The 72,089-nt window shown below is 47.8% G+C and overlaps 1 protein-coding gene across 1 annotated transcript; it reads right to left on the bottom strand.

Moving 5' to 3' along the window:
* Positions 1-21,892: 21,892 nt before the first annotated feature.
* Positions 21,893-55,266, bottom strand: LOC138351709 (galactoside alpha-(1,2)-fucosyltransferase 1-like). Its single transcript, XM_069303730.1, has 4 exons — positions 55,129-55,266; positions 28,192-28,676; positions 25,361-25,446; positions 21,893-21,996 (listed from the first exon to the last, which is right to left on the bottom strand). Exons 1-4 carry the CDS (start codon positions 55,264-55,266, stop codon positions 21,893-21,895), a joined length of 813 nt encoding a protein of 270 aa, XP_069159831.1.
* Positions 55,267-72,089: the final 16,823 nt, after the last annotated feature.

Genomic DNA, 72,089 nt, shown 5'->3' with positions numbered 1-72,089 from the left:
CCATGGTCAACACCACCAGCACCTCCTCCCTAGCTGCCCTACACACCAGTGACCATGGTCAACAGCACCAGCACCTCCTCCCTAGCTGCCCTACACACCAGTGACCATGGTCAACAGCAACCAGCACTCCCTCCCTAGCTGCCCTACACACCAGTGACCATGGTCAACAGACACCAAGGCACCTCCTCCCTAGCTGCCCTACACACCAGTGACCTGGTCAACAGCACCAGCACCACCTCCTCCTAGCTGCCCTACACACCAGTGACCATGGTCAACACCACCAGCACCTCCTCCCTAGCTGCCCTACACACCAGTGACCATGGTCAACACCACCAGCACCTCCTCCCTAGCTGCCCTACACACCAGTGACCATGGTCAACAGCCACCAGCACCTCCTCCCTAGCTGCCCTACACACCAGTGACCATGGTCAACAGCACCAGCACCTCCTCCCTAGCTGCCCTACACACCAGTGACCATGGTCAACAGCACCAGCACCTCTCCCTAGCTGCCCTACACACCAGTGACCATGGTCAACAGCACCAGCACCACCTCCCTCAGCTGCCCTACACACCAGTGACCATGGTCAACAGCAACCAGCACCTCCTCCCTAGCTGCCGACACACCAGGGAACCGGGCAACAGCACAGCAACCTCCTCCCTAGCGGCCGCTACACCCAGTGACCATGGGTCAACAGCGCAGCACCTCCTCCCTAGCGGCCCTACCCCAGTTGACCTGGTCAACACCACCACACCTCCTCGCCCCCCCCCATCACTAGCTGCCCTACACACCAGTGACCATGGTCAACACCACCACCCTCCCCAGCGGCCCTACACACCATGCCTGTCAAACAGCACCAGCACCTCCTCCCTACTGCCTACAGCACCCGTGACCATGGTCACACCACCAGCACCTCCTCCTATGGCCCTACACAACCAGTGCCATGTCCACCCACCATCACCTCCTCCCTAGCTGCCTACACGCAGTGACGCATGTCAACACCACCAGCACCTCCTCCCTAGCTGCCCTACACACCATGACATGGTCACACACCAGCCCTCCTCCTACTGGCCCTCACACACCAGTGACCATGGTCAAAGCTCCAGCACCTCTCCCTAGCTGCCATACCACCAGTGACCATGTCACCAACAGCACTTCTCCCTAGCTCCCTACACACCAGTGAGAACCATGGTCACAGCCGCAGCAACACCCCCCAAGCTGCCCTACACAACCAGTGACCATTGGTCAACAGCACCAGCACCTCCTCCCTAGCTGCCCTACACACCAGTGACCATGGTCAACAGCACCAGCACCTCCTCCCAAGCTGCCCTACACACCAGTGACCATGGTCAACAGCACCAGCACCACCTCCCCCAGCTGCCTACACACCAGTGACCATGGTCAACAGCACCAGCACCACCTCCTCCCTAGGCTGCCCTACACACCCCCCCCCCCCCCCCCCCAGTGACCATGGTCAACACCACCAGCACCTCCTCCCTAGCTGCCTACCCACACCAGTGACCATGGTCAACACCACCAGCACCTCTCCCTAGCTGCCCTACACACCAGTGACCATGGTCAACAGCTACCAGCACCTACCTCCCTAGCTGCCCTACACACCAGTGGACCATGGTCAACATCCACAAGCACCTCCTCCCTAGCTGCCCTACACACCAGTGACCATGGTCAACAGCACCAGCACCCCTCCCCCAGCTGCCCTACACACCAGTGACCATGGTCAACAGCACCAGCACCACCTTCCTCCCTAGCTGCCCTACACACCAGTGACCATGGTCAACACCACCAGCACCTCCTCCCTAGCTGCCCTACACACCAGTGACCATGGTCAACACCACCAGCACCTCCTCCCTAGCTGCCCTACACACCAGTGACCATGGTCAACAGCACCAGCACCTCCTCCCTAGCTGCCCTACACACCAGTGACCATGGTCAACAGCACCAGCACCTCCTCCCTAGCTGCCCTACACACCAGTGACCATGGTCAACAGCACCAGCACCTCCTCCCTAGCTGCCCTACACACCAGTGACCATGGTCAACAGCACCAGCACCACCTCCCCCAGCTGCCCTACACACCAGTGACCATGGTCAACAGCACCAGCACCACCTCCTCCCTAGCTGCCCTACACACCAGTGACCATGGTCAACACCACCAGCACCTCCTCCCTAGCTGCCCTACACACCAGTGACCATGGTCAACACCACCAGCACCTCCTCCCTAGCTGCCCTACACACCAGTGACCATGGTCAACAGCTCCAGCACCTCCTCCCTAGCTGCCCTACACACCAGTGACCATGGTCAACACCACCAGCACCTTCTCCCTAGCTGCCCTACACACCAGTGACCATGGTCAACAGCACCAGCACCACCTCCCCCAGCTGTCCTACACACCAGTGACCATGGTCAACAGCACCAGCACCTCCTCCCTAGCTGCCCTACACACCAGTGACCATGGTCAACAGCACCAGCACCACCTCCCCCAGCTGCCCTACACACCAGTGACCATGGTCAACAGCACCAGCACCTCCTCCCTAGCTGCCCTACACACCAGTGACCATGGTCAACACCACCAGCACCACCTCCCTAGCTGCCCTACACACCAGTGACCATGGTCAACAGCTCCAGCACCTCCTCCCTAGCTGCCCTACACACCAGTGACCATGGTCAACACCACCAGCACCTCCTCCCTAGCTGCCCTACACACCAGTGACCATGGTCAACAGCACCAGCACCTCCTCCCTAGCTGCCCTACACACCAGTGACCATGGTCAACACCACCAGCACCTCCTCCCTAGCTGCCCTACACACCAGTGACCATGGTCAACAGCACCAGCACCTCCTCCCTAGCTGCCCTACACACCAGTGACCATGGTCAACAGCACCAGCACCTCCTCCCTAGCTGCCCTACACACCAGTGACCATGGTCAACAGCACCAGCACCTCCTCCCTAGCTGCCCTACACACCAGTGACCATGGTCAACAGCACCAGCACCTCCTCCCTAGCTGCCCTACACACCAGTGACCATGGTCAACAGCTCCAGCACCTCCTCCCTAGCTGCCCTACACACCAGTGACCATGGTCAACACCACCAGCACCTCCTCCCTAGCTGCCCTACACACCAGTGACCATGGTCAACACCACCAGCACCTCCCTAGCTGCCCTACACACCAGTGACCATGGTCAACAGCACCAGCACCTCCTCCCTAGCTGCCCTACACACCAGTGACCATGGTCAACACCACCAGCACCTCCTCCCTAGCTGCCCTACACACCAGTGGCCATGGTCAACACCACCAGCACCTCCTCCCTAGCTGCCCTACACACCAGTGACCATGGTCAACAGCACCAGCACCTCCTCCCTAGCTGCCCTACACACCAGTGACCATGGTCAACACCACCAGCACCTCCTCCCTAGCTGCCCTACACACCAGTGACCATGGTCAACAGCTCCAGCACCTCCTCCCTAGCTGCCCTACACACCAGTGACCATGGTCAACACCACCAGCACCTTCTCCCTAGCTGCCCTACACACCAGTGACCATGGTCAACAGCACCAGCACCACCTCCCCCAGCTGCCCTACACACCAGTGACCATGGTCAACAGCACCAGCACCTCCTCCCTAGCTGCCCTACACACCAGTGACCATGGTCAACAGCACCAGCACCACCTCCCCCAGCTGCCCTACACACCAGTGACCATGGTCAACAGCACCAGCACCTCCTCCCTAGCTGCCCTACACACCAGTGACCATGGTCAACACCACCAGCACCACCTCCCTAGCTGCCCTACACACCAGTGACCATGGTCAACACCACCAGCACCTCCTCCCTAGCTGCCCTACACACCAGTGACCATGGTCAACAGCTCCAGCACCTCCTCCCTAGCTGCCCTACACACCAGTGACCATGGTCAACACCACCAGCACCTTCTCCCTAGCTGCCCTACACACCAGTGACCATGGTCAACAGCACCAGCACCACCTCCCCCAGCTGCCCTACACACCAGTGACCATGGTCAACAGCACCAGCACCTCCTCCCTAGCTGCCCTACACACCAGTGACCATGGTCAACAGCACCAGCACCACCTCCCCCAGCTGCCCTACACACCAGTGACCATGGTCAACAGCACCAGCACCTCCTCCCTAGCTGCCCTACACACCAGTGACCATGGTCAACACCACCAGCACCACCTCCCTAGCTGCCCTACACACCAGTGACCATGGTCAACAGCTCCAGCACCTCCTCCCTAGCTGCCCTACACACCAGTGACCATGGTCAACACCACCAGCACCACCTCCCTAGCTGCCCTACACACCAGTGACCATGGTCAACAGCACCAGCTCCTCCTCCCTAGCTGCCCTACACACCAGTGACCATGGTCAACAGCACCAGCACCTCCTCCCTAGCTGCCCTACACACCAGTGACCATGGTCAACAGCTCCAGCACCTCCTCCCTAGCTGCCCTACACACCAGTGACCATGGTCAACAGCACCAGCACCTCCACCCTAGCTGCCCTACACACCAGTGACCATGGTCAACAGCACCAGCACCTCCCTAGCTGCCCTACACACCAGTGACCATGGTCAACACCACCAGCACCACCTCCCTAGCTGCCCTACACACCAGTGACCATGGTCAACAGCACCAGCACCTCCCTAACTGCCCTACACACCAGTGACCATGGTCAACAGCACCAGCACCTCCTCCCTAGCTGCCCTACACACCAGTGACCATGGTCAACAGCACCAGCACCTCCTCCCTAGCTGCCCTACACACCAGTGACCATGGTCAACAGCACCACCTCCTCCCTAGCTGCCCTACACACCAGTGACCATGGTCAACACCACCAGCACCTCCTCCCTAGCTGCCCTACACACCAGTGACCATGGTCAACACCATCAGCACCACCTCCCTAGCTGCCCTACACACCAGTGACCATGGTCAACAGCACCAGCACCTCCTCCCTAGCTGCCCTACACACCAGTGGCCATGGTCAACACCACCAGCACCTCCTCCCTAGCTGCCCTACACACCAGTGACCATGGTCAACACCACCAGCACCTCCTCCCTAGCTGCCCTACACACCAGTGACCATGGTCAACACCACCAGCACCTCCTCCCTAGCTGCCCTACACACCAGTGACCATGGTCAACAGCACCAGCACCTCCTCCCAAGCTGCCCTACACACCAGTGACCATGGTCAACACCACCAGCACCTCCTCCCTAGCTGCCCTACACACCAGTGACCATGGTCAACAGCTCCAGCACCTCCTCCCTAGCTGCCCTACACACCAGTGACCATGGTTAACAGCACCAGCACCTCCTTTCTACCTGCCCTACACACCAGTGACCATGGGTCAATAGGTCCAGCACCTCCTCCCTAGCTGCCCTACACACCAGTGACCTTGGTCAACAGCTCCAGCACCTTCACCCTTGCTGCCCTAAACACAGTGACCATGGTCAACACCATCAGCACCTCCTCCTTAGCTGCCCTAAACACCAGCGACCTTGGTCAACAGCACCAGCAGCATCCTAGCTGCCCAACACACCATTGGCCATTGTCAAAAGGTCCAGCACCCCTTCCCAAGCTGCCCTCACACCAGTGACCATTGTCAAGCGCTCCAGCACCTCCTCCCTTGCTGCTCTACACACCAGTAACCATGGTCAACACCACCAGCACCTCCCTAGCGTCCAATAACGCCAGTGACCATGGTCAACAGTTCCAGCACCTCCTCCCTAGCTGCCATTGGCACCAGTGACCATGGTGTCAATGGGAGGGGGTCCAGCACCCCCTCCCAAGCTTATGTTACGCTACACAGAGGAAGAAGTTACAGGGTAATATTAAGTATTGCCTTGTGTAGGCTTGGGGGACCCTGAGGTGAAGTTGTTCTGTTGTCCAGCACTGGGATGGGAAAGTATTCTGCGGATCTTTATTAGTTAATTCATACCTTGTACTATAGCTAGACTTCCTAGATATGATAATGCCATCTCTAACAAAGCATTGATTGGTGAAACCATTGTTACGACGAGCTGGTCGCAAATTGTAGAAAAGATCCAGTCTTGTTCAAGTGAGGGATTCGTTGTCACAGACCCCAGATTTCTGAGACACATTTGATCACACCCCAGATCTCTGAAACACAGCTAATCTGAGAATCTCCTTATTTTTCCATTAAATATTTAGTTTAACACAGATTTTTCTGTTGTTTGAGCCTTCGTGATTAGTCCTACCTATTCTATGAGATGCTGAGAAGTCATTACGTTGGAGGGAGACACCCAGCTTTTCCTAAAGCTTATCTATCACATTGTCAATATAGTTTCCACATTCAGATTCACCAGGAAGTACTGACGTAAACACCACCATTGAATCACGTAACGTTAGCTGCTCCAGCTGGTCCTGGGAGTTATCTTGGTGATCATGGATGGTGTTTGCTGCTCCAGCTGGTCTTGGGAGTTAGCTTGGTGATCATGGATGGTGTTTGCTGCTCCAGTCGGTCCTGGGAGTTAGCTTGGTGATCATGGATGGTGTTTGCTGCTCCAGTCGGTCCTGGGAGTTAGCTCGGTGACCAGGGATGGAGTTTGCTGCTCCAGCTGGTACTGGGAGTTAGCTTGGGGATCTGGGATGGTGTTTGTTGCTCCAGTTGGTCCTGGGAGTTAGCTTGGTGATCAAGTATGGTGTTTGCTGCTCCAGTGGGTCCTGGGAGTTAGCTTGTTGATCATAGATGGTGTTTGCTGCTCCAGTCGGTCCTGGGAGTTAGCTTGGTGATCAGGGATGGGGTCTGCTTCTCCAGTGGGTTCTGGGAATTAGCTGTGTGATCAGGGATGGGGTTTGCTGCTCCAGTTGGTACTGGGAGTTAGCTTGGTGATCAGGGATGGTGTTTGCTACTCCAGTGGGTCCTGGGAGTAAGCTTGGTGATTAGGGATGGTGTTTGCTGCTCCAGTTGGTCCTGGGAGTTAGCTTGGTGATCAGGGAGTTAGTTTAGTGGGCTTTCAATGCTTGTAATCGCTTCCTGTTAATTACTGCTGGCTTCTTGGGACTGTTTCATCGTGCTGACCTCAGCACTCAGGTGTTCGATTGTATGGATCAGCTCGTTGATTTGTGACTGCTGGTCTGCAATAGTGTTGGCCTGGCATTTAATAACCTTGTCTAGTTTGTGATGCCACTGGTCTTCAAGCGAACCGTTGGAGTCATGAGAGGAAGGACTACTACACACAAGCTGAGAGAGTAGGGTTGCCAAGAAGGATTCGGACGCGGTGTTGACAACTCGCTTTGGCTGAACGAGCGGTAACTAGACCGCCCATGGCCCCCATAGTTTCTGTTTTGCATGGTTGGAGGCGAGGTGTTATTGTTGCGTCTTCTGCACGGTGGACTGTTTGCCCCTGGTCATGACGTCTTGTTATTGGGGAGTTGGAGGGTTCAGTGGGCTTGGAAATAAGCGTCAGACACTGGTCAACGGTGGCATAAACAAAACTTGTGTTGTTAGAACTGATGGCTTGGGTAAATGGGTTGGGAAACCTGAACTTTTTTATAACATGCTTGGTGTCCACGTACTTAGCCGCCTCTTGGAGAGACCTACGTCATCAGGAGGTCAGAGTTAGCTGTAAAATCCAATGAGAATCCTCCTCATAATCTTGGCATCATCAGCAAACATAGAGAGGGATGAGTATATAACCTCTGAACGATCTCACTCAGTAACGATCTCTCTCACAGTAACTCTCTGCTTCCTGTTGCTTAGGAAGTGCTCCGTTATCCATTGGAGCACCCCACCAGTTACTCTTGCCTGTTTCTCCAACTTATACATCAGTCTTTTATGGGGTACTGCATCAAAGGTTTTCCAACAGTTTAAGAAAATGCAGTCTGCCCATCCTTCTAATCTTACTTGATCTTCATCACCTGGTCGTAGATTTCTAGTAAACCTGTAAGGCAAAACTTTCCATACCCTGAACCCATGTTGTTGGCGTGTCACGATGTCCCGTGTCTCCAGATGTGATACTTGTTTTGTCCCACAGTCTTGTACATAACCTTGCATGGTACACAAGTTAGTGACTGTCGTGTCACGACTCCACAGAAAGGCTCGTGGTCTAGCGCTTTCCTTCAAAAATCAATGTGCCACCTGGCCTTATATATTTCAGTGTAAATAGGTCTAGGGTAAAGTGAAAGTCTAAGTAAAATCCAACAGTTTACTAGGGAAAACTTATCTACATGACCCCGTTTCTTATATACACAAATCTCTCTAAGCATACTCACAATCAAGTAACAATAAAGTGAATCAACACAAAGCACAAGTCATACCAGCTAGATGTCACTAGGCCACAATCACAAAACAGCATTTATACACTAGTCAGCTCAAGACGTGCTGAAGATTGTAAACATGATGGGTGGGAACGTTACATAACCAGAGTGACGTCTAAAGAATAAAGTCTAAACATGGACATCAATATCACAGGTCAATGAACTCTGACTTGCCTTCAGAAAAACTAAGTCCCAACTGGACTTACAAATGACAAAGTCTAAGTTCTTCGCTAAATTAGGCATAGCCCAAAATGACTGGAAAAGTGACAAATTCAATAATTTTCTATGGACGTTAGAGTACACAATAACATGACACATGGCAAAGTCAATTGCTTTTCTTGAAACTTTAGTTACAATGGTTGGAAAAGTGGCAAAGTCAGAAATCGCTTCTCACCGTATAAATCCAAACACTCCTCACCAGAGACAGAGTCCACACAGGCATAATAATATCACAATAATTCTCACGTCCATATGTATGCACATTCGAATAAATGAATTATTATTATTATTATTATTATTATTATTATTATTATTATTATTTTTATTATTTTTATTATTGTTATAGTATCTCTATGATACATATTACCAAATCTAAAGGCAGCTTATACAGGTAAGGGAAAGGGAAAGTCTTATGTGATGCTGCTAGACCAGATGGAGAGAAGGTCAGACTCTGGATACACTTATACATATGCAGGAGCCTGACAGTTGAGTGGACAGCGCTTCGGAATCGTAGTCCTGAAGTTCCGGGTTCGATCCCCAATGGAGGCGGAAACAAATGAGCAGAGTTTATTTCACCCTGATGCTCCTATTCACCTAGCAGTAAATAGGTATCTGGGAGTTAGACAGCTGCTACGGGCTGCTTCCAGGGGGTGTGTAACAAAATTGAGGCCTGGTCGAGGACCGAGCCGCGAGGACGCTAAGCCCCGAAATCATCTCTAGATAAGATCTCAAGATGAGATACAAGTGAGGGAAAGTCTTAAGTGATGCTGCAAGACCAGAGGGAGAGAAGATCAGACTCTGGTACACTTATACAGGTGAGGGAAAGTCTTATGTGATGCTGCAAGACCAGAGGGAGAGAAGATCAGACTCTGGGGCAGAAGGAAAAGGGATGATAACAATTTATGATATATTAATTCTGAATAGGGATTAGAAAAAAAATGGAATAAGCAATGAATTTAGATTTAGAAGACGCATATAGATATTAGAGAAAACTTCAGCATAAGAGTTGTGATTAATGGGAAATTGCTATATGATGAAGTTGAAGAATAATACCATTTACAAATTTCCAGTAAAATTATGATAAATACAAGGAATGAACAGTTACACTGCTTTAAACTAAAAGATTCTCGGTATAATAGGCTTTGGAATCTGAATCCGACTCTATTGTCACAACAATCTGACTATTGTCACAACAATCTGACTATTGTCACAGCAATCTGACTATTGTCACAGCAATCTGACTATTGTCACAGCAATCTGACTATTGTCACAGCAATCTGACTATTGTCACAACAATCTGACTATTGTCACAGCAATCTGACTATTGTCACAACAATCTGACTATTGTCACAGCAATCTGACTATTGTCACAGTAGGGACCTGCATGTATATCTTATTAATGTCTAAAGTGACACAATATATTGCTGTGACAATAGGCAGTTGATGGTGGATGCTAACTCCTGCTGATGATGGAGGCTAACTCCTGCTGAAGGTGGAGGCTAACTCCTGCTGATGGTGGAGGCTGATGGTGGAGTAAGTAAGTAATAATCAAATGAAGGCACCAAACCGGGAAGGCTATGTAGCACCACCAAATGTGCGGAATAATCAGAGGGCGCTAAATATCACCAAGCATGCCAATACGCTGATGTTGGAGGCTAACTCTTGCTGATGGTGGACGCTAACTCCTGCTGATGGTGGACGCTAACTCCTGCTGATGGGTTGAAGTAACGGTGTTTTGAAGCAGGGATAAATAGGCCAGCCAGTGGGTTCAGGGTAGACGATGATGCCTCTCCCGAGGAAGGCGCCGCAGAAGCCAAAGGTTCCGTCAGTAATGATGTGGTGGTCGCCCAGGGACAGTACAGCCAGGTCCACCACAGGATCCTTCCCTCCTGTAAATTACACAGGAGTCACTTAGTGATCATTAACCCTTAAATGGCTATAGGTGATGGCTTATGTCATATGGCGAATGGGATTCACCGGAGGTACAGTCGCGGTCAAAAGTCTCTTTCATGTTGTTGTTGACCTAGAGGCGACGACGATCATGCGATCCGAAGCGCCCCGACGTACCTGTGAAGGCTTAATCACCACCCCTAATGGCGACATGAATGTTGCTTATCATCGAAAGCTAATGTACCTCGTGACCAATAAACACACAGACAGGCAGATGACTGGTGAGCCTCAGGAGTCCCTCAGGGTGACAAGCGCCGGCCCGCCCCACACAGAGAACACTGGAGAGGCCCAGGAGTCCCTCAGGGTGACAAGCGCCGGCCCCGCAACACACAGAGAACACTGGAGAGGCCCAGGAGTCCCTCAGGGTGACAAGCGCCGGCCCCGCAACACACAGAGAACACTGGGGAGCCCCAGGAGTCCCTCAGGGTGACAAGCGCCGGCCCCGCAACACACAGAGAACACTGGGGAGCCCCAGAAGTTGTGCTACTTGTGCTAGCACAACTTCTGGGGCAAGAACTAGTTGTGTTTGCATTTACCTTGTCAGCTTAGAACTACGGGCTCACCATAGCCCGTACTGCTTGGAACTTTTTGTTCCAAGTAGCGAGTCTTAAACAACAACAACTTGTCAGCGACAAGTTAAACAGTCCCACTGTAGAAGTGGTCTTGTCAGCGACCAGTTAAACAGTCCCACTGCAGCAGTGGCCTTGTCAGCGACCAGTTTAGCAGTCCCACTGCCGCAGTGGCCTTGTCAGCGACCAGTTAAAGAGTCCCACTGCAGCAGTGGGACTGCTAAACTGGTCGCTGACAAGGCCACTGCTGCAGTGGGACTGTTTAACTGGTCAGTGACCAGTTAAACAGTCACATCGCCGCAGTGGCCTTGCCATGGACCATTTAAACAGTTCCACTGCAACCGGGACCTTGTCAGCGTTCGACTGACAACAGTCCTACTGTCGCAGTGGTCTTGTCAGCGTCCAGTTAAACAGTTCCACTGCAGCAGTTATCATGACAGTGACCAGTTAAACAGTCCTACTGCAGAAGTGGCCTTGTCCTCGACCAGTTAAACAGTCATTTCAGTAATTACGTAATTACAATTACGTTAAACAGTAATTTTTTCAGAAACAGAAACAGGGGCAGAGGCAACAATGGGAACCAGGAGAACAACAACCGACCCAAGCGCTGGAAGAGTACGAACTGAGACCAACAGGGAGGAGACAGAGACAAAGGGTGGAACGGTGGAGATCGGAGAAACCCAAAAAACGACAGGAGTTAAGGCAGATAAGAGGACAACTGAAACAGACAGTTGTCTCTACGGTACCCTTAACTGAACAGGAGAAAAAACTGTGGAAAAATGGGCTTACGTTCGTGATAGGCCCTCCGGCGCGCAAGAAGAGAGAAGATACGATAGATGATCAGTGCAACAACTCGGAAACTAGTATCAACCAAGTTTGGAGCAACCTCCGGCCGGAGCAAGGTAAGTCACAGAGAGCAATTAAAAGAACTAAACTCGCCCTCTCTTTTAGCTAGCGGTTCGGAATTGCGTCACAATTGTAATCTCACAAGAGAAGAGAGGGACGCCCTATCAACGCTGAAAGGACGCACGGATATTGTGACAAAGCCGGCGGACAAGGGAGGCACTGTCGTTGCCTGGAGAAAGGACAACTACAAGCACGAAATGGAGAGGCACCTGGCAGACACTGCAGCCAACAAACAGACACACAACCAGGATGCGGCGCTTAGAAACGCCCAAACGAGGAGTAAAGGGATAGTTCTCAAGCTGTTCGAAAACAAAACTGGGGACGGGAAAGGAGGACTCATGCAGGCAGGGGCGAGAGATTTCTTCTTAGCCATTTAATCCATCATTCTCCTCCTCTACCTTTTACCAAAGATCCATAAATCACTAGAAGAAACAACAGGAACATGACAAGGGAGACTGGTTGTAAGCGGCTGCTGGGCCCCAACAAGGCCAGTAGACTAGATCTGCACAGCCCTCCTGAACCCCTTGCTACGTCGACTACCGGAAGGAATCCAAGATACGACGGATTTCGTCAAGAAAATTGCAGAAATTAGAGGGCCCGTTCCGAGAGGGGCCCGCCTTTTTTCCATGGATGTGGTATTGCTCTACCCGAGCATACCAGAAAAGGAAGCGACAAAGGTAGTAGCATCTTTTTTTTACAAATAACAGATCAAGAATCAAACAGGAACTTCGAGATGCAGGAGTAAGGAGGACCCCCTCGAAAGAAACTCTTGAGGAGGCCATCCTCCATGTGATGAGAGACACCCTTTTGCAATTTGAAGGACGAGCATACCGGCAAACCAAGGGTACAGCGATAGGAGCATCCAGTAGTGTGGCAATCGCTGAAATATTTGTGCATGTAGTGTTCGAGAGAAGACGATCCCACATGAAGGACGGACCGGCGGAATATTTCCGTTACATAGACGACATCTTCGGAATAATTGAGGACGGTTTCCCGCGCCTAGAAGGTTTCTTTTCATGATCATATACAGTTCATGAAAACCTTAAGTTTACCCTTGAACACAGTGACTACACGATAAATTTCCTAGATACAACAGTGTATATAGACCAGCTAACCAGGGATCTGCATATGAAGGCATACTATAAACTGACTAACCTTCACACGTATCTGAAATTTGACTCGAGCCACCCACTAGCCTTGAAGAAATCACTACCCTACTCACTTAGACTCAGACTCAAGCGGATTAACAGCAAAGAAGAGATGCTATATCACGAGCTTGATGACCTATGGGATATGTTCAGTAACAGAGACTACCCAGAGACAATAATACATGCGGCCCAGGAGAAACTCAGAGAAAAAACAAGGGCTCAGACCTAGAACACAAGAAGAGGAAGACAAGAGATGGATCCTCCCAACTCTTTTCTTCCCCAGCCTTGCAGCACAGCTTAAGATAAAACTCCAGGAAGTATGGACATGGATGAGGGGAAACGTAAAGTGAACATCCATCCTGAGTAAAATTCAAAGAAAACCCTCCCATGATCGCCTGGAGGCGAGGTAAGTCTATAGAGGACCACCTTGTTAGAACAGCTGTGCAGGGAGATCATCTCAACCGAACTGGGGGAGAGGACCAGCCCCAGGTTACAGGTCAAAGAAATGAAACCTACAAACCCTAACCTAACCTCGGAGTGTGCAGAGTGGTTAGGAGGGGCCTACAAGTACATCAGGCATATTTCTAACTGAGAAAGTAAAGAAAATAGAGTTACCGAGTTCCAGCTCCTGTCCTCCACCAACTTTACAGTTACAACTCATTACCCGATCAATTCCCCTGAGATTTAAAAACCCAACACATTTTAGACCCCTCTAAAATAAATAAATGAAGACATTAACCAAACTCCAACTCTCGTCCCCCACCTCAGTTCATTTGTACTAGTTCTTTAGTACCAAACCAATTTTCCCGAAATTTAAAGTAGACATACTTCTAACTATGAAATAAAGAAAAATAGAGTTACCGAACTATAGCTCTTGTCCCCTGCCTTAGCTCATTTGGACAAGTTCTTTATTATCAGACCAAATCCCCTGAGATTTAAGATCACTATATTTCTATCGTAGTAGAAATAAGATCAAGACTTTAACTGTGCTCCAGTTCTTGTCCTCCGCTAGTTAGTTCATCAAAATTAATTCAGATTAAGGCGCTGTCCAGTCTAACAAAAGTAAACATCCTGTCCTTTAATACCCTTTTATTACTCAGCTATGTAAATAATCACTAACAAGCTAATATTCACACAGTAATAAAATCACATGGTCAAATTGCACCTTACCTTCATTACCCTCGTTTACTCAGCAATGTAATAATCACCCCTTACGTTTCCCTCCCTTACCTCCCCCCCCCCTGCCCCTTGCCTCCCCCTCTCATACCTTCCGCAACTCCCTTTTTGTCCTTATCTCCCCACTCCTCTTCCCCCCCCCCCGCGCTTATCTTCCCCTCCCTTCCCTCCCCCTACTCCACCTTCATCTCTCCATCACCCCTACTCCCATTTCATCTCTCCCATTCCACCAACTTCATCCAAACCTCCCTCCCTCCCTCCCCAGAATTTAACGAAATACAGCATGTATACACAATATTCATGTTCTCAGTGATCTTATCATGTTCTTTTACAAGTTCAGTGTTCATTCTCGTTCACGTTCACTGTGTTCATCGCATTCTCTAACATGTTCTCTGTGTTCTTTGTCATTTTCCCCATATGTTCACTGTGTTCATCGTATTCTCTTACATGTTTTCCTCAATCTGTCATATTCTCAGTGTTCTTAGCATGTTCTTCACAAGTACATCACCTTCTCTTACATGTTTTCCACATTCTTTGTCATATTCTCTATGTTTTCAGGATGTACATCACAACACTGTTCTTAAACAAATTTTCACTTTATTCAGTAACAAATTTACCAAGACGTTCTGTTCTTAATCATTCCTTAATTAAAATAACCTTTTTCTCTTAGCTAAATAGTCAAAGGAAACTTTTCAACACTGTTCATAACTAACTTTATCCATCGACAATCAACTAAAAAATAGTCATATTCAATTTTTCTTAACTAAACTTATTCGCCAATGAACAGAAAATAGCCATGTTCATCATCTTTTCTTGTCATTGCTTAACTAAAATAACACTTCTCTTAGCTGAAAATAGTCTCGTGTAGCTTCGTTCAACACTGTTCGTAACTAAAATTATTCTTCCCCTCAACTAAAAATAGTCAAATGTAGCTTCGTTCAATACTGTCTTAACTAACGGAATACTTCATAGAGTAAGAAAAATAGTCAAAGACACTCTTCGAGACATCAGGGACACACTCAAAGACACTCTTCTAGACATCAAGAACTCTCTTCTCTTCGAAACATCAAAGATACACTCAGAGGCATCAAAAATACTCTATGAGACATCAAAGACACTCTTTGAGACATCAAGGACACACTCAGAAACATAAAAAATACCCTTCGAAACATCAAAGACACACTCGGAGACATCAAAAAATACTCTCAAGGACTCTAATAACACGCCCAAAGTCACCAATAACACACGAAAATACGTCAATAACGCACTCAAAGATATCAAATACACAATCAAATACATTAATAATGACCTCAAAGACGTCAAAATACTACTCATGTCCTCAAAAGTAATTCTTAGAGTCATGAAAAGTGAATCTCAATCATCAAAGTTATTTTCAATCATCAAAGATATTTTCAGAGTCATCAAAGATATTCTCAGTCATCGAAAGGTAACTTCAGTCATCAAAGTTATTTTTAGAGATATCAAAAGTTATTCTCAGACACATCAAAACTTATTATCATTCATCAAAATTAATCTCAATCACTCTCCTTCGTTCATCATTGTTGTTCTCCAAGACATCAATGTTGTTCTCTAAGACTTCTATGTTGTTTTCTAGGACATCATTGTTGTTCTATAAGACAGCACTGTTGTTCTCTAAGACATCTTCAAGCATTAAATAGCGCTCTTCAATGTAACTATTTCAGCTTTTTATAACAAACTTGCACTTCTGTTAAAATATATTTTCTTAGTCACTTTATCTTAAAACTGTTCTCTGAACAAAAATGCATAACCTTACCTAACCTAACTTATCTGTACTAACCTACATGTTAGTAGGGGAGCCGGTCGGCCGAGCGGACAGCACGCTGGTCTTGTGATCCTGTGGTCCTGGGTTCGATCCCAGGCGTCGGCGAGAAACAATGGGCAGAGTTTCTTTCACCCTATGCCCCTGTTACCTAGCAGTAAAATAGGTACCTGGGTGTTAGTCAGCTGTCACGGGCTGCTTCCTGGGGGTGGAGGCCTGGTCGTGGACCGGGCCGCGGGGACACTAAAGCCCCGAAATCATCTCAAGATAACCTCAAGATAACCTATTCCTCCCTTACCTGATGTAACTTACTTAATCAAACTTACCTAACCTAAACTTACATAACCTAAACTAACCCTACCTTACCTTACTAAATTTTACTTACATAATCAAACCTAACTTAACTAACCTTACCAAACCTAACTTAACCTAACCTAACTTAATTTACTTAACCTAACCTAATTTATCCTCACTTAATGTAGCTTACCTAGCCTAACTTAACTTACCCAACCTAATGTAACTTACCTAACCTAACCTTATGTAACTTACCTAACCTAATCTAACCTAACCTATCCTAACTTAACTTACATAACCTAACTTAACTTACATAACCTAACCTAGCCTAACATACCTAACCTAACCTAGCCTAACTTACCTAACCTAACATAACTAAACTTAACTAACCTAACCTACCCTTACTAACTTAACATAACTTATCTAACCGTACCTAACCTAACATAATCTTACCATCCTGACCTAACCACCGTACATAATTTATTAACTCAACTTACATAACATAACATAAATTATCTACCCTCACCTACCTAACCTCCTCCACCTAATGTAACTGTAACTTACCTAAACTGACATGACCTAATTTACCTAGTCCAACTCACCCAACCAGGCATGACCTAACTTATAATAAATATTCCTGCTGCTCTTTTTGTGTTTCGCCAATCAATGTCTCCTATTTGTTCGTTTCAAGGATTAATTTCTCAAATGGTCATTTATGCATTTCAAGGGTTATTTGTTAAGGTTAGGGTATTTTAGCATTTAAAAGGATATTTATTAGAAATGTCGGTTTATGTGCTTTGTGTCTTTTTTTGCTTAAAGTTCGTCAAGTTGCTCATAGGTTGTATTTATTGCGTTGGATATAATTTGTTCTTATTCTCCACCCTTTAACCTAACCATTCAGATGTAGTTTATTGTTTTGACATATTTTGTTGAATATATTATCCTTAACCTAACAGTTAAGATATAGTTTGAGTTCATCCTCAATGTGTATTTTTACCCAAAACCCATCTTCCCACTTAACCTTCCCACTTATCCTTCCCTCCTTGTTTTACTTTGTTTTCTTATATAACTTCATTAATAAGGGAGGGATAAGTGGGAAGGTTAAGTGGGGAGATGGGTTTTGGGTAAAAATGTACAAAGAAGATAAAAAAAACTATATCTAAAAGGTTAGGTTATGGATAATATATTCAACAAAATATGTCCAAAACAATAAACTACATCTGAAAGGTTAGGTTAAAGGGTGGAGAATAAGAACAAATTATATCCAACACAATAAATACAACTTATGAGCAACTTGACGAAGTTTAAGTTAAAAAAAACACAAAGTGCAAAACTGACACATCTAACAAATATCCCTTTAAATGCTAAAATACCCTAACCTTAACAAATAATCCTTGAAATGCATAAATGAACATTTGAGAAATTAGTTCATGAAACGAACAAATGAATATGAGACATTGATTGGCGAAACACACACACAAAAAACACAGAAGGAATATTTATGTAAGTTAGGTCATGTCTGGGTGGATGAGTTGGACTAGGTAAGTTAGGCCATGTCTGGGTGGATGAGTTGGACTAGGTAAGTTAGGTCATGCCATTTTCAGTAAGTTATGTTAGGTAAGTTACCATAGGTGGAGGGGGTTAGGTAGGTGAGGGTAGATAAGTAATGTTACATTATGTAAGTTAAGTCAGTAAGTTATGTACAGTGGTTAGGTCAGGATTGGTAAGTTAGGTTAGGTTAGGTAAGTTATGTTAAGTTAGAAAGGTTAGGTTAGGTAAGCTAAGTTAAGTTAGGTAATGTAAGTTAAGTTAGGTTAGGTAAGTTATGTTTAGTTAGGTTAGGTTAGGTAAGTTATGTTAAGTTAGAAAGGTTAGGTTAGGTAAGCTAAGTTAAGTTAGGTAAGTTAGGTTATGTAAGTTAAGTTAGGTTAGGTAAGTTATGTTTAGTTAGGTTAGGTTAGGTAAGTTAAGGTAGGATAGGTTAGGTAAGTTAATTTAGATTATGTTAGGTAAGTTAAGGTAGGATAGGTTAGGTAAGTTAATTTAGATTATGTTAGGTAAGTTATGTTAGGTGAGATATGTTAGGCTAGGTTGGGTAAGTTAAGTTAGCCTAGGTTAGGTTAGTTATATTAAGTTAGGATAGGTTAGGTAAGTTAATTTAGGTTAGGCTAGTTAAGTTAGGTTAGGTTATACAAGGTAAGTTAGGTTAGGATAGGTAAGTTAGGTTAGGTTAGGTAAGTTAGGTTAGGTTAGGATAGGTTATGCCATTTAAGTTAGGTTAGGTAAGTTATGCTAAGTTAGGTTAGGTTAGGTAAGTTAAGTTAAGTTAAGATAGATTAGATAAGTTAAGTTAGGCTATGAAAGTTAAGTTTGGTTTGGTTATGCAAGTTAGGTTAGGTAAGTTATGTTAAGTTAGGTTAGGTAAGTTATGTTAAGTTTGGATAGGTTAGGTGAGTTAGGTTAGTTTAGGTAGGCTACAAAAAGTTATGTTAGGCTACATTATGTTTAGTTAGTATAGGTTAGGTAAGTTAAGTTCGGTTAGGTTAGGTAAGTTACGATAAGTTAAGTTCGGTTAGGTTAGGTAAGTTACGATAAGTTAGGTTAGATTAAGTAAGTTAGGTTAGGTTAAGTTAGGTAAGTTAAGTTAGTTAATTTAGGATGAGTTGTGTAAGTTAAATTTAGTAAGGTAGGGTAAGGTTAGTTTAGGTGAGGTAAGATTAGGTTAGATAAGTTTGATTAGGTAAGTTACATCAGGTAGGGAAGGAATGGGTTAGTACAGGTAAGTTAGGTTAGTTTGATTAGGTAAGTTACATCAGGTAGGGAAGGAATAGGTAAGTACAGGTAAGTTAGGTTAGGCATGGTTATGCATTTTTGTTCAGAGAACAGTTTTAAGATAAAGTGACTATGAAAATATGTTTTAACTGAAGGGAAGGGAACTATTGGGGTAAAGCGCCAAGCCATCACGACTATATAGCACTGGGAAGGAAAGAGGATATGAATTTGGAATGTGACGGGGGTTGGGAAGAATGGCGCCCAACCACTTGAACGGACGGGGATTGAACGACGACCTGCATGAAGCGAGACGGTCGCTCTACCGTCCAGCACAAGTGGCTGGACTATTTTAACTGAAGTACAAGTTTGTTATGAAAAGTGAAAAGCTGAAATAGTTACAATACAGAGCATTATTTAATGCCTGAAGATGTCTTAGGAAAAGTCCGACACCATTTACCAATACTGAATACAATATGCAGATAATATTGCTACTGTGTTATATATACAAGTTAACCCATAGAAATTGTAGCATAGTAGAATTTTCTGTCAATAGAAAACGGGATATCATTACCACATAGCGCTATAAATTCCCCAGTTATTCTGTTGGGAATTATTCTTAATACAGCAGTCTTTGGACTTTTAATATCAAATAACTTAATTATCAGTACTAAAATAGATTAAATGTGACTTTTCTACCAATTATTGACATCTTAATAAGAAGAGCCAAGCGTCAGTGGTGGGAAAGAGGTCGGCCATTGTTTAAGATCATAGTCGCTTGAGCGAGTTCAGCTACAATAATTCTCCCTTAGACGGAGTGTTATGGATATCAAATTAGTGCTTCTACCATCATCAACACACAGTCAACATCTAAACAAGGAAAGTGTCTTTCCGAAATTCTGTCTAGTCATTATTGGCCAATAATGTTAGGTAGATAAGATTAATTCCGGTTAGCACGCATGACAAGTGACATCATCCAGGTAATTATTCCTTGGTCCTTATCTTCTCTGATATACAGTTTTTCCTCCGATATAGCTGTCATATATAGGATTCTTTCTCTACAGCACGTGTCCTTTTAACAGGTATAGAAGAGGAAGCAAGAATTAATCTTGGTACATCAGTATATGGGTGGATGCTAGTCTCTCAACTATGAGGATTATTTGGTGTCAACATCCGTATTTATACAGTGTGTACTAAGACTACCATACAATTAGATAAGGCTTCTAAATATTCATTGATAGTATATGTAGTTTAATCCTATAGTTTGATTGGCTGCATATATAAATTTAATATAACCCCCCCCTAATGTGTAAGGAGTCGATTTGTGAGAATATTGCAGAAATACAGTCTGCTAAACCTCATACAAATTGCTATCAAAATATATAAATTAATGTAAATATAAATTCTAAATAAATTCATGTAAATTAAATAAATATAAATCTCACGAGTCAGTTCCCTACAATGTCTCAGAGAACCACATTGATGTCTTAGAGAACAACATTGATGAATGAAGAAAAGTGATTGCGATCAAATTTGATGACTGAGAATAACTTTTGACGTCTCTGAGAATAACTTTTGATGTCTCTGAGAGTAACTTTGATGACTGAGATTAACATTTGATGACTGAGAATAATTTTGATGACTGATAATAACTTTGAAGATTGAGATTCCCTTTTGATGAATCTGAGAATAATTTTTGTGGACATGAGTAGTATCTTGACGTCTTTAAGAAAAACTTTGAGGACTTGAGTAGTATTTTGATGTCTTTGAGTGCATTATTAATGTGTTTGATTGTGTATTTGATGTCTTTGAGTGCGTTATTATGCCTTTGAGTGCGTTATTGACGTCTTTTCGTGTGTTATTGGTGTCTTTGGGCGTGTTATGGGTGTCCTTGAGAGTATTTTGATGTCTCTGCGAGTGTCTTTGATGTCTCGAAGAGTATTTTTATGTATCTGAGTGTGTCCTGGATGTTTCAAAGAGTGTCTTTGATGTCTCGAAGAAAGTCTTTGATATCTCGAAGAGTATCTTTGATGTCTTGAAGAGTGTCTTTGGGTGTGTGTCCCTGAAGTCTCGAAGAGTGTTTTTTGACTATGTTTCTTACTCAATGAAGTATACTGTCAGTTAAGAAAGTGTTGAACGAAGCTACACTAGACTATTTTCAGCTAAGAGATGTGATATTTTAGTTAAGCAATGACAAGAAAAGATGACGAACATAGCTATTTTCTGTTGATTGGTGAATAAGTTTAGTTAAGAAATGGTGACAGTGACTATTTTTTAGTTGATTGCCGATGGATAAAGTTAGTTATGGACAGTGTTGGAAAGTTTCCTTTGACTATTTATCTATGAGAAAACTGTTATTTTAGTTAAGGAACGTTAAGAAAAGAATGACTTGGTAAATTTGTTACTGTGTTTTGGCCTAACAAAACGTTAGGGCTAACATTGGGCTGTTAGTAGCGAAACTACACTTATAAATGGGGTCTCTAACAAATTTGGTCTTAAATTGGTCTCTGTCAATTTTTTGGGTCTCAACTGGACTCTGATAATAATTGAATTTCCTCCATAAGAACTCTAAGAATGCATGTATAAGTAAAACTCTGAAATATTTTGGTCTCAAAGTGGATTCGTATTAATTTTGGCCTTGAAGTGGGCTCTGTCAAATTTCGGTCTTCAAACGAACTCTGCCTAATTTTCGGTTATGAACTGGACTCAAATTTTGGCCTTAAAATGAACCCCAGACGAATTTTGGTCTCAAAGTGGACTCTGTTCAGTTTCGGTCTTCAAATGGTCTCTTTCATATTTTTGGTCTTCAAATGGTCTCTGAATAATTCTCGATCTTTTTACAGGTGAAACAGCTGTAAATGACAATAATAACTAAAACATACAGCTAAGATGTCTATTTTACTTAACAAAACTTTAAAGACAATATTCTCTGAAAATGGTCTTTTTTTCCAAATTTTGATCTTACACTCGTAAATAAAATAAATAAACTCCTATGATTATGCAAACTCTGAAATAGTTTCCTAAAACTGAACTCTGAAAATTTTTGAATTTCTCCCATAAGAACTCTTTAGCTCCAGTGAGTGATTTTTGGTCTGAATTTTCCCCATAAAAACTCTTTAACTCCAAATGAGTGATTTAAAAAAAAAAGACCTTAGAGTTTATTCTCAGTAATACATGAGCGAACTTTGCCCCTCTATTTTTCTATGAGATTTTCCTAACAAACTTCTATGATCTCTGAACTCTTAACAAACTTTTATGACCGCGTAATCCGAAAATGGTCTTTGAAAAATTTCGGTCTTTAACTCTGGAAATATTACCTGGAACCCACGGCGCCTCATAAGGGATATTAAAAAAAAAAATCGTGTGTGCGACGCACTCCCTACTACTGTCAGCGATCAGTTAAACAGTCCCACTGTCCTAGTCGCCTTGTCAGTGACCAGTTAAACAGTCCCACTGCAGCAGTGACCTTGTCAGCGACCAGTTAAACAGTCCCACTGCAGCAGTGGTCTTGTCAGCGGCCAGTTAAACAGTCCCACTGCCGCAGTGACCTTGTCAGCGACCAGTTAAACAGTCCCACTGCAGCAGTGGTCTTGTCACCGACCAGTTAAACAGTCCCACTGCAGCAGTGGTCTTGTCACCGACCAGTTAAACAGTCCCACTGCAGCAGTGGTCTTGTCAGCGGACAGTTAAACAGTCCCTCTGCCGCAGTGACCTTGTCAGCGACCAGTTAAACAGTCCCACTGCAGCAGTGGTCTTGTCACCGACCAGTTAAACAGTCCCACTGCCGCAGTGGCCTTGTCAGCGACCAGATCGCTGAAACGCTAAGCCCCGGAATCCTCTGAAGGCAACCTCAAGGTAGGTTGTCAGCATCACAATTTCCATCACTATGCACCACCACCACTAACCACCATCACAATCTCTAAGCAACACCACCACCAGAGATAACAGCCATCTCCATCTCTAAGTACCACCACCACCACTAAACACCATCACTAAGCATCACCACAACCAACTCAACTAACCAACATCACGATCACTAAGCAGCTCCACCACTACATTCACTAACCACCATCACCAACCACAAAGTACCACCACAACATTAGCTAACACTCTCATTATCACTAAGCTCCACTACTACTAACCACCGTCACCACTAACTGCTACCACCTCCACTAACCACCGTCACCACAACAATATTCACCATCACCACCACAATACTCACCACCACATTACTCACCACCACAATACATACCACCACCAAAATACTCACCACCACCACAATACTCACCACGACCACAATACTCACCATTGCCACAATACTCACTACCACCACAGTACTCACCACCACCACAATATTCACCACCACCACAATACTCACTACCACCACAATACTCACCACCACCACAATACTCCCTACCACCAAAATACTCACCACCACCACAATACTCACTACAACCACAATGTTCACCACCACCACAATACTCACCACCACCACAATACTCACCACCACCACAATACTCACCACCACCACAATACTCACCACCACCACAATACTCACCACCACCACAATGCTCACCACCACCACAATACTCACCACCACCACAATACTCACCACCACCAAAATACTCATTGCCACCACAATACTCACCACGACCACAATACTCACCACTGCCACAATACTCACTACCACCACAATACTCACTACTACCACAATACTCACCACCACCACAATACTCAACACCTCCAAAATACTCACCACCACCACAATACTCACCACCACCACAATACTCACCACCACCAAAATACTCATTGCCACCACAATACTCACTACTACCAAAATACTCACCACCACCACAATACTCACCACCACCACAATACTCACCACAACCACAATACTCACCACCATCACAATACTCCCCACCACCACAATACTCACCATCACCACCACAATACTCACCACCACCACAATACTCACCACCACCACCACAATACTCACCACCACCACAATACTCACCACCACCACAATACTCACCACCACCACCACAATACTCACCACCACCACAATACTCACCACCGCCACCACAACACTCACCACCACCACAATACTCACCACCACCACAATACTCACCACCACCACAATACTCACCACCACCACAATACTCACCACCACCACAATACTCACTACCACCACAATACTCACTACCACCACAATACTCACCACCACCACAATACTCATCACCACCACAATACTCACCATCACCACCACAATACTCACTACCACCGCAATACTCACATCCACCACAATACTCACCATCACCTCAATACTCACCACAACCACAATACTCACTACCACCACAATACTCACATCCACCACAATACTCACCACCACCTCAATACTCACCACCACCACAATACTCACCACTACCACAATACTCACCACCACCACAATACTCAACCACCACCACAATACTCACCACCACCACAATACTCACCACCACCACAATACTCACCACCACCATAATACTCAACCACCACCACAATACTCACCACCACCACAATACTCACCACCACCATAATACTCAACCACCACCACAATACTCACCACCACCACAATACTCACCACCACCACAATGCTCACCACCACCACAATACTCACCACCACCATAATACTCAACCACCACCACAATACTCACCACCACCACAATACTCAACCACCACCACAATACTCATCACCACCACAATACTCACCACCACCACAATACTCACCATCACCACAATACTCACCACCACCACAATACTCACCACCACCATAATACTCACCACCACCATAATACTCACCACCACCATAATACTCACCACCACCATAATACTCACCACCACAACAATACTCACCACCACCATAATACTCACCACTACAACAATACTCACCACCACCATAATACTCACCACTACAACAATACTCACCACCACCATAATACTCACCACCACAACAATACTCACCACCACCATAATACTCACCACCACCATAATACTCACCACCACAACAATACTCACCACCACCATAATACTCACCACCACCATAATACTCACCACCACAACAATACTCACCACCACCATAATACTCACCACCACTATAATACTCACCACAACAACAATACTCCCCACCACCACAATACTCACCACCACTATAATACTCACCACCACCACAATACTCACCACCATAAACAATATCCTTGTCTCTAAAGTTCTTCTTGCACCACTCTGGGTCGTCACTAGTCACCACAAACACTGGATTGTTTGTTCTGAGGAAAACAAGAACACCGGATTAATTGTTCTGTTCATCATTGGTTGGTCTATTATGTGTGTTACACACATCTTTGGTTGATCTATAATTAAGGTTATAAGCGTCACTGGTTGGGCTATTATGTGGGCTATAAACATAATTGTTTGGTCTATTATGTGGGTTACAAACTTCAATGGGTAGTCTATTATGTGTGTTAGAACAATAATTGGTTGGTCTATTATATGGGTTATAAATATCATTGGTTGGTCTATTATGTGGGGCTATACATAATTGGATGGTCTATTATGTGGGTTACAACCATCATTGGTATGTCTATTATGTGGGCTATAAACATCATTGGTTGGTCTATTATGTGGAATATAAACATAATTGGTTTGTCTATTATGCAGGTTACAAAAATCATTGGTTGGTCTATTGTGTGAGATATAAACATCATTGGTTGGCCTATTATGAGGGTTACAAACATTATTGGTTAGTTTATTCTGTGGGTTACAAACATCATTGCTTGGCCTATTATCTGGGCTGCAAACATAATTGGTTAGTCTATTATGTGGGTTATAATCGTAATTGGGTGGTTTCAACGACCAATGATATAGGTGAAGGTTTGGGAGGGAGAAAAAAAAAGAAATGTGAAGAGAGGAGAAGAGAAAGCATTGCGCAGGGCAGGAGGGTGAAAAAAAAATGATGATAAGGGCACGAGGGAGAAGAGAAAATGATGTGCAGGTTAGGAGAGCGAAGAGAAAGTGATGTGAAGGGCTGGAAGGAGAAGAGAAAGTGATGTTAAAGGCAGGAGGGTGAAATGAAAGTGATGTGAAGGGGAGAGGGAGAAGACAAAGTGATGTGATGGGTAGGACGGTGAAGAGAAAGTGGTGTGAAGGGCAGGAGTGCGAAGAGAAAGTGATGCGGAGGGCAGGAGAGTGAAGAGAAGGTGATGTGCCTGGCAGGAGAGAGAAGAGAAAGTGATGTGCAGGTTAAGCTGGTGAAGAAAATGTGATGTGCAGGTCAGCAGAGGGAAGAGAAAGTGATGAGAAGGGCAGGAAGGTGAAGAGAAAGTGAATTAATAATCAAATAAAGCTGAGGTGTTCGGAGGATCAGAGAGGTGGTCAAGCTGAGGTGTTCGGAGCATCACAGAGGTGGTCAAGCTGAGGTGTTCGGAGGATCACAGAGGTGGTCAAGCTGAGGTGTTCGGAGGATCAGAGAGGTGGTCAAGCTGAAGTGTTCGGAGCATCACAGAGGTGGTCAAGCTGAGGTGTTCGGAGGATCAGAGAGGTGGTCAAGCTGAGGTGTTCGGAGCATCAGAGAGGTGGTCAAGCTGAAGTGTTCGGAGCATCACAGAGGTGGTCAAGCTGAGGTGTTCGGAGGATCAGAGAGGTGGTCAAGCTGAGGTGCTCGGAGCATCAGAGAGGTGGTCAAGCTCAGGTGATCGAAGCATCAGAGTGGTGGTCAAGCTGAGGTGTTCGGAGCATCACAGAGGTGGTCAAGCTGAGGTGTTCGGAGCATCACAGAGGTGGTCAAGCTGAGGTGTTCGGAGCATCACAGAGGTGGTCAAGCTGAGGTGTTCGGAGGATCAGAGAGGTGGTCAAGCTGAGGTGTTCGGAGCATCAGAGAGGTGGTCAAGTTGAAGTGTTCGGAGCATCACAGAGGTGGTCAAGCTGAGGTGTTCGGAGGATCAGAGAGGTGGTCAAGCTGAGGTGCTCGGAGCATCAGAGAGGTGGTCAAGCTCAGGTGATCGGAGCATCAGAGTGGTGGTCAAGCTGAGGTGTTCGGAGCATCACAGAGGTGGTCAAGCTGAGGTGTTCGGAGGATCAGAGAGGTGGTCAAGCTGAGGTGTTCGGAGCATCAGAGAGGTGGTCAAGTTGAAGTGTTCGGAGCATCACAGAGGTGGTCAAGCTGAGGTGTTCGGAGGATCAGAGAGGTGGTCAAGCTGAGGTGCTCGGAGCATCAGAGAGGTGGTCAAGCTCAGGTGATCGGAGCATCAGAGTGGTGGTCAAGCTGAGGTGTTCGGAGCATCACAGAGATGGTCAAGCTGAGGTGTTCGGAGCATCACAGAGGTGGTCAAGCTGAGGTGTTCGGAGCATCACAGAGGTGGTCAAGCTGAGGTGCTCGGAGCATCAGGGAGGTGGTCAAGCTGAGGTGTTCGGAGCATCACAGAGGTGGTCAAGCTGAGGTGTTCGGAGCATCACAGAGGTGGTCAAGCTGAGGTGCTCGGAGCATCACAGAGGTGGTCAAGCTGAGGTGCTCAGAGCATCACAGAGGTGGTCAAGCTGAGGTGCTCGGAGCATCACAGAGGTGGTCAAGCTGAGGTGTTCGGAGCATCACAGAGGTGGTCAAGCTGAGGTGCTCGGAGCATCACAGAGGTGGTCAAGCTGAGGTGCTCGGAGCATCACAGAGGTGGTCAAGCTGAGGTGTTCGGAGCATCACAGAGGTGGTCAAGCTCAGGTGATCGGAGCATCACAGAGGTGGTCAAGCTGAGGTACTCGGAGCATCACAGAGGTGGTCAAGCTGAGGTGTTCGGAGCATCACAGAGGTGGTCAAGCTGAGGTGCTCGGAGCATCACAGAGGTGGTCAAGCTGAGGTGCTCGGAGCATCACAGAGGTGGTCAAGCTGAGGTGCTCGGAGCATCACAGAGGTGGTCAAGCTGAGGTGCTCGGAGCATCACAGAGGTGGTCGATCTGTGAGGATAATCACACTGTTACACAGGACTTGCCATGACACAGTGAAATAACTCAACGTCTCCACTCACCTGTTCCTGAAGAAATTAAATGCCCGTTGATAGTATATATCTTTGACAGGACTTTGGCCATAATAGTTTTGGACGTGAGCGAGGTAGTCGGTCCTGCGCACGTGGACGGTCACTATGGTGGCGTTGGTCAGGGCCAGGTTGTTCACTGCTTTAAGAGCGGCAGCAACCTGGGCCTTAGCTTCATTCAGAATCCGCTGGTTGAAGGTGAACTCCTGGCGAAAGTGATCTCTCATAGTGATGAGAATGTGAGAAGGACAGGGGAAGTCGTTGATGTAGACAGACTGCTGGAGCGGGTACGGGTAGAGCTGGGTGTCGTAGAGTGTTCTATCACTGCTTCCTGCGCTCTTGGCAAACAGCTTCATGTACAAGCTTGCGAATGATTCGTGCTGAGTGAGGCGAGGATAGCACTCGCCGGCAGCAACCGGTAGGCTGAGCTTGGGGAAGATCACCACCAGTGAAGCATTCAATTCTTGAGAAATGGCCGCCTGGAGGGAACACAGACACAGGTCAGAGTATTGGATTACCGCAGTGTCAGACTCACTCAATGTACACTGTTCTTATTTTCAGTGATGGGACACACACATTTAGATGTACAGAACAATGTTCACTCTTCCCATCCTCAGTGGTGTGACACACACATTTAGACGTGCAGAGCAATGTTTATTGTTCCCATCTTCATTTTTGGGACACACATTTAGACGTACAGAACAGTGATCACTGTTCCCATCTTCAGTGATAGGACACACACATTTAGACGTACAGAGCAATGATCACTGTTCCCATCTTCAGTGATGTGACACACACATTTAGACGTACAGAACAATGTTCACTCTTCCCATCCTCAGTGATGAGACTCACACATTCCATATTCATACGTAATAGTTATTCAGTTACATAAAAAAGAGAGTAAAATCTCTCTGGATCACTATAAAATCTCTCTGAAAACAAACTTTCAACACAAGACAGACCACGAAACAATGTGTATAATATTTTGTAAGTTAAAGGGAAGAATGGAAGTAACTGCAAAGGGCCTATTGGCCCATATTTCTTGATGCTTCTATATTGGTGCGGAGTCTTGATGTGGGTAGAATATAGTTGTGCATTAATTGCCTGTTGATTGCTGGTGTCGACTTCTTAATGTGTAGTGCCTCGCAGATATCTAGCCGCCTGCTATCGCTGTATCTATCGATGATTTCCGTGTTTTTTGTTAAGACTTCTCTGGTGATGGTCTGGTTGTGGGAAGAGATTATATGTTCCTTAATGGAGCCCTGTTGCTTATGCATCGTTAATCGCCTGGAAAGAGATGTTGTTGTCTTGCCTATATACTGAATTCTTTGAGGCTTACAGTCCCCAAGTGGGCATTTGAAGGCATAGACGACATTGGTCTCTTTTAAAGCGTTCTGCTTTGTGTCTGGAGAGTTTCTCATGAGTAGGATGGCCGTTTTCTTGGTTTAATAGTAGATCGTCAATTGTATCTTCTGATTTTTTTTCTGTAGGGATAACGTTTCTATTAACAATATCTTTCAAGACCCTTTCCTCTGTTTTATGAGCTGTGGAAAAGAAAAGTTCTTTTCCACAGCTCATAAAACGGAAAAGAAAAGTTGTTTTCAACAGCTCATGCGTTATTAGGCAAACCGGGCCTTGCATAGTAGGCCAAGAACAGCGTTCTGGCCAAAATGCAGTACTCGGCCTACTATGTAAGACCCGCTTTGCCTAATAAGCCAAGTTTTCTTGAATTTATGTATTTTTTCTATTTTTTTCCTTACGAAATGATAAAGCTATCCATTTCATTATAAATGAGTTATTTTTTTTTATTTTGAGTTAAAACTTACGTAGATATATGACCAAACCCAACCTTGGGTTGGATCTTGTATGAAGAGAACATTACAACTCACCTGTCGGAAATCTCCGACTCCCCAAATACTAACACCCTAGTACGATAAGATAAATTTAGTGTGCTTGGAAATTAAATTTACTAACATTATTAACAGGTGGCCAGGGGCAGCCAAATTCTCCCTGATATAAATGACGCAGTTACATCAGCTGCCCAGCTCCCACGAGAATAAATTATTTATATAAATCGAATTAAACCCAGTCTCACCTTTGTTTAATTTACTTTAAACAGTCGGTTTAATTTAAAAACCGACTGTTGATACCTGAAGTGCATTATTATGACGTAAAATAACGTCGGCAATGTTTTAATTAGATAGTAAAACAGAATAAAATATCGAGACTTATATGCCGAGATTGCACAGATAGAAGCTACGGTGGCGCTCATGTCATTTGCCTAGAGACTTGGCAGAGGAGAAGCCAACTTTGATCGGTGTCCCGAAGCTCTCCGTTAGCATCACACATTATAGAGATCATCTGAGCATTATCGGGTCCCAGATTTTGCTGCCTGCTTCATTTATCATTGAGGACACCACGTCCGGTTGGATTAGTAATCTTTTCACGTTCTATGGGCATAATACCTAGTGATTGTCCAATCGTTATTACGTTAGATTATCAAAAAACCATAGTAAGTGTATTTCCCTAAATCAGTCAACCCCTTTCAATGAAAATTAGTGGATATACTCATAGTCATATAGAAATTACATTGTATGATTTTCACAGAGTGGAGTTTATCTACGAGAGAGGATCGTCTTGTCTGGTGAATCACGTGTCTGCAACGCCATCACGTCCAGACAGGATTAGACTGATTTGGAAGGCTGTCTGATCCACTCCTTATTAACTGCTAAACAGCTAAGCAGATGTTTCTCAGTTATATTATTGTAGTTAGTTTACTAACTCTATAACTTTGATTTATTGATGAAATTTATTATTGAATTTATTCAACATTTATATGCAATAGGTAGTTCCAGCATTATTAGTCCTACCCCACCCCCCTCCCCCCCCCAAAAAAAAAAAATATGTGCAGGGGAAATAATCCAACTAACGATTAGAATTTTATACAGTCCAGTTCTCTGATGTTTATTTAGATCAATTAATTAATTTATGATTATATTAGATTACATATTGGAGATATTTCCCCACATCACCGGTACACCGAAGACCTTCCATATGACAGAGAAAGCAGGTATTGTGTGACCTTGTATGAAGAGAACATTGCAACTCACCCGTACACCGAAGACCTTCCGTATGATAGAAACAGGTATTGTGGGATCTTGTATGAAGAGAACATTACAACTCACCCGTACACCGAAGACCTTCCGTATGACAGAGAGAGACAGGTATTCTGTGATCTTGTTGCCCAACCTTCCGACCGAGTTTATAGTGACGTAATGCAGTGAGCAGTCTGTAACACAGTTAAAGGCTGATTACTCGCATCTCGGCTGACATTAATGTTATTCCAGCTACTGACACTCTATTCTTCCCCCTATCTGGCTAACACTATACTATCATCCCATCTGGCTAACACTATACTATCATCCCATCTGGAGGACACTCTTCTATCCTCCACCTGGAGGACACTCTACTATCCACACCCTGGAGGACACTCTTCTATCCCCACCTGGAGGACACTCTACTATCCCCCCTGGAGGACACTACTATCCCCCACCTGGAGGACACTCTTACTATCCCCCACCTGGAGGACACTCTACTATCCCCCACCTGGAGGACACTCTACTATCCCCCACCTGGAGGACACTCTACTATCCCCCACCTGGAGGACACTCTACTATCCCCCACCTGGAGGACACTCTACTATCCCCCACCTGGAGGACACTCTACTATCCCCCACCTGGAGGACACTCTTATCCCCCACCTGGAGGACACTCTACTATCCCCCACCTGGAGGACACTCTACTATCCCCCACCTGGAGGACACTCTACTATCCCCCACCTGGAGGACACTCTACTATCCCCCACCTGGAGGACACTCTACTATCCCCCACCTGGAGGACACTCAACTATCCCCCACCTGGAGGACACTCTACTATCCCCCACCTGGAGGACACTCTACTATCCCCCACCTGGAGGACACTCTACTATCCCCCACCTGGAGGACACTCTACTATCCCCCACCTGGAGGACACTCTACTATCCCCCACCTGGAGGACACTCTACTATCCCCCACCTGGAGGACACTCTACTATCCCCCACCTGGAGGACACTCTACTATCCCCCACCTGGAGGACACTCTACTATCCCCCACCTGGAGGACACTCTACTATCCCCCACCTGGAGGACACTCTACTATCCCCCACCTGGAGGACACTCTACTATCCCCCACCTGGAGGACACTCTACTATCCCCCACCTGGAGGACACTCTACTATCCCCACCTGGAGGACACTCTACTATCCCCCCCTGGAGGACACTCTACTATCCCCACCTGGAGGACACTCTACTATCCCCCCACCTGGAGGACACTCTACTATCCCCCACCTGGAGGACACTCTACTATCCCCCCACCGGAGGACACTCTACTATCCCCCACCTGGAGGACACTCTATATCCCCCCACCTGGAGGACACTCTACTATCCCCCCACCTGGAGGACACTCTACTATCCCCACCTGAGAACGGACACTCTACTATCCCCCACCTGGAGGACACTCTACTATCCCCCACCTGGAGGACACTCTACTAGCCCCCCACCTGGAGGACACTCTACTATCCCCCACCTGGAGGACACTCTAACTATCCCCCACCTGGAGGACACTCTACTATCCCCCCACCTGGAGGACACTCTACTATCCCCCCACCTGGAGGACACTCTACTATCCCCCCACCTGGAGGACACTCTTACTAATCCCCCACCTGGAGGACACTCTACTATCCCCCACCTGGAGGACACTCTACTATCCCCACATGGAGGACACTCTACTATCCCCCACCTGGAGGACACTCTACTATCCCCCACCTGGAGGACACTCTACTATCCCCCACCTGGAGGACACTCTACTATCCCCCACCTGGAGGACACTCTACTATCCCCACCTGGAGGACACTCTACTATCCCCCACCTGGAGGACACTCTACTATCCCCCACCTGGAGGACACTCTACTATCCCCCACCTGGAGGACACTCTACTATCCCCCCACCTGGAGGACACTCTACTATCCCCCACCTGGAGGACACTCTACTATCCCCCACCTGGAGGACACTCTACTATCCCCCACCTGGAGGACACTCTACTATCCCCCACCTGGAGGACACTCTACTATCCCCCACCTGGAGGACACTCTACTATCCCCCACCTGGAGGACACTCTACTATCCCCCACCTGGAGGACACTCTACTATCCCCCACCTGGAGGACACTCTACTATCCCCCACCTGGAGGACACTCTACTATCCCCCACCTGGAGGACACTCTACTATCCCCCACCTGGAGGACACTCTACTATCCCCCCACCTGGAGGACACTCTACTATCCCCCACCTGGAGGACACTCTACTATCCCCCACCTGGAGGACACTCTACTATCCCCCACCTGGAGGACACTCTACTATCCCCCACCTGGAGGACACTCTACTATCCCCCACCTGGAGGACACTCTACTATCCCCCACCTGGAGGACACTCTACTATCCCCCACCTGGAGGACACTCTACTATCCCCCACCTGGAGGACACTCTACTATCCCCCACCTGGAGGACACTCTACTATCCCCCACCTGGAGGACACTCTACTATCCCCCACCTGGAGGACACTCTACTATCCCCCACCTGGAGGACACTCTACTATCCCCCACCTGGAGGACACTCTACTATCCCCCACCTGGAGGACACTCTACTATCCCCCACCTGGAGGACACTCTACTATCCCCCACCTGGAGGACACTCTACTATCCCCCACCTGGAGGACACTCTACTATCCCCCACCTGGAGGACACTCTACTATCCCCCACCTGGAGGACACTCTACTATCCCCCACCTGGAGGACACTCTACTATCCCCCACCTGGAGGACACTCTACTATCCCCCACCTGGAGGACACTCTACTATCCCCCCACCTGGAGGACACTCTACTATCCCCCACCTGGAGGACACTCTACTATCCCCCACCTGGAGGACACTCTACTATCCCCCACCTGGAGGACACTCTACTATCCCCCACCTGGAGGACACTCTACTATCCCCCACCTGGAGGACACTCTACTATCCCCCACCTGGAGGACACTCTACTATCCCCCACCTGGAGGACACTCTACTATCCCCCACCTGGAGGACACTCTACTATCCCCCACCTGGAGGACACTCTACTATCCCCCACCTGGAGGACACTCTACTATCCCCCACCTGGAGGACACTCTACTATCCCCCACCTGGAGGACACTCTACTATCCCCCACCTGGAGGACACTCTACTATCCCCCACCTGGAGGACACTCTACTATCCCCCACCTGGAGGACACTCTACTATCCCCCACCTGGAGGACACTCTACTATCCCCCACCTGGAGGACACTCTACTATCCCCCACCTGGAGGACACTCTACTATCCCCCACCTGGAGGACACTCTACTATCCCCACCTGGAGGACACTCTACTATCCCCCACCTGGAGGACACTCAACTATCCCCCCACCTGAGGACACTCTACTATCCCCCACCTGGAGGACACTCTACTATCCCCCACCTGGAGGACACTCTACTATCCCCCACCTGGAGGACACTCTAACTATCCCCCACCTGGAGGACACTCTACTATCCCCCACCTGGAGGACACTCTACTATCCCCCCACCTGGAGGACACTCTACTATCCCCCCACCTGGAGGACACTCTACTATCCCCCACCTGGAGGACACTCTACTATCCCCCACCTGGAGGACACTCTACTATCCCCCACCTGGAGGACACTTGGTACTACTATCCCCCACCTGGAGGACACTCTACTATCCCCCACCTGGAGGACACTCTACTATCCCCCACCTGGAGGACACTCTACTATCCCCCACCTGGAGGACACTCTACTATCCCCCACCTGGAGGACACTCTACTATCCCCCACCTGGAGGACACTCTACTATCCCCCCACCTGGAGGACACTCTACTATCCCCCACCTGGAGGACACTCTACTATCCCCCACCTGGAGGACACTCTACTATCCCCCACCTGGAGGACACTCTAACTATCCCCCACCTGGAGGACACTCAACTATCCCCCACCTGGAGGACACTCTAACTATCCCCCACCTGGAGGACACTCAACTATCCCCCACCTGGAGGACACTCTACTATCCCCCACCTGGAGGACACTCTACTATCCCCCCACCTGGAGGACACTCTACTATTCCCCCACCTGGAGGACACTCTTAACTAATCCCCACCTGGAGGACACTCTACTATCCCCCACCTGGAGGACACTCTACTATCCCCCACCTGGAGGACACTCTACTATCCCCCACCTGGAGGACACTCTACTATCCCCCACCTGGAGGACACTCTACTATCCCCCACCTGGAGGACACTCTACTATCCCCCCACCTGGAGGACACTCTACTATCCCCCACCTGGAGGACACTCTACTATCCCCCACCTGGAGGACACTCTACTATCCCCCACCTGGAGGACACTCAACTATCCCCCACCTGGAGGACACTCTACTATCCCCACCTGGAGGACACTCAACTATCCCCCACCTGGAGGACACTCTACTATCCCCCACCTGGAGGACACTCAACTATCCCCCACCTGGAGGACACTCTACTATCCCCCACCTGGAGGACACTCTACTATCCCCCACCTGGAGGACACTCTACTATCCCCCACCTGGAGGACACTCTACTATCCCCCACCTGGAGGACACTCAACTATCCCCACCTGGAGGACACTCTACTATCCCCCACCTGGAGGACACTCTACTATCCCCCACCTGGAGGACACTCAACTATCCCCCACCTGGAGGACACTCAACTATCCCCCACCTGGAGGACACTCTACTATCCCCCACCTGGAGGACACTCTACTATCCCCCACCTGGAGGACACTCTACTATCCCCCACCTGGAGGACACTCTACTATCCCCCACCTGGAGGACACTCTACTATCCCCCACCTGGAGGACACTCTACTATCCCCCACCTGGAGGACACTCTACTATCCCCCACCTGGAGGACACTCTACTATCCCCCACCTGGAGGACACTCTACTATCCCCCACCTGGAGGACACTCTACTATCCCCCACCTGGAGGACACTCAACTATCCCCCCACCTGGAGGACACTCTACTATCCCCCACCTGGAGGACACTCTACTATCCCCCACCTGGAGGACACTCTACTATCCCCCACCTGGAGGACACTCTACTATCCCCCACCTGGAGGACACTCTACTATCCCCCACCTGGAGGACACTCTACTATCCCCCACCTGGAGGACACTCTACTATCCCCCACCTGGAGGACACTCTACTATCCCCCACCTGGAGGACACTCTACTATCCCCCACCTGGAGGACACTCTACTATCCCCCACCTGGAGGACACTCTACTATCCCCCACCTGGAGGACACTCTACTATCCCCCACCTGGAGGACACTCTACTATCCCCCACCTGGAGGACACTCTACTATCCCCCACCTGGAGGACACTCTACTATCCCCCACCTGGAGGACACTCTACTATCCCCCACCTGGAGGACACTCTACTATCCCCCACCTGGAGGACACTCTACTATCCCCCACCTGGAGGACACTCTACTATCCCCCACCTGGAGGACACTCTACTATCCCCCACCTGGAGGACACTCTACTATCCCCCACCTGGAGGACACTCTACTATCCCCCACCTGGAGGACACTCTACTATCCCCCACCTGGAGGACACTCTACTATCCCCCACCTGGAGGACACTCTACTATCCCCCACCTGGAGGACACTCTACTATCCCCCACCTGGAGGACACTCTACTATCCCCCACCTGGAGGACACTCAACTATCCCCCACCTGGAGGACACTCTACTATCCCCCACCTGGAGGACACTCAACTATCCCCCACCTGGAGGACACTCTACTATCCCCCACCTGGAGGACACTCAACTATCCCCCACCTGGAGGGACACTCTACTATCCCCCACCTGGAGGACACTCTACTATCCCCCACCTGGAGGACACTCAACTATCCCCCACCTGGAGGACACTCTACTATCCCCCACCTGGAGGACACTCAACTATCCCCCACCTGGAGGACACTCTACTATCCCCACCTGGAGGACACTCAACTATCCCCCACCTGGAGGACACTCTACTATCCCCCACCTGGAGGACACTCTACTATCCCCCACCTGGAGGACACTCTACTATCCCCCACCTGGAGGACACTCTACTATCCCCCACCTGGAGGACACTCAACTATCCCCCACCTGGAGGACACTCTACTATCCCCCACCTGGAGGACACTCTACTATCCCCCACCTGGAGGACACTCTATTATCCCCCACCTGGAGGACACTCTACTATCCCCCCACCTGGAGGACACTGTACTATCCCACACCTGGAGGACACTCTACTATCCCCCACCTGGAGGACACTCTACTATCCCCCACCTGGAGGACACTCTACTATCCCCCACCTGGAGGACACTCTACTATCCCCCACCTGGAGGACACTCTACTATCCCCCACCTGGAGGACACTCTACTATTCCCCACCTGGAGGACACTCTACTATCCCCCGACCTGGAGGACACTCTACTATCCCCCACCTGGAGGACACTCTACTATACCCCACCTGGAGGACACTCTACTATCCCCCACCTGGAGGACACTCTACTATCCCCTACCTGGAGGACACTCTACTATCCCCCACCTGGAGGACACTCTACTATCCCCCACCTGGAGGACACTCTACTATCCCCCACCTAGAGGACACTCTACTATCCCCCACCTGGAGGACACTCTACTATCCCCCACCTGGAGGACACTCTACTATCCCCCACCTGGAGGACACTCTACTATCCCCCACCTGGAGGACACTCTACTATCCCCCACCTGGAGGACACTCAACTATCCCCCACCTGGAGGACACTCTACTATCCCCCACCTGGAGGACACTCTACTATCCCCCACCTGGAGGACACTCTACTATACCCCACCTGGAGGACACTCTACTATCCCCCACCTGGAGGACACTCTACTATCCCCCACCTGCAGGACACTCTACTATACCCCACCTGGAGGACACTCTACTATCCCCCACCTGGAGGACACTCTACTATCCCCCACCTGGAGGACACTCTACTATCCCCCACCTGGAGGACACGCTACTATCCCCCACCTGGAGGACACTCAACTATCCCCCACCTGGAGGACACTCTACTATCCCCCACCTGGAGGACACTCTACTATCCCCCACCTGGAGGACACTCTACTATCCCCCACCTGGAGGACACTCTACTATCCCCCACCTGGAGGACACTCTACTATCCCCCACCTGGAGGACACTCTACTATCCCCCACCTGGAGGACACTCTACTATCCCCCACCTGGAGGACACTCTACTATCCCCCACCTGGAGGACACTCTACTATCCCCCACCTGGAGGACACTCAACTATCCCCCACCTGGAGGACACTCTACTATCCCCCATCAGGAGGACACTCTACTATCCCCCACCTGGAGGACACTCTACTATCCCCCACCTGGAGGACACTCTACTATCCCCCACCTGGAGGACACTCAACTATCCCCCACCTGGAGGACACTCTACTATCCCCCACCTGGAGGACACTCTACTATCCCCCACCTGGAGGACACTCTACTATCCCCCACCTGGAGGACACTCTACTATCCCCCACCTGGAGGACACTCTACTATCCCCCACCTGGAGGACACTCTACTATCCCCCACCTGGAGGACACTCTACTATCCCCCACCTGGAGGACACTCTACTATCCCCCACCTGGAGGACACTCTACTATCCCCCACCTGGAGGACACTCTACTATCCCCCACCTGGAGGACACTCAACTATCCTCCACCTGGAGGACACTCAACTATCCCCCACCTGGAGGACACTCATCATTTTGTTGTCTTATATGTTATTAGAGAATCATTATGTTATATTTTATGATTTAGCTAAGATTTTCTTTTTATTCCAACCATCCCCCTACCATCGCCACCCACACTACCCCCTACCACCGTCACCCACACTACCCCCTACCATCGCCACCCACACTACCCCCTACCATCGCCACCCACACTACCCCCTACCATCGCCACCCACACTACCCCCTACCATCGCCACCCACACTACCCCCTTCCATCGCCACCCACACTACCCCCTACCATCGCCACCCACACTACCCCCTACCATCGCCACCCACACTACCCCCTACCATCGCCACCCACACTACCCCCTACCACCGTCACCCACACTACCCCCTACCATCGCCACCCAAACTACCCCCTACCATCGCCACCCACACTACCCCCTACCACCGCCACCCACACTACCCCCTACCACCGCCACCCACACTACCCCCTACCACCGCCACCCACACTACCCCCTACCACCGCCACCCACACTACCCCCTACCACCGCCATCCACACTACCCCCTACCACCGCCATCCACACTACCCCCTACCACCGCCACCCACACTACCCCCTACCATCGCCACCCACACTACCCCCTACCATCGCCACCCACACTACCCCCTACCATCGCCACCCACACTACCCCCTACCATCTCCACCCACACTACCCCCTACCATCGCCACCCACACTACCCCCTACCATCGCCACCCACACTACCCCCTACCATCGCCACCCACACTACCCCCTACCATCGCCACCCACACTACCCCCTACCATCGCCACCCACACTACCCCCTACCATCGCCACCCACACTACCCCCTACCATCGCCACCCACACTACCCCCTACCATCGCCACCCACACTACCCCCTACCATCGCCACCCACACTACCCCCTACCATCGCCACCCACACTACCCCCTACCATCGCCACCCTACACTACCCCCTACCACCGCCACCCACACTACCCCCTACCACCGCCACCCACACTACCCCCTACCACCGCCACCCACACTACCCCCTACCACCGCCACCCACACTACCCCCTACCACCGCCACCCACACTACCCCCTACCATCGCCACCCACACTACCCCCTACCATCCGCCACCCACACTACCCCCTACCATCGCCACCCACACTACCCCCTACCACCGCCACCCACACTACCCCCTACCACCGCCACCCACACTACCCCCTACCACCGCCACCCACACTACCCCCTACCATCGCCACCCACACTACCCCCTACCACCGCCACCCACACTACCCCCTACCATCGCCACCCACACTACCCCCTACCATCGCCACCCACACTACCCCCTACCACCGCCACCCACACTACCCCCTACCATCGCCACCCACACTACCCCCTACCACCGCCACCCACACTACCCCCTACCATCGCCACCCACACTACCCCCTACCACCGCCACCCACACTACCCCCTACCATCGCCACCCACACTACCCCCTACCATCGCCACCCACACTACCCCCTACCATCGCCACCCACACTACCCCTACCATCGCCACCCACACTACCCCCTACCACCGCCGCCCACACTACCCCTACCATCGCCACCCACACTACCCCCTACCATCGCCACCCACACTACCCCCTACCATCGCCACCCACACTACCCCCTACCACCGCCACCCACACTACCCCCTACCATCGCCACCCACACTAACCCCCTACCACCGCCACCCACACTACCCCCTACCACCGCCACCCACACTACCCCCTACCATCGCCACCCACACTACCCCCTACCATCGCCACCCACACTACCCCCTACCATCGCCACCCACACTACCCCCTACCATCGCCACCCACACTACCCCCTACCACCGTCACCCACACTACCCCCTACCACCGCCACCCACACTACCCCCTACCATCGCCACCCACACTACCCTCTACCATCGCCACCCACACTACCCCCTACCATCGCCACCCACACTACCCCCTACCACCGCCACCCACACTACCCCCTACCATCGCCACCCACACTACCCCCTACCATCGCCACCCACACTACCCCCTACCATCGCCACCCACACTACCTCCTACCACCGTCACCCACACTACCCCCTACCACTGCCACCCACACTACCCCCTACCATCGCCACCCACACTACCCCCTACCACCGCTACCCACACTACCCCCTACCACCGCCACCCACACTACCCCCTACCACCGCCACCCACACTACCCCCTACCATCGCCACCCACACTACCCCCTACCATCGCCACCCACACTACCCCCTACCATCGCCACCCACACTACCCCCTACCATCGCCACCCACACTACCCCCTACCATCGCCACCCACACTACCCCCTACCACCGCCACCCACACTACCCCCTACCATCGCCACCCACACTACCCCCTACCACCGCCACCCACACTACCCCCTACCATCGCCACCCACACTACCCCCTACCATCGCCATCCACACTACCCCCTACCATCGCCATCCACACTACCCCCTACCATCGCCACCCACACTACCCCCTACCATCGCCATCCACACTACCCCCTACCATCGCCACCCACACTACCCCCTACCATCGCCACCCACACTACCCCCTACCATCGCCACCCACACTACCCCCTACCATCGCCACCCACACTACCCCCTACCATCGCCACCCACACTACCCCCTACCATCGCCACCCACACTACCCCCTACCATCGCCACCCACACTACCCCCTACCATCGCCACCCACACTACCCCCTACCACCACCTTGTAATCCACCATCCTACCACCGCCACCCACACCAACCCCTACCACCGCCACCCATACCAACACCTACCACCGCCACCCCCTACCACCGCCACCCACACCACCCCCTACCATTGCCACCCACACCACCCCCTACCACCGCCACCCACACCACCCCCTACCATTGCCACCCACAACCCCCCTACCACAGCCACCTACACCACCCCGTACCATTGTCACCCAATCCACACCCTAACACCGCCACCCACACCGCCCTGTACAATCACCACCCACGCCACTTTGTATAATCACCACCCACACCACCTTGTACAATCACCACCCTGTACAATCACCACCCAGTACAATCACCACCCAATACAAGTGTAACACTGTAAAAGTGTTTGGTTTAGTTGTATTTAATATATACATATAGAACATGAGTCACAGACAGGGATTTGAGAAGGCACCAAGTTGTCGGGCCGGAGTTTCACACCTCTAAGAGTTAATGACCACCAAGTGACCTGAGGTCAGTTCATGCAAATTTCACCTTACTTCTACTAATCTTATAATTGGAGCCTGGTAGCCTTCAAACATGCCGACGTTTAAGGAGTCGCTTGGTAGAGTGCCTGAGGCTTTCTACTTGTGGGCGGAGTTAGTTACTAGGTTCCCCAATATATACTCGGAGAGCGATCGATTCGAGAGCATTAACAGAGAAGAACAGCAGCCAGCAGAGCAGAGGAGACGGCCTAGCAGGGAGGCTGTCAGCCAGCAGGGCGGGACAGTCTCTGTCGCCTACAGACCCCCCCCCCCTCTATCCAGCTATAGGCAGACACTTGGTAAGTTGAACATCAAGGTGACTTGGTCGTGTTTTACAAGTGTTGTGTGATGATCAGGGGCAGTCAGTTGTAGTGTTCTCAGATTCTTGGAGGATGACTCACTTTACATATATATATCTTGAACATTGCTTAAATTATGATACTTAGTATGTGAAATATAATTGAATTTATTATTTACATTGCCTTTAACTGTGTCCCCAAGAGTTGAGTTGAGGTGAGAAAGCCTCTGGGATTACTGGTTCCATGATTTTACTGAGTACATGATAAAGATGGGACATACTAATAATGATCTTGATAACATCTTTTGAGAATTTTGTGATACAGACAAGTTCCATTCCTTGTCTTGTATGTAATGATCATGAATGGATGGTGGCAGCATTTCGTCTTCTACTATCTACTCTTCTACTTCTACCTATCTACACCTCTCCCTCCACCCCTCTCTAAACTCTCACTTTCAACTAATGACCCTCCTCGCTCCTCCCACCTCCCTACCTCTCACCCCAAACCCTCACTAATTACTTCACTATTCATTTCTTTCCTTTCGTTTTCTCTTACACGTTTGTGGCAGTGAAATGTATTCTAGAGTTCTCTCTAGAGTTTCGGGTAACTGATCAAGTTACGGTGCCTTGTAGTCTTAGCACCTAGGTAGTCAAATACCTAGGTTACAAGGTGTTGAACGACAGAGGTTGCCTTAGGAACTCTGGAGGGGCTCTAGAATAGTTTGCTAACTGAGGAAGGGATAACGGACTAGAGAGAGCTGTTTCCCCCGGCCTCGTTAGTTAACTGGGGGGGGGGGGGGGATAAGGGACAAGATAGAGCTATTTCCCCCACCCCCCGTTACAATGTTGGCAGCGGTGTTGAACAATGTTTATGGTAGTGTTCATTTAACATTGTTCAGTCCCACGTGTCTTTTGCCGCTCAGGCGCTATCAGGGAGATCTTGACAGGTGTTTAAATATTTGCGATTTAGCGAGTTTTTCAGGTTAGGAGATAGTGATTCTCTGGTGTTGTGGTTTAGTGATTTTGTGAGTTTTGTGGTGTTCAGGGAATGTTCACCAGAACTTGCGTGTGTAGTGATTACTGTTAGTGATAAGATTTGGTGATTTGGGAACTTAGCGGTTGTTGGTAGAGGAGGTCAGTTGAGTGTGGCAGGTGACCCCGCATGTCCCAGGGGGACACCCAGCCTCCGCTGGTTGCCAGGTCAGTTGGGGAGTGGCAGGTATAGTTCTTAAGTAGGTTTAAGTGGTGGTTCTGCTCAGATTATTGCGATTGACTGTGTTACTCCATTTGAACGCAATAATCCGAGGTGTACTGGTTATTGTACAGCATGCTAGGGGGAGGCTTAGTATGTCAGTAGACTTTACGTTGGGGACGCTTGACGTTAGATAGTCTGGTCACAGGGGTGGCAAAAGTTTGGAGTTGTTGACCCGCGGAGAAGCGAGGGAAACACTCTGGGTCACGTATGTGGCTGTAGGTTAAGGGTGGGAGTAACGGCTATTTAAGTACGTAAGATTAGGAACGGTACAGTTAAGTTTGGCTTGTGTTTTGTCTATTGGTATTGATATTTTTTGTGGAGATTGGTTTAGGTGACAAGTTAAAAGTGTGACAACCTTATTCTCTCTTCTCTAACTTTACTCTAGTACTGTCTTATGTTCCACCAAGTCAGTATCAATCAGAGTTAATTGGATTATTAAAATTTGAGTGTAGTCGTTGCCAGGAGGAGAGCATTATGACTGGACTGTGTAAACCCTATACAAACTACAGGGTCACACAACATTTTGCGAGCACGGTATTGTCGCCTTTCTGTTCATTCACAGGTTGGAGCCAGAAGAGAGGCAAGGTGCACATACAAAAGAAGGAGACGGCTGCTGTGTACCACACTCACGGGCGTTTATCACCACCACCACGACCAGCCCACTACCTGGAAGTCATGGCTCCACCACCACCACCACCCCAGGGGACCCCAAGATGCAGCCCTCTCAGTCGGTCAACATTGGTCTACCCAGTGGACCCCAGGACGGACCAGTGGACCTCAAGACGGATGGACCCCCAGTGGACCCCAAGACGGATGGACCCCCAGTGGACCCCAGGTCGTTCTGCAGACGACCCCAGACGACCCAGTAAAGATGGAAGAGGAACAACAACGACTCCAGTCTGTCCCACCAACATCGGTCTACCCAGGATGGACCCCAGGACGGACAGACTCCAATGGACTCCAGGTCGCTTGTCAAAGACCCATGGGAGGAGGCAGAGAGAAGAAAGAAGAGGAGATGATAAGACAAGCTGAGTGAGACACGATGCCTAGTGTCCCTTGCTGGTGTCAGCATCATTGCATGGAGCGTAATTGCAAGACAGGATCGTTTGCCTTAACTGGCCGCCCCTCCTGCAAGCATGTTGCTCTGTTGAGTGATTCTTCCTGTGTCGTGTGGACTTGATGTGGCTGTCAGAAGTGGCTCTCTGAAGGAGGCGTGCTGGAGCAACAGGGAGGAGAAAAGTAGGATGGGATTTCTACTGTGGCAACTATTTGGAGGTCTCGAACCTTGTAGTCCCTTTAGCTGTGAAAAACCCCAATATACGTCTCTCATGGTGACTGACGTAGGGCCAATTACAGATCAGCTGGGATAACCGAATTCCACGGTCCTGTGCGCAATTCAAGTAGTAACGGCTTCCTGGTTGACCAATGGTTGTTGTGCGTTAACGACGGAGAAGCGATGGAGGCAGTTGTGTTGAAGAAATGTGGTACAGGATTATCTACAAGACCAAGCAGTGACGTCGCCCAGCCAGAGACAATGGACGTCTGTCTACATATTTAATTTTTAGAGTAGGATGATGTATATTTGTTTAGCTAGGATGTATTTTTTTTTTCGTTAATAAAGTTGTTGCACACAGCTAGCTTGCTTTAGCAGTGATGCAAAAACGTTATTTCGGGGAGAAGGGGAGATGTAACACTGTAAAAGTGGTTGGTTTAGTTGTATTTAATACATACATAGAGTACACGAGTCACAGACAGGGATTTGAGAAGGCGCCAAGTTGTCGGCCGGAGTTTCACACCTCTAAGAGTTAATGACCACCAAGTGACCTGAGGTCAGATCATGCGAATTTCACCTTACTTCTACTAATCTTATAATTGGAGCCTGGTAGCCTTCAAACATGCCGACGTTTAAGGAGTGGCTTGGTAGAGTGCCTGAGGCTATCTACTTGTGGGCGGAGTTAGTTACTAGGTTCCCCAATATATACTCGGAGTGCGATCGATTCGAGAGCATTAACAGAGAAGAACAGCAGCCAGCAGAGCAGAGGAGACGGCCTAGCAGGGAGGCTGTCGGCCGGCAGGGCGGGACAGTACATACCCCCCCCCCCTCTATCCAGCTATAGGCAGACACTTGGTGAGTTGAACATTAAGGTGACTTGGTCGTGTTTTACAAGTATTGTGTGATGATCAGGGGCAGTCAGTTGTAGTGTTCTCAGATTCTTGGAGGATGACTCACTTTACATATACATATCTTGAACATTGCTTAAATTATGATACTTAGTATGTGAAATATAATTGAATTTATTATTTACATTGCCTTTAACTGTGTCCCCTAGAGTTGAGTTGAGGTGAGAAAGCCTCTGGGATTACTGGTTCCATGATTTTACTGAGTACATGATAAAGATGGGACATACTAATAATGATCTTGATAACATCTTTTGAGAATTTTGTGATACAGACAAGTTCCATTCCTTGTCTTGTATGTAATGATCATGAATGAATGGTGGCAGCATTTCGTCTTCTACTATCTACTCTTCTACTTCTACTATCTACTCTTCTACTTCTACCTATCTACACCTCTCCCTCCACCCCTCTCTAAACTCTCACTTTCAACAAATGACCCTCCTCGCTCCTCCCACCTCCCTACCTCTCACCCCAAACCCTCACTAATTACTTCACTATTCATTTCTTTCCTTTCGTTTTCTCTTATACGTTTGTGGCAGTGAAATGTATTCTAGAGTTCTCTCTAGAGTTTCGGGTAACTGATCAAGTTACGGCGCCTTGTAGTCTTAGCACCTAGGTAGTCAAATACCTAGGTTACAAGGTGTTGAACGAGAGAGGTTGCCTTAGGAACTCTGGAGGGGCTCTAGAATAGTTGGCTAACTGAGGACGGAATAACGGACTAGAGAGAGCTGTTTCCCCCGGCCTCGTTAGTTAACTGGGGGTGGAATAATGGACAAGATAGAGCTATTTCCCCCACCCCCCGTTACACAAGCACCACCCAGTACAATCACCACCCACACCACCCAATACAATCACCATGCACACCACCCTGTACAATCACCACCCAGTACAATCACCACCCAGTACAATCACCACCCACACCACCCTGTACAATCACCACCCACACCACCCAGTACAATCACCACCCACACCACCCTGTACAATCACTAGTCAGTACAATCACCACCCTCAGCATCCTGTACTATCACCACCCTCACCACCCTGTACAATCAGCACCCAATACAATCACCACCCACACCACCCTGTACAATGACCACCCAGAACAATCACCACCCAGTACAATCACCACCAACACCACACAGTACAATCACCACCCACACCACCCTGTACAATCACCACCCAGTACAATAACCACACAGATCAATCACCACTCAGGACAATCACCACCCACACCACCCAGAACAATCACCACCCACACCACCCAGTACAATCACCACCCACACCACCCAGTACAATAACCACACAGAACAATCACCACCCACACCACCCAGAACAATAACCACCCACACCACCCTGTACAATCACCACCCAGTACAATCACCACCCAGTACAATAACCACACAGAACAATCACCACCCACACAACCCTGTACAATCACCACCCACACCACCCAGTACAATAACCACACAGAACAATCACCACTCAGAACAATCACCACCCACACCACCCAGTACAATAACCACACAGAACAATCACCACTCAGAACAATCACCACCCACACCACCCAGAACAATCACCACCCACACCACCCAGTACAATCACCACCCACACCACCCAGTACAATAACCACACAGAACAATCACCACCCACACCACCCTGTACAATCACCACCCACACCACCCAGTACAATCACTACCCAGTACAATAACCACACAGAACAATCACCACCCACACCACCTTGTACAATCACCACCCAGTACAATAACTACACAGAACAATCACCACCCACACCACCCAGAACAATCACCACCCACACCACCCAGTACAATAACTACACAGAACAATCACCACCCACACCACCCAGAACAATCACCACCCACACCACCCAGTACAATCACCACCCACACCACCCAGTACAATAACCACCCAGAACAATCACCACCCACACCACCCTGTACAATCAGCACCCACACCACCCTGTACAATCACCACACAGAACAATCACCACCCACACCACCCTGTACAATCACCACACAGAACAATCACCACCCACACCACCCTGTACAATCACCACCCACACCACCCTGTACAATCACCACCCACACCACCCAGTACAATAACCACACAGAACAATCACCACCCACACCACCCAGAACAATCACCACCCACACCACCCTGTACCACCAGGCTTAGTGAGGACACAGGATATTTGCGGATATATAACCGTCACGTCCTTCCGCAATGACATATGTTGGTTTATTTGTTTACGTTCATGTATTTATATGTACATATGTTCCAAATTATATTACAAGAAAGCAAGGTAAAAGAGTTATTACACAGTATAAAATGTTTATGTTGGGATTTAAATGAAAAAATAGGTACATAAAAATGGCAGCGAAGCATACGAAGACAGTTACCGGCAGGTCCCACCCTGCCTCTCCTCACCCTCCTCTGTTGGGTAAGATAACTGAACAACACCCCCCTCCCCCACACACACACACCACCACATCCACACTTCCACCACTACCATGTCACCACAACCACCACTACTACATAACCACACTCACCACTACTACTACCATACCACCACAACCACACTCACCACCACTAATACCACTACCTACACACCACAACCACACACACCACAATTACCACACAATCACTACCACCACTACCACACTACCACTATCATACCACCACTACCACACCACGACTACCACCGCTACCACACCAACCACACTCACCACCACTACTACCACTTGAACACACACCACAACTACACACACCACAACAATACACTCACTATCACTACCACACCACCAGTACCACCACTACCACACCACCGCTGCCATTACCAGACCATAACTACCACACCACCGCAGCCATTACCAGACCATAACTACCACACCACCACTGCCATGCACTACCACCACAACCATGCACTACCACACCACCGCTACTTTGACACCATCATTACCACACCACTACCAACACTTATACACCACGACCACTACAATACTACCACAACCACCACCGCCAAACCAACACTACTACCACACCACTACCATCACTATTACACCACCACTACTACACCACCACTATCACACTACCAATACCATCACTACACCATTACCACTACCACACTACCACACCACCTCTACCACACCCCCACTACGACACTACCACTACCACCACGACAATACCACCACTATCACACTAGCAATACCAACACTACCACAGCACTACCACACCACCACACAACAACTACCACACCACCAATACCATGCAACCACTATCACCACTACAACACCACCACTACCAATCTACCACTACCATACCCCTCACACCACTAGTACACCACTACTACCACACCACAACTAGTACACCACTACTACCACACCACCACTAGTACAACAATACTACCACACCATATCTAGTGCACCACTACTACCACACCACAACTACCACACCACCACTAGTACACCACTACTACCACACCACCACTAGTACACCACCACTAGTACACCACTACTACCACACCACAACTAGTACCCCACTACTACCACACCACCACTAGTACACCACTACAACCACACCACTACTACCACACCAACACTAGTACACCACAACTACCACACCACTACTACCACACCACAACTAGTACACCACTACTACCACACCACTACTACCACACCACAACTAGTACACCACTACTACCACACCACAACTAGTACCCCACTACTATCACACCACTACTACCACACCACCACTAGTACACCACTACTACCACACCACTACTACCACACCACCACTAGTACACCACTACAACTACACCACTACTACCACACCACAACTAGTACACCACTACTACCACACCACCACTACCACACCACCACTAGTACACCACTACAACCACACCACTACTACCACACCACCACTAGTACACCACAACTACCACACCACTACTACCACACCACAACTAGTACACCATTACTACCACACCACTACTACCACACCACAACTAGTACCCCACTACTACCACACCACCACTACCACACCACTACTACCACACCACAACTAGTACACCACTATTACCACACCACAACTACCACACCACTACTACCACACCACTACTACCACACCACCACTAGTACACCACCACTAGTACACCACTACAACCACACCACTACTACCACACCACCACTAGTACACCACAACTAACACACCACCACTAGTACACCACAACTACCACACCACTACTACCACACCACAACTAGTACCCCACTACTACCACACCACCACTACCACACCACTACTACCACACCACAACTAGTACACCAATACTACCACACCACTACTACCACACCACAACTAGTACCCCACTACTACCACACCACCACTAGTACACCACTACTACCACACCACCACTACCACACCACTACTACCACACCACCACTAGTACACCACTACTACCACACCACTACTATCACACCACAACTAGTACCCCACTACTACCACACCACTACTACCACACCACCACTAGTACACCACTACTACCACACCACTACTACCACACCACCACTAGTACACCACTACAACCACACCACTACTACCACACCACAACTAGTACACCACTACTACCACACCACTACAACCACACCACTACTACCACACCACAACTAGTACACCACTACTACCACACCACTACTACCACACCACTACTACCACACCACTACAACCACACCACTACTACCACACCGCAACTAGTACCCCACTACTACCACACCACTACTACCACACCACCACTAGTACACCACTACAACCACACCACTACTACTACACCACAACTAGTACACCACCACTAGTACACCACTACTACCACACCACTACTACCACACCACAACTAGTACACCACTACTACCACACCACCACTAGTACACCACTACTACCACACCACTACTACCACACCACAACTAGTACCCCACTACTACCACACCACTACAACCACACCACTACTACCACACCACCACTAGTACACCACTACTACCACACCACAACTAGTACCCCACTACTTACACACCACTACTACCACACCACCACTAGTACACCACTACAACCACACCACTACTACCACACCACAACTAGTACACCACCACTAGTACACCACTACTACCAGACCACTACTACCACACCACAACTAGTACACCACTACTACCACACCACCACTAGTACACCACTACAACCACACCACTACTACCACACCACAACTAGTACACCACTACTACCACACCGCAACTAGTACCCCACTACTACCACACCACTACAACCACACCACTACTACCACACCACAACTAGTACACCACTACTACCACACCACAACTAGTACACCACTACTACCACACCACTACAACCACACCACTACTACCACACCACAGCTAGTACACCACTACTACCATACCGCAACTAGTACCCCACTACTACCACACCACTACTACCACACCACAACTAGTACACCACTACTACCACACCACCACTAGTACACCACTACAACCACACCACTACTACCACACCACAACTAGTACCCCACTACAACCACACCACTACTACCACACCACCACTAGTACACCACTACTACCACACCACAACTAGTACACCACTACTACCACACCACCACTAGTACACCACTACTACCACACCACTACAACCACACCACCACTAGTACACCACTACTACCACACCACCACTAGTACACCACTACTACCACACCACAACTAGTACACCACTACTACCACACCACTACTACCACACCACCACTAGTACACCACTACTGCCACACCACAACTAGTACACCACTACTACCACACCACTACTACCACACCACAACTAGTACACCACTACTACCACACCACCACTAGTACACCACTACTACCACACCACAACTAGTACACCACCACTAGTACACCACTACTACCACACCACTACTACCACACCACAACTAGTACACCACTACTACCACACCACAACTAGTACCCCACTACTACCACACCACTACTACCACACCACCACTAGTACACCACCACTAGTACACCACTACTACCACACCACTACTGCCACACCACAACTAGTACACCACTACAACCACACCACTACTACCACACCACAACTAGTACACCACTACTAGCACACCACCACTAGTACACCACTACTACCACACCACTACTACCACACCACAACTAGTACACCACCACTAGTACACCACTACTAGTACACCACTACTACCACACCACTACTACCTCACCACTACTACCACACCACAACTAGTACACCACTACTACCACACCACAACTAGTACCCCACTACTACCACACCACTACTACCACACCACCACTTGTACACCACCACTAGTACACCACTACTACCACACCACTACTACCACACCACAACTAGTACACCACTACTACCACACCACAACTAGTACCCCACTACTACCACACCACCACTAGTACACCACTACTACCACACCACCACTAGTACACCACTACAACCACACCACAACTAGTACACCACTACTACCACACCACTACTACCACACCACCACTAGTACACCACCACTACCACACCACAACTAGTACACCACTACTACCACACCACAACTAGTACACCACTACTACCACACCACCACTAGTACACCAATACTACCACACCATATCTAGTGCACCACTACTACCACACCACAACTAGTACCCCACTACTACCACACCACACTAACATGTACACTTCAACCACGAACACCATCACTCATTACCACCACCACTCGCTACTGACACCAACCACAATAACCAGCCACAACTACAACCAACCTCAACCCACCAAAAACTACCACCACCATCATGGATTCTCCATCGAGTGCAAAAATGAATAAAAATGATGAAACAACCTTTATTATGATCCTGTTTTATTTTACTAAATGTAGAAACCTATTTTTATATTTCTACATACATATATATATATATATATATATATATATATATATATATATATATATATATATATATATATATATATATAGAATCGTAGCGTCACGAAGACCAGTGTGTATAGTGTGTTATTTACTCTGGTTATTGCAACGTGTGGGCTCATGTTGTATGTGGTAACTAGAGCACTGCTGGTCATTGCAACAGGACAGTAAAGAGTTGTGCCGAGTTCTAATATATTTGAATTAGAGCACAGGCCGTGTGTGGTTATTGCAAGGGGTTGTAATTGTTGGTGATTTTTGCTAGTGCTGATCAATCACCGTGTGTTATTGCAGTCAGTAAGTTATTGTGGGGCCGTGTTCTAGTGGGTTAGAGCACTGAGCGTTATTTACTGGTGTTCTGCAGTTTAGTAATTGCAACTGGATTGTAACGTAAATCATGGTGATTTGTTATCGTGATTTATAATTGTCGTGGGTGAAACACTGGCGTTGAGTCGAGTACTTGGGTTATATTCTCCTGTGTATCTGGTGGACATCGAAGTCCAGTATTCAGTGAGGTGATTGCAAGGCAATTAATGTAACGTAACCAAGGGAACACCCATTGCTTATAGAGAAATTGCTCTTTAACAACTTGAGTAACGTAAGACACGTTTGGGTTAATTATTTCCTAGGAACAGCTGTTAGTCTCAGGGAGCCAAGCCATAAGCCAGAGAAGAATTTGAGTATTGTCTGTAGTAATTATCGGACAGTGGGGCAGGTAATTTTTTTTATTGATATAAAAGTCCAAAGTACAAACCTCAGAACAAGGAGAGAACATAAAAAAATAATACAAAATCGGCATAAGACATAACACATGGCACAGGAAAATGACAAAATACATCATGTAAAAGGGAAAAGGTATATCAACAAAAGAGGAACATAATGAAAAATACCTCTATAACTTAAAGGGGTGGAAAGCAAAATAGAATCCCGGGCACCCCAAACCTCACACTAAGGAGCACAGTAAAACATAAATGGCAAGCGCCAGAGACATAGGAGCAATAAGCACTCACACCATAAGTAATATAAAAAACCATAAATAATACATTATGTACAGAACAAATGAAGAAGCCCACGCAGGGGCCAGGAAAAAAAGGCACCCACACACAACCACACCAAACCACCCCGAAGGAAAAGGGGAGAACAAACACACAAGCACAGGAGCAGCCTCAACAAGGCATGAATAACATAACAGAAAACAAAACCACACAGGGAACTGAAAACACATAAAAACAAAAAGCACAAAAACACGCAAACGATCAAAAGGCCGGAAGGACACAAGTACAGAAAATAAATGATCAGCACACGAAGCACAGCACTACAGTAGCACAACCAGCCACACCTAAGACACACATATCTGCAAGCACAAAACCGCACCCAACCACACAGCCAATCACACAGAAAAACACCAACACCCAAACACACACGCAAGCCCAAAAACAAAAAAAAACGGAAAACGCTGGAACCGGAAAACACATCCTTCCCCCCCGACTCAAGCACACACATGCAATCCCACCCCCACACCCACGCACCCAAGCGCGGGCAACACCACAACACACAATAGTCAAACAGGAGGATATTTCTCAGGGAACTGCCTCACTGGATACCTCTGCGTATAAGCCTCCCATAACAAATACTCCTTTTCCGTAGGGGCACGCCCCTCATGAGATCGCGGGCGCTCCATATACTCGAGGATCACCACATCCTGCGGAATGTTCGCCTCCAACCATAGGACACCGAAGACGAAGAACCCGACACGGGAGGCAGGGACACAGCCGCCGAGGAAACAGGAGATACTGGAACAGGCGCGGAGGCCGCCCATCGGGCCGCACACTAGGGCGCGCATTTCGTTCCACGCCAGGCACCACACCGAGCCCCGCGGAGGGTGGCTCCGCAGGCGCCCCAGGGACCTTGCCAACAGGAACAGGAGCAGAGTTCCCCTATCGCACATCCTTCGTCAACACCACGACGAGGTCGCGGTTACCAGGGACATCCGCCCACTGAGAAGAGCCACCAGCAGGGGGCACAGCATCCAACACAGAAGGCACTACAGGAGGTAGCACAACGTCGCCCACAGCATCATCCATTGCGTCAGGCTCCTCTGCCTACGTCCGGCGAGGTGACACATCCCAAGCTGAACGACGGCGTTTAGAAATAGGCCGTAGATCGTCGAAACTGTCACTTCTTGCAAGCAGTGTCCCAGAAGAACCATCGGCAGGCGGTCCCAAAGCCGGAGCAGCACGATCACGCAGAATGGCAGCCTCATCAACGCGGGGCAGAAAGCCACTACCATTCAAGGAGACCGGATTCGGAGAGGGAAGAGACACAACATGCAGAAGGGTAGACTCCAGCACATGTGAGGTATCCAGCGAGGGCGATGGAACAGGTAGAGGAGAAGAGGCACGTGATAATGAGAAAACTACCAGAGGCGACGAGGCAGAGGGCGGGGGCGGAGTCACACACACACACCACCCCGACAGCCCCGGGAAGCACAAGTCCTTCTGTAGGCGATGCAGGCACCACCCCTACAGCAGCATCCAATGCCACCACGGAAGCAACCGGATGCGGATGCACCTCTGCATCCACCGAACGGCGAAAGTCTGAAGCAGGTGGCCCTAGGTCCTCAGGGTTTACCGGCGGGGCAGACAGATCAGGGCCAGACAGAGCGACAGCTGGAACCGCCCCAGGAACCACACCAGGCACATTCACAGAGCGAGGATCCACCGGGGAATCACCATGCACAGACAAGCGGGGAAAGTCATCCTCCGGGAAAACGGAAGGGGCCTCAGCACGAGGAGCGTCGCAGCTGGCTGCCACGTGGCCCTCAGCACTACACCGAAAACAGGTGCGTGTTTGACCCTGATAAAATACCTGCTAAAAGAGCCCATGAAACGAAACCCTGGAAGGAATAGGGCTCGCGACCCGCATAACGAGCATACGAGCACCCAGACGGACCCCTTTCAGACCTCTCGCACTCAAGGTGGTGAACCGGTGCTTCACCGCCGCACCAAACCGCGTAAACACCGACATGAGCTCCGCCTCGGGGAAGGTCACCGGCACTCCGTGAACACTCACAAAAGTCAAGGGCCCCCAGGGATCCGAGATCTCCACAGTCACAGCCGAAGCAGGAAGAGGAAGCGAGCGTGCATCCCAGCGTGCCACAAACTTCTGGTAAAGAAACGACGTGGCAAAGGACACCGCCACACGGGTAGGCAATATCTTTTCTAGCCCCAGGAGATCAGAGACGTTGACACGGAGCACGTCCAGGAGAGTAATCTCCACAATGGGCCAGTCCACTGCACCAGAAAATTCCAGCCGTACAGTATCCACCCGTCGAACATGGCTACCACCGGCTACCTGCATACTGCCAGCCGGGGCCCAGGCTAGCGGGCGCACCACACCAACAACCAACCACCACGCAGCAACGGCTAACGACGACTGGCTGCTCTAGCCTGACGTCCGCACCCTCATGGGGCACGTAATTGACAGGTTCCAGGAAGTCAAAGTAATTAACTTCGATCTATGTTGATCGACTCACACGAGGGCTCCATTGTTCCATTAACGTAACGTTGTTATTGATCTGTCAGAGAACAGGTAACATGACTGACTCGTGGGAAGAGTAACGTCATTGTAAAATAACGTAAACGTGGTGATTAATTATCGTTACTAGCCACCTGAATTGGTCTCAGTATGGAAGGCTCAAACGGAATTCATGCCTTTAATGTAAATTGCTGAGCCAGTGGTACGTATTTGTACGAGGTTACGTATTTGTATTAATTAATTATTGATCTTCGGGAAAGTAATTAATTGCTTAAGGGTAATCACGAGTGATTGCCGTTCTCTTAACACTTTGGACATTGTAATTGGAGTATACTATCGTTGGGTGATAGTAACCGATAACGTAACTAGTAGAGACTAATCAGCTGTCTGGAAGTACAGGAATTAATGTGGATTACTCACTAAATGCTCGACTGGTAGAGTGTTGTGAAATTTCCGAGTTACTAGTGACAGTTGTACAAGTTTGATTTGTCTGTGAGAAGACAAGATTAAATTAACATAAATGTTACTTTGATATTAATGTAATCAATTTGTTAGTGATTGTTGATCGTCCGAGGGACGAAGTGTTAACGTAAAGATTTAATTGAGGAGGGTTGCTGGAGTTGCCAGTAACCCCATAGTCATTGTCATGTTATTGATAGGCTACTAGTTTGATTGCATTGTAACTGTCATTGCAGAAGTGAGCTGCAAGAAGCGTAGAGTACTGATAAGAGGTTATTGGAGGCTTGTCTCTTAGCCTACTGTGTCATTGTTGCAATAGTGATTATAGATTAGGATATCTTGCTTGCTTGATTGATTCCTCTGTGTTCACACCGCATGTTTGGGTTAGTTCATTATGCATCCTCGGGCTGGTGTCTAGCTGTCAGTGAAAGTGTCACAGGAAGGATTTTGAGTAACATCATTGATATTTCTTACAATGTTGTAGTAGTTAGTACTTTATTGAATAAATTGTGTTGTTATGTTGAACACTGTCTTTTCGTTACATCCCACACATTTTATTGCACTACTAAGTTCTGCCAATCGATTATTAAATTGAGACTGCTTCTTGTGTTTAGATCTGAATATATAGCACTACAAAACAAGAAACTTTTTTGTGAGAGCGCATGACCTACTCGTTAGATTCGTTCCTGTGATTCGCTAAAGTCAACGGCCTAATTGGAGGGGATTTCAACTTTTTGAGGTCTTGGCATTTACTCTCGCCTAGTCAATTGTTCTTATATAGTCCCTGAGTGAGGAATGAGCTGCTTACTACACTGGTGTGTTAGCTAAGCAAGCCCTTCCTCAGGCGACACATCTAGACTTTCAAGTAAAGTCGACGGATGTATATATCACGATAGGAATAAGGTTAAAGGAGTTAAGGAAATTTTTTTAAAGAAATTATCCAAAATTCAAAACCATTTCTTAAATCCCAAAATCTCGAAACTCTCAGACCGGATACGAGGTTTTCTCGTTATTTAGAGGTAGCGGCAGCTGAGGTAGGTAGGGATAGCTCTGATTACGAGTGCAAACGTAGCTGTCTCTTTGTGCTTCCTCACGAGAGCAATGCTGATTCAACAAGGGCCGCCTCCTCCTTCTCGGTCTGGTGACGCCACCAGAATCGGTTCAATTTCTGAACATTTACGGATGAAGGTAGAGAGGCGCATTTATATATAACAATTTATTTTATCCAATCACAGAGAACAGTTTTTTATTGTTTTTAATGCTGCACTGGAGATTTTTAGTGACTAATTTACATTGGATGTAGATAGTTTAATGACGTGGAAATAATATATCCCATGTTTAAAGGAAAATTCCACTGTAATCTCGTTTTCTTTGAACAATTTATTAAATTTATTTGTGTTAATATGGGTTAATGGATTACTACAAGAACAGCAACGCTATTAGTTGCATATTGTAACTAAGATTATTAGAGGAAGTCGGTTTTTCCCGACAGTTGTATCTTAGGGGTGGTGAGGGTAAAAAAATATACTTTTCCTTTACTGTTGGTATAAATATCTCTCTTTGACCTCCATGCATATCCATATGACCAGGTCCATCATATCTTGGGCTGTTATTCCTCTAATTTCTTCCTTTCACGGCACTTCTCCCAGATCCATGGTTGGTACTGGTACTCACAAATAGGTGAGTACACTCCACAACACACACTACCACACACACTACCTCACACACAAAACTCCACACACACTACCATACACACCACCACACACCTCACCACACTGCCACACACACAATCACCATACTTCCACACTACCCTACACACACACTACCACATTACTGCACCACACTACCACACATACCACCACACCACACCACACTACCACACACACACACACTAAACACCATACTACCACACACACACACACACACACACACACACACACACACACACACACACACACACACACACACACACACACACACACACACACACACACACACACACACACACACACGCGCGCGCACACACACGCACACACACTAAACACCATACTATCACACACCACATTACCACACATACTACCACACTACCAGACACACTAAACACCACACCACCACCACAACTACACCACAACACCTTATTACCTCAACAAACCACTACTACACCACTATTACCATACCACACAACCACACCACTATTACCATACCACACAACCACACCACTTCAACCATTAACCACCACTGCAACCAAACATGACCATCAACCTCCATTACTACAACCCTCAACTTCTACTGCTACCAACCACAGCCACCAATGCCATCAACCACCAACCACAACAACATCAATCACCACAGCCTCCAACCACCACTAGCACTAACCACCTCATACCACAACCATCAACCACAACCACCACTAGGACCAACCCCAACCACCACTACGACCTAGCACAACTATCTCCACTACAACAAACCTCAACCATCCATCAACCAACACCTCCAATTCCACCTACACCACCGTCTCCTCCACTACACCTACACCACCGTCTCCTCCACTACACCTACACCACCGTCTCCTCCACTACACCTACACCACCGTCTCCTCCACTACACCTATACCACCGTCTCCTCCACTACACCTATACCACCGTCTCCTCCACTACACCTATACCACCGTCTCCTCCACTACACCTATACCACCGTCTCCTCCACTACACCTATACCACCGTCTCCTCCACTACACCTACACCACCGTCTCCTCCACTACACCTATACCACCGTCTCCTCCACTACACCTATACCACAATCTCCTCCACTACACCTATACCACCGTCTCCTCCACTACACCTATACCACCGTCTCCTCCACTACACCTATACCACCGTCTCCTCCACTACACCTATACCACCGTCTCCTCCACTACACCTATACCACCGTCTCCTCCACTACACCTACACCACCGTCTCCTCCACTACACCTACACCACCGTCTCCTCCACTACACCTATACCACCGTCTCCTCCACTACACCTATACCACCGTCTCCTCCACTACACCTACACCACCGTCTCCTCCACTACACCTACACCACCGTCTCCTCCACTACACCTACACCACCGTCTCCTCCACTACACCTACACCACCGTCTCCTCCACTACACCTACACCACCGTCTCCTCCACTACACCTACACCACCGTCTCCTCCACTACACCTATACCACCGTCTCCTCCACTACACCTATACCACCGTCTCCTCCACTACACCTACACCACCGTCTCCTCCACTACACCTACACCACCGTCTCCTCCACTACACCTACACCACCGTCTCCTCCACTACACCTACACCACCGTCTCCTCCACTACACCTACACCACCGTCTCCTCCACTACACCTACACCACCGTCTCCTCCACTACACCTACACCACCGTCTCCTCCACTACACCTACACCACCGTCTCCTCCACTACACCTACACCACCACCACCTGCAGCACCACTACCCTATTCTTATTCTTCCTCCTTTTTTCCTCCACCTTCCTTTATCCTTCTTCTCCCGCCTCCTTATTTATTCTTCCTCCTTCCTTATTCTTCCTCCTCCTTCCTTATTCTTCCTCCTCCTTCCTTTGTCTTCCTCCTTCCTTATTCTTCCTCCTCCTTCCATATCTTCTTCCTCCTTCTTTAATTCTTCTCCTTCCGTCATTCCTTATTCTTCCTAACCCGTTCTTATTCTTCCTAACCCTTTCATATTCTTCAACCACCAACAACCACTAACAACAACCTACAACCACTACCACAATCAACAACCAACAACCACTATCACTATCAACAACCAACAACCACTACTACCAACACATCAACAACCAACAACCACTACCATCAAAAACCACTACTACTATCAGCAACCACTACTACCAACAATCACTACCACAATCTCCGTGGTGTAGTGGTAAGTTCAGTCTCCGTGGTGTAGTGGTAAGACACTCGCCTGGCGTTCCGCGTGCGCTGTCATGGGTTCGTATCCTGGCCGGGGAGGATTTACTGGGCGTAATTCCTTAACTGTAGCCTCTGTTTAACGCAACAGTAAAATGTGTACTTGGATGAAAAAACGATTCTTCGCGGCAGGGGATCGTATTCCAGGGACCATAGGATTAAGGACTTGCCCGAAACGCTACGCGTACTAGTGGCTGTACAAGAATGTGACAACTCTTGTATATATCTCAAAAAAAAAAAAAAAAAAAAAAAAAAAAAAATCAACAACCACTATCACCAACGAGCACTACCACAATCAACAACCACTATCACCAACGAGCACTACCACAATCAACAACCACTATCACCAACGAGCACTACCACAATCAACAACCACTATCACCAACGAGCACTACCACAATCAACAACCACTATCACCAACGAGCACTACCACAATCAACAACCACTATCACCAACGAGCACTGTCACTACCATCATAATGACTCACTGCCAGTGCCATTGCTTGCTGGCCACACACGGTTTTGTTCCCTGGAAAACTTAAGATTTCGAGCACCTATCAGCTCAAATCATCGCAGTTTTATGAGGAAGAACACGTCAATACTCCAAGACCCAGAGAATATCTTGTTTGGAAGGAAACAACCCAAGGAAACAACTGCACAACCCAGTACACAGGCGACCCAAACTGTCGTACCACACTCGTTGCCCATGGCCGATTTATTTTATTATTTTTTTTGTGAGGACTGTATCACCGACCAGGTCACTTAGAGTCTTACCCTGAAGGGCGAGGCGATACCCGGCGGGCATCGCCACAAGGGGGCACCTTAAAACGTGTACTGAGCCTAACAGTTAAAGGTAAACCAAACAGCTCATTAAGGTGTTAGGTATCCCTGTTTCCACCTGAAGGAATCATTTTACAACCTCTGTTGGATTGGAATCAATTTCTTCAGTCCCAGGAGTGTCACAGGCATTAGGTAGGGCAGTGAATCGGTCCTCACAACGTGGAGATGTCATGAGGAAGTCAAAGAGAACGAGGGAATGGAGGCAGCGTTCTGATGAGGAGGGATAATGGACCGAGGTGCTGCAGGCATCGAAGAAAACTGATATCGAGGTTTCACCACGTGCTTCTACCAGCAAGACACCAGACATAATGGGCCTAGAGAGGACACCATCAATCACACACCAGCTAGGGTCAGACAATGCTTCTCTGTCCACAACCCAGTCACAAGACAGTAGAGGACAGTACCAGTCACACACCAGCCAGTGTCAGACAATGTACCTCTCTACACAGCCCAGCCACAGGACAACAGTATGAGACCGGAGAGGACACGACCAGTCTTACACCAGACATTGTCAGACTCTCCACATTTTCCTAAATTCAAGATGATGCAGACAGACCACTTTCCAACAGCTTATGGAGTAGTAACGCCAATGGAAAAGGAATAACCAGAGCTCAAACTTTTCATCACAGTCAACCTGAGAGGAGAAATGATAATGACACCACGAGACCAACAGACTGCAAATTACGCAGAAAAAGTAACAGCCCTGCAAGGGAAACCTGTATGCTTGGAAAAGTTGGACCCTTCAGAAAGACGCACATGAGCAGTGCTTTTGGGATACTCAATCGACTTTAAACTGGATCCAGTAATAGAACACAAACAAATCCTGAATGCGAAACGATGCCGCCCAAAACTAGACAAAGTAACGACAGGTCAGGAGCTGGTGACCGTCATGGGACATGTGCCAGAAGCATTAAATCTTGGAAATTGGGAACATACCGACAGAGACCATACGTCCCAGAGCCGCTGAGTTGCTTCAGATGACAGCAATACAGCCATCATCAATCATGCTGCACCGGACAGGAGAGATGCGGAGTGTGCAGCCTGAGGCATCCAGCCAAAGACTGTATAGCCAGGCACAAAGCAAACCAGACCATAACAGCCAAATGTCCAAATTGTGGAGGCAAACATCATGCCTGGAGCACAACCTGCTCTGCACGGAAAGAAAAGGTACAGACAGCTCAGGCCAGGATAAACACACAGACCAGCACCACATACACCAACACCAACGTCTGGAACACTCGTGCACAGCCACAACAGACACCCACTCTCACAGAACTAAATTCCTCGAATTTATCAATACTAAATCAGAAAACACACAAAAATGCTACAAAAATACAACAAAAGAAAAAAAGTAAAACGAAACACAATTAATTTACAGTTTTACAGAGATCCAGCTGAAAAACATCGTGAAGATCATGGCAAAGACCATTATAATTGTTCTACAGATGACGCAGAACGCCTCACAACAACATACTCAAGAAATAACTTGTGTAACAATGGACAAGATCGTGCAGCAGATCAGAGTTACACAAGAAATAGACAGTCTGAGACAAGACGAAGCACAAGAGGACAAACAATGCGACATGGATGTACAAACTACCAACAACAGTCGGGTAGTCAAGACACCAGAACATCAATCTTACAAAAGGAACTGCAAGAAGCAGTGACCACTCACGATCAGCAGACTCTTACAACACAAGAGACAGACATCAACCGCCAATGCAGTCTGATATCCAATAACCCCAACAAAGAAGTATTGAACAGCAGAGATGCACAGGTTCCAACAATACAAGAGGCGGGCATGAGCAATATAATGCAGCCCGATATGCAGCATCATCAACAACGAAATACTGGATTGCAGAGATGCATAGATTCCGACAACACAAGAAACGGCCACGAGCAATCAATGCAGTCCCATGTGTAGCAATACCAACATCGAAGTGATGGACAACAAGGATGCACAGATTCCAACAATGCAAGGAATGCCAGTAGGCAATCAGCGCATTCCGATTTGCAGCGACATGACTTGCGAGGTGGAGAATATAGACGTCGATTCCTAAGAGGAGTCTTAGGAATTCCGAGAGGAGTCGAAACCGCCGTCTGGCCATTACGAATACTGCAGTGGAACATACAACGTCTTGTAAATAAAAAACACACCATTCAGGAAGCTGCAATCAGTACGAAAGCATATATAATCCTTTTGGAAGAAACTCTTTTCCCAGACACGAAGTCCTTCAGATTAGCTGGATATCAGTACCATATTATACCATATGAGCAGGGGAGACAAAGAGGGGTTAATGACCCTAGTCAGAAACACAATACCCAGCAAGAAAATAGACCCAGTTTCATGCCGGGATGGAGTAGAGGTATTAGCAGTAACAGTAAATTTGGCTAATATTGAGCTCTTCGTATACAACGTCTACAAGCCCCCTAGACATAATCTAGAAGAAGAGGCAGTGTTTGCCTTGGCCACACATGAACATGTAGTTATTACTGGGGATTTTAATGGTCATCATCAAGAGTTAGGTGCAAATGGATCAGCCAATTCAGATGGGCGTCATTTAGCTGCAGTTCTGCGAAAAGTACCTGAAATAATCCTTCTTAACACTGGGGAACCCCCTCACATTCAAGGGGGTTCCCTTGATCTTACATTAATCTCAAGAGCACTCAAGGATCAGGCGAAGTGGGAGGTTGACCCGGTGATCACCAGTGACCACTATGCTACTGTCACAAAATTGAACATAGTACGATCTCCTACACCACCTGCACAACCTAGGTGGAATTTTAAAAAGGGCAACTGAAATATATACCAAGAGGAACTTGCAAAATGGTATGCAACATACATGCCACCTGAGGATTTGAACATACATGAGACCAAATTTCCAGAAAACCATTGCAGTTGCTGCAAGCAAAGCTATTCCAATCATTACCCCAAGAAACACGAAACGTGAGAACTATAGGTTCTGTAGTAATGAAAATAAAGAACAAAACCACATCTTCAACAAACATCTTCACAAGATGTTGATGAATCAACATATTCAGAAAACATCTAGAGAGAAACCCCACACAAGAAGGAAGAACTCTGCTAAGAGTGGTGATATCTGAAGCAATACGAGTTTCTAGAGAGGAAAAGGACGCAAGATGGTTTGAGTGGTGTCAAACTCTAAATGAACACAGTAGTCTCAGCACATGGGGTCAGATCAAAACCATATCCGGTCGACCAGCCCGACCACAGGCATGTATTCAACCATTGCAGGAGGCTGAGAGACTTGCTCTCCAATTTGCAGAAAGAGCAGCTTCATATCAGCTTCCTGCAATGGTCAGAAGGAAGCAAGAACAATTAAAATAAGAGAGGTTGACAGCCATTCATGACAGCATAGCTACAAATAACGAATGTGACTTTTCCTTTACCAAACAAGAACTAATCAGAGCCAAACAAGGCAGTAAGGACACTGCACCAGGTGCTGATAACATTACATACTGAATGATCGCACATGCAGGCCCTGCTGGAGAACAAGGAATATTGGACGTTATCAATGGATCTTGGCAGCAAGTCAAACTACCGACCTCTTGGAAGAAACAGCAAATGAAGATGATGATAAGAATATATTCTTCAAGCGCATGTCGTAACTCTTGGAAGAAACCAGACATTATTCCGATTCCTAAGTCAAAAGAACCTGCCAATTACAGACCCATTTCATTAACCTCATGCATTAGTAAAACTCCAGAACGGATGGTCTTAAATAAGCTACTGTGGAAGACTAGAGACCATCTTAAACACTTATTTGACTTCCCTAGAGGTGTAGGTACAGAAAACTGCATAGCAACATTACTAGGAACAGTTAACTCAGGTCCGGCAATAGTGATCTTCCTTGATCTAGAAAAAACATTCGAATTTGCAAGCCTGCAACTAATTTTACACACAGTTAAAAAATGTGTAAAGGGAAATATGCTAGCATGGATTCAAGATTACCTAAGTCACAGGTATGCCAGAGTAAAGTTGCAAGGACAAGTGTCGAACTACCACTTGCATGAGAATGGGACCCCACAAGGAGGAGTTCTCAGTCCTAGTCTTTTTAACATCCTTTCGGAAAACCTCGTTACCATGACATTTGCAGAAGGGGTTAAATTGCTAGGCTATGCTGATGATATATCATTAGTCGTCACTGGTCCTTCACTTTTAAATAAAGCACAAGGGGTGTTAGATAACGTAACATCTGAATGCAGCATTTTAGGGCTAAAATTATCTGCACGGAAATCTAAGGCAATGGGACTAAGTGGCCACACTCCAGACAGGCCCCTACGCATTCAAGACATTAACCTTCAGTGGGTTACATAATATCAATATCTCGGAGTGTGGATAGATTCTAAAATGACATTCAACAAGCAAATTCAATATCTGAAGGAGAATGCAAAATCCTGACTGAGTATAATGAGAGCAATCTCAGGGCCACGTCTAGAAGCGAGACACAAAGTGTTAAGAATGTTTAATATACACACTATTCGTTTCCTAGTTGATTATGCAGTGCCTGCCTTACTCACTCTTTCTCCTGGCCAGTGGGGGAAAAGATAAGGTTATTCAAAATGATGGAATGCGAGTCATAACTGGGGCTCCCAGATGGACTAAAATACTGAATCTAACATTAAAAACCAAGCTAATATCGACCGAAATAAGGGAAAAAGAATTGATGCGTTCATGCTGACCAAGATATTGACTAGACCTAGAATCAGTTCACTTAAAGATATAATCACTGGAGCGCTAACTCGGAACAGAAGAGCCTCTAATATTTACAGGTGGACCCATTGTGCATTAAACACCATCAATACATTCGATATAACAAATACAGTCACTGAGAGGGGTGTTGACGAAATACATGCAGACTTCATTATGCAAGCCCCTTGGGAATCGCTGCCAACAGACTTTAAGATTATGGCTCTTGAAGGAAAAAAGAATAAGACTGTTAAGTAACAGTCTGTTACTCTGTTAAGTAAAATTGCACAGATGCTTATAGAAGCAAACTTGGCATCTGACAGCTTCACTTATTTCATGTTTCGTACCTTCACATATATATATATCACTAGACCAGCCGGAACAAGAAACCGGAGCTGCAGTTAAAGCAGGAAACTCTGTAAATTGTTGGAGACTCTCAAACGGGCTTTCATCGCTACAAACAGAGATGCTAGCCATTCAAAAGCCTTCGGAACATGCTTTTGCTGAACACCGACAACATGTTATCATACATAGAGATTCGAGAACTGCTATTGAAACTTTGCAACTAGAACACATACGTGACAACATCAATCGGATCACGAATGTCATATCATTAATGCAAACACTCAAACGTCAAGGCTATCAGGTACTTATCAACTGGGTGCCAAGTCATGTTGGAATAATAGGAAATGACACTGCAGACGAAACTGCAAAACTTGCAACTAAGAGAAGAAATGTAGACATTTACATACCACAGAGTCAATCACAGATTAAGAAAGTAATTAGAAATAGAACAATGCAAAAGATGAACAGTGACCACAACACAGCAGTTGCAACATCAGGATCTGCGGGTTGGTACAAGAATTAAACCAATTACGAACCACTTATTTTTATAAAAGGGAGCATTAGAACAACAGATGAACATTTACATCGGATCGGGCTTGGATACCTATGTGGATGGGAAATAGGCTTACAGGTTCCAGAAGATGAGAGGAAATGTCAGCATGTGGAGACATTCCTGACAGACCACTGAAACATTATCTAACACGGTGCAGAGATACATACCCAATAAGTCTTCAAATTAGATTCAACAGAGTAAAAGTAATTGTTAAATCTTACAGAAGCGACCTTACAAGTCATAAATACTCATTAATATTTATACTCATACAAGCAACACCTAGTAGGCCAACCAGAGGCGAATGGCCCGTGCAAGAAAAAATATATATATATACTCCTTAAATTTCTCCTTCCACCTCGACCTTCTCCTTCTTTCTCCTCGACCTCCTCCTCCTTCCTCCTCGACCTCCTCCTCTAACCTCCTTCATCAAGTACAACAACCAACCACCACTACTATCAATAACAACAACCATCAATAACCACTGTTATCAACCTATACAATCTTCAACAACCTCAATCATCAACAACCCCTACCATCAACCACCACTACAACCAACAACCACTTCCACTAACCACAAAAATCAACCACCACTACCACCAACAACAATCAACCACCACTACCACCAACAACAATCAACCACCACTACCACCAACAACAATCAACCTCTACTACCACCAACAACAATAATCAACCACCACCACTACTGCCAACGATAACCATCAATCACTACAACCACAAAATACAATAATAAACCACCACTATCACAAACCTCAACAACCACCACTATCACATACCTCAACAACCACCACTATCACAAACCTCAACAACCACCACTATCACAAACCTCAACAACCACCACTATCACAAACCTCAACAACCACCACTATCACAAACCTCAACAACCACCACTATCACAAACCTCAACAACCACCACTATCACAAACCTCAACAACCACCAACCACCCCTACCACCAACTACCACCACCATTAACCACCACAGCCATCAACCATCACAACTATCAGCCATCACAACTATCAGCCATCAAGCAAGGGAGACTATGAAGCAAGGAAGACTGTGAAGCAAGGGACTCACTGTGAAGCAAGTGACTCACTGTGAAGCAAGGGACTCACTGTGAAGCAAGTGACTCACTGTGAAGCACGGGACTCACTGTGATGCAAGAGACTTACTGTAAAGCAAGGGACTCTCTGTGAAGCAAATGAGACTGTGAAGCAAGGGACTTACTGTGAAGCAAGGAAGACTGTGAAGCAAGGGACTCACTGCGAAGCAGGGAAGACTGTGAAGCAAGGGAGACTGTGAAGCAAGCAATACACTGTGAAGCTGGGTATTAACTGTGAAGCAAGGGACTCACTGTGAAGCAGGGAAGACTGTGAAGCAAGGAACAATGTGAAGCAAATGAGACTGTGAAGCAAGGGACTTACTGTGAAGCAAGGAAGACTGTGAAGCAAGGGACTCACTGTGAAGCAAGGGACTCACTGTTAAGCAAGGGACTCACTGTGAAGCAAGGGATTCGCTGTTAAGCAAGGGAGAATGAGAAGCAAAGGAGACTGTGAAGCCAGGGAGACTGTGAAGCCAGGGAGCCTGTGAGGCAAGGGAGACTGTGAAGCAAGGGAGACTGTAAGGCAAGGGAGACTGTGAAGCCAGGGAGACTGTGAGGCAAGGGAGACAGTGAAGCAAGGGAGACTGTGAAGCAAGGGAGACTGTGAAGCAAGGGAGACTGTGAGGCAAGAGAGACTGTGAAGCCAGGGAGACTGTGAAGCCAGGGAGACTGTGAGGCAAGGGAGACTGTGAAGCAAGGGAGACTGTGAGGCCAGGGAGACTGTGAGGCCAGGGAGACTGTGAAGCCAGGGAGACTGTGAGGCAAGGGAGACTGTGAGGCCAGGGAGACTGTGAGGCAAGGGAGACAGTGAAGCAAGGGAGACTTTGAGGCAAGGGAGACTGTGAGGCCAGGGAGACTGTGAGGCAAGGGAGACTGTGAAGCAAGGGAGACTGTGAGGCAAGGGAGACTGTGAAGCAAGGGAGACTGTGAGGCAAGGGAGACTGTAAGGCAAGGGAGACTGTGAAGCCAGGAAGACTGTGAGGCAAGGGAGACTGTGAAGCCAGGGAGACTGTGAGGCAAGGGAGACAGTGAAGCAAGGGAGACTGTGAAGCAAGGGAGACTGTAAGGCAAGGGAGACTGTGAAGCCAGGGAGACTGTGAGGCAAGGGAGACAGTGAAGCAAGGGAAACTGTGAAGCAAGGGAGACTGTGAGGCAAGGGAGACTGTGAGGCAAGGGAGACAGTGAAGCAAGGGAGACTGTGAAGCAAGGGAGACTGTGAGGCAAGGGAGACTGTAAGGCAAAGGAGACTGTGAAGCCAGGGAGACTGTGAGGCAAGGGAGACAGTGAAGCAAGGGAGACTGTGAGGCAAGGGAGACTGTGAGACAAGGGAGACTGTGAAGCCAGGGAGACTGTGAAGCCAAGAAGACTGTGAGGCAAGGGAGACTGTGAGGCATGGGAGACTGTGAAGCCAGGAAGACTGTGAAGCAAGGGTGCCTGTGAGGCAAGGGTGACTGTGAGGCCAGGGAGACTGTGAGGCAAGGGAGACTGTAAAGCAAGGGAGACTGTGAGGCAAGGGAGACTGTGAGGCCAGGGAGACTGTGAAGCCAGGAAGACTGTGAGGCAAGGGTGACTGTGAGGCAAGGGTGACTGTGAGGCAAGGGTGACTGTGAGGCAAGGGTAACTGTGAGGCAAGGGTGACTGTGAGGCAAGGGATAAATGTGAAGCAAGGGAGACTGTGAGGCAAGGGACTCACTGTAAGCAAGGGAGACTGTGAAGCAAATGAGACTCTGAAGCAAGGGACTCGCTGTGAAGCAAATGAGACTCTGAAGCAAAGACTCAGTGTGAAGCAAGGACTCACTGTGAAGTAAGGACTCACTGTGAAGCAAGGACTCACTGTGAAGCAAGGACTCACTGTGAAGCAAGGACTCACTGTGAAGCAAGGACTCACTGTGAAGCAAGGACTCACTGTAAAACAAGGACTCACTGTGCTGGTTGTCAGGTGGTAGAGGCAGGTATCGCGGCTGAGGAAGGCACAAGTTAGCCTTCACCAGGGACGGGTTGAAGCCGGCCTCTGTTACAAGTATACCATACTGTAAGATGCTTGTTTACACATTGTTATGGGCTCTATAAGTCCTGAGTCATACTGTAAGGTGCTTGTTTACACAATGTTATGGGCTCTATAAGTCTTGAGTCATACTGTAAGGTGCTTGTTTACACAATGTTATGGGCTCTATAAGTCCTGAGTCATACTGTAAGGTGCTTGTTTACACAATGTTATGGGCTCTATAAGTCCTGAGTCATACTGTAAGGTGCTTGTTTACACAATGTTATGGGCTCTATTAGTCCTGAGTCATACTGTAAGGTGCTTGTTTACACAATGTTATGGGCTCTATAAGTCCTGAGTCATACTGTAAGGTGCTTGTTTACACAATGTTATGGGCTCTATAAGTCCTGAGTCATACTGTAAGGTGCTTGTTTACACAATGTTATGGGCTCTATTAGTCCTGAGTCATACTGTAAGGTGCTTGTTTACACAATGTTATGGGCTCTATTAGTCCTGAGTCATACTGTAAGGTGCTTGTTTACACAATGTTATGGGCTCTATTAGTCCTGAGTCATACTGTAAGGTGCTTGTTTACACAATGTTATGGGCTCTATAAGTCCTGAGTCATACTGTAAGGTGCTTGTTTACACAATGTTATGGGCTCTATAAGTACTGTACAGGTCTTTGTGAATGTGTTCAGACCTGTCTGTTCAGATCTAGACACATGCACCTTCGCATTTTACAGGTCTGTACACATGCACCTTCACACTGTTAGTACAGGTCTGTACACATGCACCTCACACTGTTAGTACAGGTCTGTACACATGCACCTTCACACTGTTAGTACAGATCTGTACACATGCACCTCACACTGTTAGTACAGGTCTGTACACATGCACCTTCACACTGTTAGTACAGGTCTGTACACATGCACCTTCACACTGTTAGTACAGGTCTGTACACATGCACCTCACACTGTTAGTACAGGTCTGTACACATGCACCTTCACACTGTTAGTACAGGTCTGTACACATGCACCTTCACACTGTTAGTACAGGTCTGTACACATGCACCTCACACTGTTAGTACAGGTCTGTACACATGCACCTTCACACTGTTAGTACAGGTCTGTACACATGCACCTTCACACTGTTAGTACAGATCTGTACACATGCACCTCACACTGTTAGTACAGGTCTGTACACATGCACCTCACACTGTTAGTACAGGTCTGTACACATGCACCTCACACTGTTAGTACAGGTCTGTACACATGCACCTTCACACTGTTAGTACAGGTCTGTACACATGCACCTCACACTGTTAGTACAGGTCTGTACACATGCACCTCACACTGTTAGTACAGGTCTGTACAC

Source organism: Procambarus clarkii, chromosome 50, assembly GCF_040958095.1.
Source record: "Procambarus clarkii isolate CNS0578487 chromosome 50, FALCON_Pclarkii_2.0, whole genome shotgun sequence".
NCBI lineage: Eukaryota > Metazoa > Arthropoda > Malacostraca > Decapoda > Cambaridae > Procambarus > Procambarus clarkii.
Note: the sequence above shows the minus strand (reverse complement) of the source record. Positions and strands in the feature narration are given on the sequence as shown.

Excerpts from the sequence above, each read along its gene's own strand:
- LOC138351709 (XM_069303730.1), bottom strand. The coding sequence starts at position 55,266 with ATGGATGATGCTGTGGGCGACGTTGTGCTACCTCCTGTAGTGCCTTCT. Across the intron at positions 28,677-55,128 it reads TCGTGGTGTTGACGAAGGAT|GCGGCCATTTCTCAAGAATT; the intron begins GTGCGATAGGGG and ends TGTTCCCTCCAG. Across the intron at positions 21,997-25,360 it reads CAAGGATATTGTTTATGGTG|CTGTTTCACCTGTAAAAAGA; the intron begins GTGAGTATTGTG and ends TGTCATTTACAG.